The sequence below is a fragment of the Gracilinanus agilis genome, chromosome 1 (assembly GCF_016433145.1).
Source record: "Gracilinanus agilis isolate LMUSP501 chromosome 1, AgileGrace, whole genome shotgun sequence".
Classification (NCBI taxonomy): domain Eukaryota; kingdom Metazoa; phylum Chordata; class Mammalia; order Didelphimorphia; family Didelphidae; genus Gracilinanus; species Gracilinanus agilis.
Window position 1 is genome coordinate 737,310,542 of NC_058130.1, and position 59,236 is coordinate 737,369,777.

General features: G+C 37.9%; 1 protein-coding gene across 1 annotated transcript; it reads left to right on the forward strand.

Annotated features, from left to right (window-relative positions):
• The first annotated feature begins 15,644 nt into the window (after positions 1–15,644).
• Positions 15,645–42,092, forward strand: LOC123256814 (ceramide synthase 4-like). The gene is made up of 10 exons (XM_044685374.1): positions 15,645–16,086; positions 19,791–19,908; positions 22,102–22,220; positions 22,433–22,490; positions 24,863–24,913; positions 33,852–33,944; positions 34,774–34,902; positions 39,460–39,566; positions 39,904–40,060; positions 41,955–42,092. The coding sequence occupies exons 1-10, from the start codon at positions 15,749–15,751 to the stop codon at positions 42,090–42,092; spliced, it is 1,308 nt and encodes a 435-aa protein (XP_044541309.1). The 5' UTR covers positions 15,645–15,748.
• The last annotated feature ends 17,144 nt before the right edge of the window (positions 42,093–59,236 follow it).

Below are 59,236 nucleotides of genomic sequence, written 5' to 3' on the forward strand. Positions count from 1 at the left end.
AATAGTGAATATTATAATAGTGAATAGAATTCACTACAGAGAATTATACATAATATTTCTCTACAAAGGAATACAGATAGTTAGATCTCACTGAGGCCCTTAAAAAGGCAAATTTAAAAATTATAAGTTTTCTTTCTTTCCCCTCTGTATCTTATTTACCTTTTCAGGTTTCTCTCGATTTTTGTGGTTGGATATCAAACTTTCCATTTAGCCCCGGTCTTTTCTGTGCAAATACCTGGAATTCTTCAATTTTGTTGAATGCCCATACTTTCCCCTGAAAGTATATGGTTAGTTTCGCTGGGTAGTTGATCCGTGGTTGCAGGCCCAGCTCTCTTGCCTTTCTGAATATTGTATTCCACGCCTTGCGGTCTTTTAGTGTTGAGGCTGCCAGATCCTGTGTGATCCTGATTGTTGCTCCTTGATATTTGAATTGTTTCTTTCTGGCTTCTTGTAAGATTTTTTCTTTTGCTTGGAAACTCTTGAATTTTGCAATGATGTTTCTTGGTGTTTTCCTTTCTTGATCGAATGCCGCAGGTGTTCTATGAATCCTTTCAATGTCTATATTGCCCTCTTGTTGTAGGACTTCAGGGCAATTTTGCTGAATTATTTCTGTTAGTATAGAGTCCAGGTTTTTATTAATTTCTGGTTTTTCTGGAAGACCAATTATTCTCAAATTGTCTCTTCTAGACCGGTTTTCTTGGTCTGTCACTCTCTCATTGAGATATTTCATGTTTCCTTCTATTTTTTCAGTCTTTTGGCTTTGTTTTATTTGTTCTTGTTGTCTTGAGAGATCATTAGTTTCTACTTGCTCAATTCTAGCCTTTAGGGATTGATTTTCGGCCATAATCTTCTGGTAATCGGCCATAATCTTTTGGTTTTCGGCCATAATCTTCTTGTTTTCGGCCATAATCTTCTGGTATTCCTTTTCAATCTGGTCATTTCTTGTGTTCAATTTGCTTATCAGTTCATTTGGTTTCTGAGCCTCACTTTCCAGTTGCAAGATTCTACCTTTTAAGCTGTTATTTTCTTGCCAGATCTCTTCCATTTTCCTCAAAATCTCAGTTTTGAACTCTTCCATAGCTTGTGAGGAGTTTTCCTTATTTGGGGAGGGTCTGGATGGTTGTTTGTTCTCCTCCTCTGTTTGCTCGGTTGTCTGGATTTTCTCTGTGTAGAAGCTGTCGAGTGTTAAAGACTTCTTTTTTTTGTTATTATTCTTTCTCTTCTGAATTTCCTGTAACTGGTTAGCCATCATTAGCCCAGCAGCTTCTCAGGTTTATCCTCGCTCTCAGTGTCTGTCTGAGATCTATTGGCTCCTGAGGACTGAGTTCTAGTTTTTTCCAAGGTCAAGCCCCCTGGTGGATTCCCTTGCTTGAACCTCTGCAGGAGGTTTCTTTACAAGTCTCAGGGAGCTACTTCCACAGTCGTATACCCGTCTGCACTGGTTCCCCACTTAGGCTTTAGTTCCTGGTTGTGTTTGCCTCCACCCAAGCCTCTGCTCAGCTGGCACCCACGCCTCTGCTCAGCCGGCGCTCTGCTCCCAGCGTCCGCTCCCGCGCGCGCGCGCTCAGATTTCGCGCTCAGATTTCGCGTGCGTTCTTGACTTAATGGGGTCCTAAGTCTTGCTGCTCTCAGGAACAGGTCCCGGAGCTGCTGATGACTCGATGGGTGCCCCAAACTTGCTCTATTTCTTCTTAGCTGGGTTCAGAGCTATAGGTGAGTGTGGAGGGGGTGGGGGTGGGGCGGTTGCTCAGCTCGCGCTTGAGTGAGAGCCCTTTTTAGCTTGGAAATGTCTCGATTCCACGTACCTTCCACGCTGTGCCCTGTTGTGGGGTTCCTCCGTTCGTCTGGACTTGTTTTTATGTCCCCTTGAGGAGTTTTGTGTGTTTCGGTCAGGAGAGGTTTAGAGCTGCTTCTTACTCTGCCGCCATCTTAACCCGCCTTCCCTCTTTTGGTTACCTTTTTATGCTTCTCTAGAGTTTTGTATATGACCACCATATTTTCTATTTACATTTGTTCTTTTCATCAGTAATGCTTAGAAATCTTCTATTTTATTAAATGACCATTTTCCCTGGAAAGAATATACTGTTTTACTGAGTGGTGATTCTTGGTTGTAAACCTAGTTCATTTGCCTTCCAGAATATCATATTCCAAGCCTTCCAATCCCTTTATGTAGAAACTGCTAAATCCAGTCTAAACCTGATTATGATTCTATAATATATGAGTTGTTCCTTTCTGGACACTTGATTTTCTCCTTGGCCTGAGAGTGCTTGAATTTGGCTATAAGTTGTTGTTATTTGGGGATTTACTTCAGGAGGTTATCAGTGGATTCTTTCAATTTCTATTTTACCCTCTTATTCAAGAATATCAAGGCAGTTTTATTTGATAATTTCTTGTAACTTGATATCTAGTCTTTTCCTCATCAGGACTTTCAGGTAGCCCAATAATTCTTAGACTGTCTCTCCTGGATCTATTTTCCATGTCAATTGTTTTTTCAATGAGATATTTTATATTTTATTTTATTTTTTAATTCTTTGGGGTTTGTTTTATTGTTCTTTGATGTCTCATGAGGTCATTAGCTTCTATTTGCCTAATTCTTATTTGTAAGGAATTATTTTCTTCCATGAGCTTTTGAACCTCCTTTTCCATTTGGTCAAGTCTACTTTTTAATAAACTCTTTTTCTCTTTGGATTTTTGTACTTCTTTCCCATTTGGCCAATTCTGGTTTTTAAGCTGTTATTTTCTTCTTGCATTGCTTCCATTTCCCTTTTCCATTTTTTCCTGCCTCTCATTTGATTTTTAAATTCCTTTTTTAGTACTTCCAGAGCTTGGGTCCAACTAAAATTTTTCAATGAAATTTTGTATGGAGTTGCTTTGATCTCAGTCATTTTCTGAGTCTATGGCTTATTCTTATTTGTCCCCCTAAAAATTTTCTATGTTTTGTTTTGTTTTTGCTTTTTATTATTTGCTCATTTTCCTAGCTTTTTTCCTTATTATATCAGTCTTTATCATTTTTAATCTTAACACTCCAGAGGAAAAAAAAAACCAAACAACTATTGGAATAGAAATTTAGATGAAAACATACAATTTATCACTTGTTTATTTGGGTATGTGATTTGGCGTTTTAGTTTTATAAGATTATTCTCTTAAAAAAAAGGATAATATGAAAATGTTTTGAGTGATAATAAATGTATAACCCAGTGGAATTGCTTGTCAGCTCTGGGAGAGAGGAGGGAAGAGGGAAGGGAGACAAGATGAATCATAACTTTGGAAAACTTATGCATTAATATGTCATTGGAATAAAATAAAGATAATTTTTAAAAGAAGCAGAATTCAAAAACAAAAAAGATAAAAAAATTAATAAATAAAATTATAATAATGTACAGTATGATTCTCAGTAACTCCTACCAAATCCAGCCACGTAAAACATATCAAAACTTTCATTCCAGAACCCCCAGCAACCATGATGAGATTATTTGAATAGCCAATGCCCAACTAGGTATTCTAATGAACAAATCATAAGGACATCTCCCTTGAACATTTGGAGCTGATATGAAGTAGAGTCCCTAATCCCTTCTAAGCCTTGGACATTGTTCCCTTTTATTGGTCCTTGTTCGCCCTTGTCCTGCTTGGACATCTTGCCTATTCAGGAGTTGATCACCATTTGCATCCCCCTTCTGTTTATAGTGCTAACCTTTAAAAGGCCTGATCCCAACCTCTTCAGCCAATGGCCTTCCCTTCTAGGAAGCTTTCATTCCACATGCCTGTTCAACTATTCTTTCTTTTTTTTTATTTTAAACATTTATTAATATTCATTTTTAACCTGTTTACATGCTTCATGTCCCTACTTTCCCCTTCACCCCCCCGCTCTCCCCCCACCCATGGCCAATGCACATTTCCACTGGTTATAACATGTGTCCTTGTTCAGGGCCTATTTCCATATTGTTGTTAGTTGCATTGGTGTGGTTGTTTCGAGTCCACATCCCCAATCATGTCCGCCTCAGCCCATGCATTCCAGCAATTGTTTATCTTCTATGTTTCCTCTCCTGCAGTTCTTCCTCTGAATGTGGGTAGTGTCTTTACCATAAATCCCTCATAGCTGTTCTGTGTCATTGCATTGTTGCTGGTACAGAAGTTCATTACATTCGATTTTACCATAGTATATCAGTCTCTGTGTACAATGTTCTTCTGGCTCTGCTCCTTTCACTCTCCATCAGTTCCTGGAGGTCTCTCCAATTCACCTGGAACTCCTCTAGTTTATTATTCCTTTTAGCACAATAGTATTCCATCACCCGCATATACCACAGTTTGTTCAGCCATTCCCCAATTGAAGGACATCCCCTCCTTTTCCAGTTCTTTGCCACTACAAAAAGCGCAGCTATAAATATTTTTGTACAAGTCTGTTTATCTATGATCTCTTTGGGGTACAAACCCAACAATGCTATGGCTGGATCAAAGGGCAGGCATTCTTTTATAGCCCTTTGAGCATGATTCCAAATTGCCAGCCAGAATGGTTGTATCATTTCACAACTCCACCAGCAATGCATTAATGTCCTAATTTTGCCACATCCCCTCCAGCATTTTCCTAGCTTTTTTTTTTTTTACTTTTACTTTTATCTTAAAGGTGGATTTTGTTTTCAGGGTAGGGGGACTCTTTCTTAAACTTAGTTCTGGGTTTCTGCAAGTTTCAGTTCTTCCAAGGTGATATGATGGCCTGTGGGGCTGGGAGCTCTGAAAGCCACTTACCACTTCCCATTCAGTCTCCTTCAGGAACTGCTGATGGCTTGCAGAGTTCATATCACTGTGAGCTACCTTGTGCTGGGACTCAGGGCTTCACTTCAAGTTTGGGCAGAGGTTCTGGGTTGAACTCTGGGCTTACAGTAGTCAAGCTTTCTATAGGTTGCCCTGCAATGGAGCTTGACGTCTCACTACAGGCTTGGGCAGGACCTCTATGACTCCCTTTAGGCTTGCACCAGCTCATGGTGGACTGTCTTGCTCTAGGACTTGGGGCCTCACTGCAGGCTTGCAGTAAGGTTTGGAACGTTAAGTAGTAAGTGTGGGATGCTCTGCTATTAGCTTAGGCAGTGTCTCAGGATTTCGAAATTGGCTTGGGTTCAGGTTCAGAATTTGGAGCAGATGTGTGGTGGGTGGGCTTGATTTGACTTGCTGCTGACTACAGGGCTTTGTTACAGGTGTGTGACTTTGCTGCCAGTTACATTTCCCTCTAACTTCAGTGAAATAGATATTCTCTGTCTACCTTCCAAGTTGCTTTCTGCAGGAAAGTTGCTTAACTCCCTTCCCATTTTGGTTTTGCCACTGTTGCATTCTTTTTTTTTTTAATTTTAAACATTTATTAATATTCATTTTAACATGGTTACATGATTCATGCTCCCACTTTCCCCTTCACCCCCCGCATACTCCCCACCCATGGCCAACACACATTTCCACTGGTTTTGTCATGTCTCCTTGATCAAGACCTATTTCCAAATTGTTGGTAGTTGCATTGGTGTGGTAGTTTCGAGTCTATATCCTCAATCATGTCCACCCCAACCCATGTGTTCAAGCAGCTGTTTTTCTTAAATGTTTCCTCTCCTGCAGTCCTTCCTCTGAATGTGGGTAGCGTTCTTTACCATAAATCCCTCAGAATTGTCCTAGGTCATTGCATTGCTGCTGGTACAGAAGTCCATTGAATTCGATTTTACCATATCTTGCATTCTTTTTGAAGCATTATTTTAAGGATGGTGAGAGAGACTCCTCAGGTTTTTTTTTTTCCGTGCTTATCTCCCTTTATCCAAGATTTTATTAGAAAGGCATCTAGCTTGTCCCCATTACAGATAGTGCTTGACAATGATTTTAAAGGCTTGTATCCTTTTTAAGTTGAATGTTTTATAACCAATATGGAAACCAAACTTGAAGTCATTTTCATCCTCAATGAAGGCATCTAAGTATATTGCCAAAAGCCTACAGCCTTGCTTAACTCCATTGGTGACTAAGAACACATACAAGTATAGTTTGTAACCCAGGACATATGCAAGAATGCCATCATGACAATGGATGTACTTTTCTGGGCCAATTTTGCCATTATCTTCCAGAAACCCTCATGACTGACAGTATCAGAAGCCTTGGTCAGATTGATAAACATTGTATACACACTTCTTTTTTGTTCCTAGAATTTCTTCTGGAGTTGTCAGGCAACAAACACAATATCCAGCATTACTTGGTCCTTCTACACAGGATTTCAGATAAATGTCCATCTTCCAGGAAAAAAGATTAGCTTTTTATTTTATTTTTTTTTAGAAAAAAATTTCCATGGTTCCCTGATTCATGTTCTTCCTTTCCCCTTCACCTCTCCCTTCACCCCCTCCATAGCCGATGTGCATTTCCACTGGTTTTAACATGTGTCATCTATCAAGACCTATTTCCATATTATTGATAGTTGCATTGGTGTGGTCATTTTGAGTCTACATCCCTAATCATGTCCGCATCAACCCATGTGTTCAAGCAGTTGTTTTTCTTCTGTGTTTCTACTCCTGTAGTTCTTCCTCTGAATGTGGGTAGTGATCTTTTCCATAAATCCCTCAGAATTGTCCTGGGTCATTGCATTGCTGCTGGTACAGAAGTCCATTACATTCTATTTTACCACAGTGTATCAGTCTCTGTGTACAATGTTCTTTTGGCTCTGCTCCTTTCACTATGCATCAGTTCCTGGAGGTCATTCCAGTTCACATGGAATTCCTCCAGTTTATTATTCCTTTGAGCACAGTAGTATTCCATCACCAGCATATACCACAATTTGTTTAGCCATTCCCCAATTGAAGGGCATACCCTTGTTTTCCAGCTTTTGGCTACCACAAAAAGTGTGGCTATAAATATTTTTGTACATCTTTTTGTCTAAGATTTCTTTGGGGTACAAACCCAGCAATGGTATGGCTGGATCAAAAGGCAGGCAGTCTTTTAGAGCTCTTTGGGCATAGTTCCAAATTGCCAACCAGAATGGTTGGATCAGTTCATAACTCCACCAGCAATGCATTAATGTCCCAATTTTGCCACATCCTCTCCAACATTCATTATTCTCCCCTGCTATCATTTTAGCCAATCTTCTAGGTGTGAGGTGATATCTCAGACTTGTTTTGATTTGCATTTCTCTAATTATTAGAGATTTAGAACACTTTCTCATGTGCTTATTGATAGTTTTGATTTCTTTATCTGAAAATTGCCTGTTCGTCTCCCTTACCCATTTATCGAATGGGGAATGGCTTGACTTTTATACAATTGATTTAGCTTCTTATATATTTGAGTAACTAGACCTTTGTCAGAGTTTTTTGTTATAAAGATTTTTTTCCCAGTTTGTTGTTTCCCTTCTGATTTTGGTTGCATTGTTTTTGTTTGTACAAAAACTTTTTAATTTAATATAATCAAAATTGTTTCTTTTACATTTTGTAATTTTTTTCTAACTCTTGCTTGGTTTTAAAATCTTTCCTTTCCCAGAGATCTGACAAGTATACTATCCTATGTTCACTTAATTTACTTACAGTTTCCTTCTTTATATTCAAGTCATTCACCCATTCTGAATTTATCTTCGTGTGGGGTATGAGATGTTGATCTAAACCTAATATCTCCCATATTGTTTTCCAATTTTCCCAGCAGTTTTTGTCAAATAGTGGATTTTTGTCCCAAAAGTTGGGCTTTGGGGGTTTATCATACACTGTCTTGCTGATGTCACTTACCTGAAGTCTATTCCACTGATCCTCCCTTCTATTTCTTAACCAGTACCATATTGTTTTGATGACTGCTGCTTTAGTATAGTTTAGTATAGTTTACTTTAGTATAGTTTAATATCTAGTACTGCTAGGCCACCTTCCTTCACTTTTTTTCATTATTTCCCTTGATATTCTTGATCTTTTGTTCTTCCAAATGAACTTTGTTATAGTTTTTTATAATTCAGTAAAAAAGTTTTTTGGTAGTTTGATAGGTATGGCACTACATAAGTAAATTAATTTAGGTAGAATGGTCAGATTAGCTTTTTAAAGGATTATTCTGGGAAGAATCCTGAAAGCAATGTTTAAGAGAGGTATTCCCTGTAATTGTCATAGGATAACTTTATTTTCTTTTCCTTTATAATGATGAACAATAGAAGTACCCTAGATCTCCTTGTTAATAACTTCCTCTTGCCATGTAACCTAGAAAATTGTAGTCAGCTTTTGTATGAATAATAGACACCCTACCTTGCAAACTTCTGCTGGAATAGAATCAACATCAGGTACTTTGCCACATAAGAGTCACTTAACAACATTCAAAATCTCTTCTTCAGTTGGAAGTTTGGCAAGACAGAAATTGTCTTCAACCTGAGGAATATAGTTAATGGCTTCAGCATTGATTGATGATGGTCATATGGAAGCATTCAACCTATCTTTCCAGGATCATGTCTTTATCACTGATGAATGTGACTCTATCAGTTCTAAATAACTGAGATGGACCATAGGTCTTTGGCCCATAAATAGCCTTCAGGACTTCATAGAATCACTTTGGATTATTACTGTCAGCCTAAAACTGAGTTTCACAGCCTCAGACACTTCCCAGCTATGTGACCCTAGGCAAGTCACTTGACCCCCATTGCCTACCTTTACCACTCTTCCACCTATAAGTCAATACACAGAAGTTAAGGGTTTAAAAAAACTGAGTTTCATCTGACTTCTTACTCAGCCAGAAAACCTTTATTTCTAAGCATTGGTTGCATTTCTTTTTTTTTAACCGTTACCTTCCATCTTAGAATTAATATTGTATATTTGTTCCAAGACAGAAGAGCAGTAAGGGCTAGGCAATGAGGTTGCCCATGGTCACACAGCTAGGAAATACCTGAGGCCAGATTTGAAGCCAGGGCATTCTATCTGTAGGCCTGGCTCTCAATCCACTGAATCTCCTTGCTGCCCCCTATACTTTACTTTTGCTGGAGTTAAACTTTGCCTTCTTAGATATAGACAAATTATCATGTAAATAAACCCTGTGGAGTTTGGGGAGTTTTTTGTTATTGTTGTTTAGAATCTTATAAAATTCCAGATCATTTTCATCAAACCATGTATACAACTGTTATGACCCAGAGGAGTAAATGTATTGCTGTAGATCAAATCTCTGAAAGCTATCTATCCTCTTCTGCTCCATAAATGGCAACCATAAATTAGCTCAGCTTTTCATCCAAGTTAGCAAAAACTTGATCATGCATGGAGAAATCCTCTTTTCTGTTACTACTAAGTCATCTTATATAAGCATCAAATTGCACAATTGGATTCAAAAGACTAGAGGAAGTCAAACCAAGATGGTGGAGAAGGTACAAAAATCTGTCTAAATTCTACCAAATTAGCTTTCAAACAACTTTGATATAAGGCTTCAAAAAGAATCCTTGTATGGCAGAATCCATAAAAAGATGGGGCAAAACAATTTTTCAGGTCAAGATAACTAAGGAAGTAAGTAGTCCATACCACTATAGTGAAAATGGGATGTAGATCAGCATGCCAAAGCAGTCCCCAACTCTGCAAACCAGTAAAGTTCTTGGTGTTGACTGGATCAGCAGCAATATCTTCTGTAACTCTTGGTCCAGATCATAAGGGGAGTAGACAAGTGCACAGAAGGAAATTATTGGGTTCCTTTGCTGGCTCTCAGTGCAGGATTCAGTAGCATTACCCATCCACAGAACTAGATAATGGTTTGTGTAGCAGTCCCATGACAAGGTGGATCATTAGCACATACCAGAAGTTGTGGCCCCAGGAGAGCAGGGGATCCTAGCCACAGTTCCAGGGCAGAAAAGAATATTTGTGGTCACTCACAGACCAAAGCACAGTCTGGGAGAGTATAAAACTCACCTCTTCTTAGACTATACTACTTGGGAGAACTGAAAATGCATAGATCTCCAGAGCTAGTGCTAAAAGCAGCTGTACAAAGAACCTGAAGCCTAGAACTGTAGCCCCTTCAGCAGAGGAATAGAGTGCATCAGTAATAGGGTTTTTTTTTAAAGTTAAAAGACAAGAAAAAACAGCTGGAAAATGAGCAAAAAGGGGTAAGAAAAACACAGAAAATTATTTTAGTGACAGGGAACACCAAAACACAAACTCAGAAGAAAACAACATCAATACTAAAGCATCTGAGGAAAATATGAATTGGTCTCAAGCCCAAAAAGAGAACTCAAAAGGTACTTTAAGAATCAAATAAGAGAGGCAGAAGAAAAATTGGGAAACAAATTAGAGTTATGCAAGAAAATCATGAAAAAAGTTTGGACAGATGGATAAAAAAAGTATAGGCAAATGGATAAAAAAAATGCCAAAGAAAATAATACCTCAAAAGGGAGAATAAGCTAATTGACAAAAGAGGCACAAAAAACCTCTGAAGAATGGATTAAAAAGCAGAAGTCACTATATAAGACAGATAGACAAAAATTCACCAAAGAACTCTGTAGAAGACAAAATAGGCCATATGAGAAAAGACATACAAAAATTCACTGAGGAAAAGAACCTTTTAAAAAGTAGAATTGACCAAATAAGAATGGAGGTAGAAAAGCTCACTAAAGAAAATACTTTCTTCAAAATTAAAATTGGGCAAGTGGAGGCTAATGATTCTATGAAACATCAAGAAATGAAGTCAAAAGAATGAAAAAATAGAAGAAAGTATAAAATATCTCATTGGAAGAACAACTGATCTGGAAAATAAAGGAGAGATTATCTAAGAATGACTGGACTACCTGAAAGCCATGATCAAAAAAAAGTTCCTGAATATTATCAAGGAAAACTGCCCTGATACTCCAGAATAAAAAAGTAGACAGATATTGAAAAGAAAATCCATAAATCAACTCCTGAAAGAGATCACATAATGAAAAATCTCAGTCATATTTTAGCCTAATTCCAGATCAAGGAGGCAATATTGCAAGAAGGCAAGGAGAAATGACTCAAATATTTTGGAGCCACAGTCAGAATAATGGAAAATTTAGCAGCTTTAAATTAAAGAATCAGAGGGCCTGGCATATAATATTCCAGAAGGTAAAAAAATCTAGGACTACAACCAAGAATCACTGACCCAGCAAAACTGAGTATAATCCTTGGGGGGAATGAGGGGGGGGCCGCAGAAACAGACATTCAGTGAAATAATTACTTTCAAGCATTCCTGTTGTAAAGACCAGAGCTGAATAGAAAATCTAACTACCAAATACAAGACTCAAGAAAAGCATAAAAAAGAAAACCAGAATGAGAAATCATAAGAGAATCAGCTAAAGTGTTTATATCCCTAAATGGAAGTATGATATTTATAACTCCTAAGAACTTTATCATTATTAGAGTGGTTGGAAGGAACGTATATAGACAGCGAGCAAGAGTATGGGTTGAAGATGGTGGGATGATATCTAAAAACATAAAAACTAATTTCTACAAGAAAATAGAAGGAAAGGAGATGAAGGAAGAGGAGCCTGATAGAAAAGAGGGCAAATTGAGGGAGGTGGTGGCCAGAAACAAAATACTTTTGAGATGGACAGAATAAAAGGAAAGAGAGTAGTGTAAACAGGAGGAAAAATAGGATGGAGGGTAAGACACAGTTATCATAATGGTGAAAAAAATGTAAGTTTTTCTAATACTTTTCAGATACATAGAAAAATGAGTCAAGTGTATAAGAATACAAGTCATTTTCCAACTGAAATGGTCAAAGGATATGAACAGGCAATTCTCAGAGAAAGTAATTAAAGCTATATATAGTTACATGAGAAAAATGTTCTAAATCACTATTAATTAGAGAACAAAATTAAAACAACCCTAAGGTATCACTATCAAATTGACTATTCTGACAGAAAAGAAAAATGACAAAAGTTAGAGGGGAAATTGAAACACTAATACACTGTTAAGGGAGTTGTAAATTTATTCACCTATTCTGGAAGGCATTTTGAATCTTTGCCTAAAAGGCTATAAAACAGTACATACTTCTGACAGCAATATCATTACTAGGTCTGCATTCCAAAGATAAAAAAAAATAAAAAGGAAAAAGACCTGCATGTACAAGAGTATTTAAAGCAGCTCTTTTTGTGGTGGCAAAGAATTGAAAAGTAAGGGCATACCCATCAATTTGGAAATGACTAAGTTGTGGTATATGATTGTAATGGAATACTCATGCTATAAAAAATTACAAGTGGAAGGACTTCAGAAAAATCTGGAAAGGCATTCAAACTGATGCAGGGTAAAGTAAGTATATTCAGGAGAATATTATACACAATAACAGCAGTATTGTACAATGAACAATTATAAGAAAAACTTATTTATTCTTAGAAATACAATGACCCTAGATTGTTTCAAAGGACTCATGATGAAAAATCTCATCTGATTCCAGAGAAAGAACTGATGGTATATGAATCCAGAACAAAGCATAGTATATTTCACTTTCTTTCTTCATTGTTTTTGTTCAAATTTTTTTCTGCAAAAGGATTAATATGAAAAAATGTTTTACATAATTATACATTTAAAATCTATATCAAATTGCTTATCTTCCCAGCAAGGAGGGAGGGGAAGAGAAAGAGGAAAAAAATTCAGTACTCAAAAAAATTTTTAATTTTAAAAATAGTCCTTATATGTAATTGGGTGGATGGGGAATAAAATATCATCAAAAAAAAAAAAAAAAGATCACAACTAGTACCATATTAAGAAAGCTTCCTCCCTCTCTAAGCAGGGAAAATGGCATATGAGCCTGGCTGAGCTTGAGGACAATTTTATCTCAGATGGGACACTAGGAGATGGAGGGGAAATAAAGTTAAAGATCTCTCTGGTCAACAAGGGAAAGTTTCATCTTCAAGTTCATGACAGATGAAGAGGATACACTGAATATATATCTGATCTACACCCTAGACAATGAGTCAACAATCATATATTAAATGTTTTATGCCAAGTCATGCTAAGTTCTGGGGAAACATAGAAAAGTCAAAAAAAGGGGCAGGATATTAGGAGAGAGGATTTCAGAATTCATTAAAAAGATCAGAGCCTCAGTAGAAGTCATGCTTCATCTATAGAGGGCACAGACATCCTTCCAGTCAACAAGGTAAATCTGCAAGCATTTATTAAACTCTTATCTATAGGCCAGGGCTAAGCATTGAGGATACTAAGACAGGCAAAAACAGTCTCCTTCCCTTTAGTCACTCAAGTTTGAAATCTTAACTTATCAATTGCTCATCCTTCCTCACCCTTCATATCTAAACCCTTCCAAGTTCTTAATGAATCTATCTCCGTAGCCTAGCCTGAATCTATTCCATTTCTTTACTCACATAGCTCTCAACTAGCCCAAGAAAAGATTCCATCCTTCTTGGGATTCTCCTCTTTTCTTCAACGTTGCTTCAAAAAACAAAAATAAATAGCACCCCCTGAATTAGCTTTTTTTTTCCTATCCTCTATTCATTTGGACTTAATCACAGATAATGCTATTTATGCAGGACCCTGTCATATCTTACCTTCATTCATCTCAGATCTATCTTTGCTTTTATCTTCAGTCTATACCAGGATTCCCAAAATGGGCACCACCGCCCCCTGGTGGGTGCTGCAGTGATCCAGGAGGGCAGTGATGGCCACAGGTGCATTTATCTTTCCTATTAATTGCTATTAAAATTTTTTAAAAATTAATTTCCAGGGGGCTAAGTAATATTTTTTCTGGAAAGGGGGCAGTAGGCCAAAAAAGTTTGGGAACCACTGGGACTCTATACAATGATCTCTCTCCTATCATGGGAGTTACAAGGCCCTCGTGATAGATGAAAATCTGTGAAGTAGCAACATTATAATTATTCTATTATATTTTTATTATAAAATTTTATGCATTATAAAATTAAAAAATGTATATATTATAAAATATATTTTAAGGTTTTATAAACACTTCCCATTCTTCTATAAATCTTTTCCACACTCTTATTAACCTTTCCCATACTCTTATAAACACTGAGCCAATCAGTGCCCAGGATACAGAACACAGCACTGTGGTTGGTCCTACAACATAGCAAAAACTCTGCAATACAGAATATGATTTTTTTTAATACAGTGAAGCCAGGATAAGTGAATTGCAATATGGTGAGGGACAATTATATCTTTATAAAAATATGAGTTCTTAGTGCATCCAAGGGGCAAAGTTGATACAGTCACTGGGCCTGGAATCAGGAAGACTTGATTTCAAATCAGACCTCAGAAACCTTATTCGTGACCCTGAGTGAGTCATTTAATACCAGTCTGATTCAATTTTCTCAACTGTAAAATGAAAAAAATAACAACTACCTCCCAAGGTAATTGTGAAGATCAAATGAGACACATAGTAGATCCTTAATAAATGCTTCTTTTGGACAACTCCCATTTTTCCTAATCTTTAAAAATTGTTTTCTTTAAGAAAAATTTCTTCAAAATGAAAGGTATGGAAAAGTAGAATAGAATCCCACATAAGGTAACAGAATCTTTTTCATTGGAGATGTTTAAATGAAAACTTGAATTCAGTCCCTGGTTGGGTCAGTTGGATAGAGGATTCTTGTCCATTGATTGATTGTTCATGCATGGTTGAACTAGATGTTCTGTCTGAGATTCTTAGTCAATAAGCCTGAGATGCTAGGTACTATGCTGGGGTTTGGGGACATAAGGACAAAATAAAGAAAATACAACTCTTGCCCTCAAGGAATTTATATTCTTTTTTGGGCAAGAGACACCAACACCAGGTTAGGAAACTCAGGATCTTTTTCTAGAAATGTGATAATGGTCTGGCCTCTCACGGGCAGCCCCAAAATATTCCTTAATCTCACCAGTCCTTGCCATTTGGAAGCAGAAGAGCATTCAAGGGAAGGGGATATCTTTGAGGTCTTCCTGAATTCAGAGAAGATGAGATCAGAGAACCTATTTGCCAACTAGTCCTCAATAGCAGCTTGCACAAAGATGGGGCAGGGAGAAGTCAGAGGATGTTCTAGAGCAGTGATTCTCAAAGTGGGCGCCACTGCCCCCTGGTGGGTGCTGCAGCGATCCAGAGGAGTGGTGATGGCCACAGGTGCATTTGGGACGGTGAATAACTGTAAGGGAGTGGTGATAGTATGAGACAGGAGGCGCTAAGTAATATTTTTTTCTGGAAAGGGGGTGGTAGGCCAAAAAAGTTTGGGAACCACTATTCTAGAGGATGCTGAGAGTGATGTAGCTGAAGACAACTCCCACTTAAAGCAAAAATACTTTCCTAAAGTGTCACCAATAAGGACATCACCCAGGCTCTCCCTGAATGCTTTCACTCTCCTTGCTAGAACTACATGGCTACCCCCAACACTAAAATTCTGTTTTTTTGTTTTAAGGACTCTCCCTCAGCTCTGACATTGACTAAAGGATTTTGATCTCTGAGATTTTGGGTTCTAAGTGCCCTGCCAGTTCTTTTGCTCTAAAGTCTGTTTTCTCTCTTTGGAAATCAGCCTTCTCCAAATTTTGCCACCTTTACAATCCATGGCCCACAGGAACCCTGGGCTGAACTAAGATGTTTATGTCAGGTACTGGACAGACTGGGATACCTGGGAGTCTTATACCAAGGAAGATTTAGACAGCAACCAATATGTCATATGAGAAACACCCAGCCAATGTATTCTCACCCACCAACCCCATACTCCCCAACTCCCAGGGCTTTCAGGTGGCGAATGCAAAGGAAATAGCCCTGGACAAGGAATCAGGAGATACTGAATTACCATGAGACCTTGGATAAGTCTCCTCCTATTTGGGGATTTTAATTAACTGTCTATAAGATGAAGGCGTTAGACTTCTCAAGACCTCTTGAAGTTATAACATTATCCATTTCTAAAATTGATGATCTGGGATGTACTGACTCAGTTAACCAGAGATTTTGGATAATCAACACATGCTTTCTCCTACCAAGCCCTCTTGAGATGTTTGATTGTCTTACCCTCAGGATGCTGGTCACTCTGTCTGAATCCTTTTGGAAGGCTGAGTACTGGCTCCCCCCTGGCTACACATGGGCTGACTTGGAAGATGCAGATGGCATCATATATCCGCATCCCAAGGACCTGCTGGCAACCATTCCCCTGACATTTGTCTTAACAATCATAAGATATGTCTTTGAGAGGTAAGTCAGCTTTTTAAAGTTTTAAAGTTCTCTTTTTTTTTTTATTTTTAATTTTAAGCCTATAGTACCTGGGATTCCCAAGTGATTTCCCATCCAAGTCAGACCTGACCCTGCTTAGCTTCTGGGATCAGAAGACATCATCAGGTTCAGAATGATCTGGCTATAGATACCCCATTTAAAAAATTTTAATTTTATTGATGGAATTTGTATTCATAGTTCTTTCAGAATATACCCTTCCCTCTTCACATCTCACTCAATGTACACTTTCTTTGTAACAAAGAAAAATAGTTAAGATGAACCAGGGCAGCAACCACATCTGACAGTGTACGCAAAATTCTGTATCCATAGCCCCTCACATCTATAAAAAAAGTTAATTTCCTCATCAACATCATATTCTATGCCTGACTTCCCACAGCCCTTCCATCTTTTGTCATCTTTGCCATTTTGATGGGTATGAATTGCGATATCTGAGTTATTTTGCTTTGCATTTCCCTTATTATTAGCATGATGGAGGATTTGGATAGTGACAATTTTTAATTCTTTTGAGAAAATTCTGTCCTATCCTTTGATGACTTATCTATTGTCAAATTAATTTTGGCTTTCTATATTTAAGTTAGTTCTCAATACATCTTTTATATAGGACTTTTGTCAAAGATGTTTAATGGGAAAGTTTTTTTTCATATTTAAGGATACAATTGTTAAGTTTTCATTTTTCATCTTTTTATTTCTTTTCCATTAATTGTTATGCCTTTTTTTTATAAGTCTATGATATGTCCTTGAATTTAGTTTTGCTGACACTCATTTCATCCTGCTGTGTTTCAACAAGATCTCCCTTGGGTCATCAATATACAATCCTTTTAGTTGACATAAGAAAATTTTTATTTTACATAAGAAAAACAGAGGTCCAGAGACATAAGGTGTCTTCCCCAAGGTCCCAAAATGGGTAACAGATTAGAGATTCCAACCTGGGTTGTCTAACTTCAAATCTAATATTCTATTCACCATACCACACAATTCAAAGTAGATTTACAAATTGTTTTCCTCCCCAAACTTGTAAGATTGTGATATTCGAATGTTTAATGCCTATGGGCAGTCCCTCAACTCTGAGAAGGGTTCCTCCAGTGGATGGAAATTTTAGGTTTAAAAAAACTATATAGGTACCATGTCCCAAACCTATATAGCTCCTATATATAGCCCCCAGTGATGTATTCACCTTTAATAGTGAATCAGAAGACAAAAATATTTTAATTCATAAGCATTTAATAAAATGTTAGGGTGAAAAAGTAGCTCCACATATCTAGGGCCTAGAGTCCCCAAAAGATAATGGAAAGAATTGTCACATATATGGAAGATAAATGGGGAGTCACATGTAGGTTATTTGTATGAAAGGACAACTTATATTTTTGATGTTACTGAGTTACGAATGCTTTCTGCCCCTAACATTGGTCTCATAATCATCTAGTTGGGCCTGGTCCATGCTGGTCTTATACTTCCTATCAAATGCTTCTCTCCTGACCCCCTGGTTCCCTGGTTGCTCACAGGACCATGGTCTGTTACCTTGGCTGTAGTCTTTCTTTAATACTTCTGGTTTCAAATTAGCTTCCTCAGCTAATGCTCTGCCAAGATTTTTTTAAATCCGTTCTTTTAGAAAAGTCAGAAGAATTCTTGTTCTTGAACCAGAAGAAATCTTCCTTTGCTTTATTAATACCCTACAGAGAAATTTTTCATCTCTCCAGAAGGAAATCCTCTGTCCTAGAAGCCAAATTCTTTTTTTTTTTTAAACCCTTACCTTCCACTTTATTTATTTATTTATTTTGTTTTTTTATTTTAAACCCTTAACTTCTATGTATTGCCTCCTAGGTGGAAGAGTGGTAAGGGTAGGCAATGGGGGGGTCAAGTGACTTGCCCAGGGTCACACAGCTGGGAAGTGTCTGAGGCTGGATTTGAACCTAGGACCTCCCGTCTCTAGACCTGGCTCTCAATCCACTGAGCTACCCAGCTGCCCCCAGCCAAATTCTTTATAATAAAAAACATAGTCTTTCCTGTCACCTAATGCCCTTGGCCATACCCAAGCCATGTCTTCTCTAATGGTACCTGGCTTGTTCTCTTATGTCAATAACTTCATACTAGCTTAGAATGGGTATTCTATTGACAACAACATTCATTTATTCAAAGGTTTGGATATAAATCAGACAATTTATTTGCCCAATGAATATCAAATACTATGGGGATCAAGAGAAAACCCTAAATTTATCCAGTGATCCTCATGTAGATAAGGGAATTAAAAAAGATACAGAAGGAAGCTATAGGCTGGGTCTCTACTTATCTCTGTTTCTTCCTCAGCCCTATTCTTGGCCCCTTCGTGTGTAGATGTAGCAAATCCTAGGCATACAAAAATGATAGGATATAATTGGGTCATAAGAAATAGAGTGGTGCTTTAGCATTTCTCTGCCTCATGTACTCAGTTCCAGTTAAATGGATGATGATGCCCCCCTTAAAAGCCTGGCATTCTCCTTAAATGAGTTTACTTTCTTCCCTCACAAATCCTAGAAATTCAACACTAATGCCACTTTCTCCAGGAAGCTTCCCTGACTTCTTTCTCTCCTTTGTCCCTAGTTAGTAATGACCTCCCCTTAGAAAGTACCCTTTCCTTTCAATGTTTAACTACACCTACCAAATAATATTATGGATATAGATATGGTTGCCAAGGGCAACGATGTGGTACAGTGGTAGAATCCTTGCCCTGGAATCACGAAGACCTAAGTTCAAATCCAGACTTGGACATTTACTAGCTGTGAAACCCGAATCAAGTCACCTAACCATGTTCGCCTCAGTTTTCTCATCTGTAAAATGAGCTGTAGAAGGAGATGATAAACCATTCTAATACCTTTTTCAAGAAAACCCCAAAAGTGGCCTTGAAGTGTTCAGACAAGACAGAAAAATGACTAAACAAGAACAAGTGGGTGCCTTATTTCCCAACCAGACCATAAGCTTCTCAAGGGCAGAGATAGTATCTTATCTAAAGTCTGTTTCTTCCCCTCCTGCTAGACATTGAGTGTGGTACGAAATATTTTATTATTATCAAGAAAGGACAATGTTTGCTCTTTGACTATGACTCAGCATTTTGGGGAATGCCCATTGAAAATGATATTCCTACCCCATTTCCTGAAAGCCCAGAAGTCCTTTCTATAAGGATGTAGGATTTAAATCAATGTCCAATACTCCAAGTATTATATTTTATAAAGTTTATTAATAATCACTTGAAGTAAAGGAATGAAAAGGAAACAGAAGTAAAAAAAAAAAAACCTAATTATCTAACAAAATTAAGACCACATGAACAATAGTCTCTTGCCTCTCACCTCACACCACATCCACCAAACATGATCATAGGAAGAGAGATGGAGAGGCGGGGCTACACCAAATTTATATCCTCCCTACATCAGCACGTAACATGAAAAGGAACATGAGATGCTGGGAATTGGAGTTCTAGGATACAGAAATTAATTACACAAGGAGAATATATAATGTTCTTTCCCCTCAGGTTAAGCATTCCTCCTTCATATAGCCAACCTCTGTTTTCTCTCTCAAGTTTTGCCAAGTTCTCCTTGGTAGGTGAGTTGGTGGACAAGATATGGTAGAGAGAAATCCCAAAGGGCAGTAAGTTGGAGAGTTGTACTCTTGCCTCTTTCTGTCTCCTCTCTTAGGACCATTGCCCTGCCCTTGGGTAGAGCCATGGGTGTCCGTGACCCCATCAGGATCAAGGCTACTCCCAACCCCATCTTGGAGTCATTTTTCTGGAACAAGAATAGGAATCCCAAAGAGGTAAGCAGGCCCCAGGTTTGGATGCCATTAAGGATCCTGGAAGCTTTTAACCCTGATCCCCTTCAAAAGAGCAGTCCTTATTATTCAGTGATCCTTGAATAAGAAGTGGGAGGTACTGTGTTGTTGTTTCCTCTAGAGTGAATAATACTCTGATTATCAAGTTCTAACAACCTCTAACTTCAGAGAGTATTAAAAGTTCACAAGATCTGGGTTCTGATCTCACCTCTGCCACTGACTATGGCATTAGTCAAATAACTTGAATTTTTTTTTCAGGGGAGAGATAGGACCTTAGTTTTCTTATATATAAAATAAAGGTATGATCTCTAAGGTCATAACCATGGCATGCATGGGCTTTCAGGAAGGACTAGTACCTCTGTAGAGGGCTTTATTTAGCCCTTTTTAGGACTGCCCATCTACCTTTGGTGTCCACCTTTCACCCAGCTCTCACCTATAGCTCCAAGAAGCTGTAGCATATGCAAATAGTCATACCTTGATAAAGCCATCTTGGCAGACTAGCTAAATGAAGTTGAGGGTAACTAACAGACCTCAAACTGATAGCTGAGTTAGGGGGATGTCTACACCAAGCATGTGAAGACTTGTTCCAGTAGAATATGCAGATGATAATAAAATCGAAAGTAAAAGAACTATTGATTTAATAAATAAGACTAGAAGCTGGTATTTTGAAAAAACAGATAAAGTAGATGAAGTACTAGTCAATCTAATAAAAAAAAAGGAAAGAAGAAAACCAAGTTGACAGTATCAAAGATGAAAAGGGAGACCTCACCTCTAATGAAGGGGAAATTAAGGCAATCATTAAAAACTATTTTGCCCAATTATATGGCAATAAATATAGCAATCTAGGAAATATGGATGAATATTTACAAAAATACAAATTGCCTAGATTAACAGCAGAAGAAATAGAATACCTAAATAATCCCATATTAGAATATGCAGATGAAAATAATTTGTTCATATGATCATGAAGGCAGCTGAAGAAGGCACTTTAGAGCACCTAGAGTTTGGTTAGAAATTGAAGGTCCAAGGATCATCCACTATCCACTATGCATCTCTCACTACTGACAGTCCTCCTAACTTTTGTCTTGCCACTGGACTTCAAAGACTCTGAAAGTGAGTGATTTTGATCCTCACTTAAATATAACTCACAAATGAGATATCACCCCTTAACATCATTGGTTTTCTTTGAAATGAAGGATAAACAACCACAACCACTTTAATTCAGGTCCTCATCCTCTCTGTCCCCACTTCCCACAATTGCAATAGCCTCTTAATTTGTTTCCTTGCCTCCACTGTCCTCCCTCTAAAATCCACGTTCTGCAAAGTCATCAGTCAGAAATTCCTAAACCTTTTGACCATGCCACTCCTCTGTTCCCCTGAGTAACTTTGTCTTGACTCTAAGATAAAATACAAATGGGTTTTTTTTTTGACCTGTAAAGCCCTTTACAATTTGACCCCAGGCTACCTTTCAAGACTAATTGCATATCATTATTCCACATGCTCTATGTTCTACTCAAATTCACCTACTTACTGTTATTTGCACTTGACATTCCATCTCCTACACCAATGCCATTGTATAGGCTATTTTCCATATCTGGAATTCTCTCCTTCTTCAGGAATGCTCTTGCTTCATTTTGGAAATCCCAACTCCTTCACGTCTTCCCTTCAAGAAACTTTTCCAAATTATTAATATCTATTGAAATTATTTTCTATTTATTTACATCTATTTTGTATTTAGTTACCTGTATACACATTGTCTCCCTCTAATAGAATGTAAGGTCAGTGAAAAGAAGGAATCTTTAGTTTTCATTTTTTCCTACTGCCTACTGGCAGGTTGGTTTCAGACTCCACTTCCCAATATGGACCTTCTCTTCCTCAAAGGGCAACAAGGCTATAGCGGGGACCATATGTGACTGAGGTATTGAGGAACATACCCACCAGCTTTGGAGGAGGGATGTAGATGGGAGGAGGCAGCTCCTTGTACCCTACCCTCAGTCTCAAGCCCTTTGGATTGGAGCATGTCTACTGTCATGTTCTTGGAAGCTTCAAGCCTCTGAGGAGCAGAGTGAGAATTCCCTGAATAGGAAAACAACATGAGCTTAGGGAAGAGAACAATCACCAGAAGCTAAAGTTCTCCTTTTGTCTACCCTACCTCTAATTTTGTTCTACTATACCCAGGATGAGTTGAATCACTTGGCCAGCCAATGTGGCCTCACTGTGAGGCAAACCCAGTGCTGGTTTCGATATCGGAGGAACCAGGAACGGCCATTAGTAAGCAAGAAATTCTCTGAAGCCTGGTAAGCTGTGGGGTGGGGAGGGTGAGGTGGAAACCTATTGGAAAATTAGTTCCAAAGTACCTTGAATTGTGTCAGACAAGTCATATTGTGTCATGAGACAAGATCTAACTTAGAAAGCTGGGGCTCTATTTGTTTATTTCTCCACCTACTTCCTCCCACCCACAACAATAAAGACTCAACCCTTCATCTTTACCTTTGTTCTGTATTTTCAGTTGGAGGTTATCATTTTACTCCTCAACTTTCTTTGGCGGCTTCTTCATCTTCTACAATGTGAGTATGTCTTATTTCACCCCCACCACATAACTATCCCTCCTCATTTGGCTCCTCATCCTCTTCATTCCCATTGGCTTTGGCTTTGTCCTTTTGTCTTTTTCTGCCCTTTCCTTCTCTTCCATCTTCCTTCCGTTCCTTCTATCCTCTTGTCTTCTCTCTCCCTATCCATTTTCTCTATGTTCATCTTGTATCTTTTTGCTTTCTCCATCTTTCCTGTCCGTTCTCACACTCTACATTCCCATGTTCCCAGCTCTCATCATTCCTTAAACCTTACCTTTTGTAAAAACTTTTGCTTCTCTCCATCTCTCCTTCTATTTATATCTCTCTCCCTCCATCCCTTGTCCTTTCTATCCCCTAAACCAGTGATGGACAAACTTTTTAAAGAGGGGGCCAAAGGAAAGGAAATGCTCATCTGTCAGTCTGTTTCATTGTATTGTATCCTATGCGTTGTATTCGTCAGATTAAGAATAATTTGAGCGGGCCAGATAGAACATTTCAGGGGGCCACATCTGGCACACAGGATGTAGTTTGCCCATCACTGCCCTAAACCTTTCCATTCCACTTTCCTTGGTTTTTCTCAATTCCACTCTTCTCTTTCCAAATCCTTTGTTCTCTTAGACTCGCTACATACATTTTACTCCCATTGTCTTTCTTTCTCACATTTGTTCCCTTTTTTCCTGCCCATTTCATCGTGACCCCAACTTTACCTTCTTTCCAATACATCTTTCTCCGTGTGAGCCTTGACTTATCCATCTTCTTATATGATTCCACATTATAGCCCCTGAGATGCTAGGGGATGGAGAAGGCAAGGTCACAGACTCTGTAGGGATGGGGTAGCTAGACCAATCAGTCTGAACAACAGACAAGGTGAGCTAGAAACCCTGAGTCAGATTATGAATTGAAACAGAAGTCACTCAATCATAGAAATGAGAGTTTCAGAGGGAGCAAGGCCAGACTTGGTGGGTGAAGGGAAGAGAAAGAAGCTGATCACAGAATCACAGAATTTGAAAATTGGAAAGGACATCAGAAGACATCTCATCCAATCTATATAGGAAAGGAGTCCTCATTATAACATAACCTGACAAATGATCATCCCTTAGTTTTGACTTGAAAACCTCCATGAAGGGAGAACACACCACCTCCCAGAATAGTCCGTTATATTTTGGGTCAGCTTTCACCATTAAGAAAATTTTCCTAAGATCTAGCCAAAATTGGTCTCTTTGTAATTTCCACCCATTATTCCTGGTTGCTTTCTGAGGCCAATCAGAAAAAGTCAAATTCCTGTTCCTTATAATAACTGACTTGAAGACAGCTATCATGTTCCCCTTGAGTCTCTATGCCCAGTTTATTTAGTAGATCCTCAAAGGATATGAATTCAGAACCCTTCACCATCCAATTAGTTGCCAAGTCTTCTGATTCTATTTCCAACATAACTCTTAAAACCACCCCTTTTTCTCAACACTTTCATCACAGCCACCCTAATTCAGGACCCCATCACCTTTGTTCTCCTCTACTGCAATAGCCTCCTAATTTATGTCCTCTTTTATAGTCCATCCTTCACACAGACATTCCTAAAGTTCATACCTGATCAAGTTCTTTTCCTGTGACATGAAACTTGAATTATTCTCTATTGTTTCTAAGATCAAATCCAAATTGTTCTCTTTCTCATGTAAATCATTTCACAATTTGGCTATAATCAATCTTTTGAGTTTATCAAACATCATCTCCCATAAGTACTTTATATTCTAGGCAAATTCACTTGCTTTTTATTAGTCATTGTCCTCCTCTGAACAATCTCCATCTTATCCATGTCCTTAAACCATGGTATTCTACTGAGTTGTCCAGATGAAGTCTGATGAGGATAGAATACAGTGGGACTACTCCTCCATATTGCAGGAAGCTAAACCCCTCCTAAGACATTCATTGTCCTTAGCTCTTTTGTCTGCTATATTACACTACTAAAATCTCTGAATGGTTTTGTGAAGCAGAAAGAATGGTTAATATTCCAATTATTTAGAAGCTTCCTAGTTTGACAGACCTCTCTAACCCAGTCCATGAAAGAACTAAAAGAAGGACCAGATGCTAATGGTCTGGAGGGAGGTAGAAAGAAGCAAAGAGTCAAATCTCTCATCTATCTAAGTGTTGCACCTCATAACTTTGATTCTGATTTGTCCTGATCCTAAGGAGTTGGGAGAAAGGAGAGCACAGGAGCAAGATAGGAAATGGTGTAAAGTGGCTATGCAATCATTCCTTTTGAGAACTTAAGAGTTCCCTGTAGGAAAGCTCAAAAGCTATGGAGAAGAGTCATTACCTGTAAGGGATGGTGATTCTGAGAGAATTATCTAAGATGTGTCCCTTGTTTCTTCCAGAAAACTTGGTTTTCAGAGCCAGAGACAATATGGAATGGATATCCTAAGCAGGTAAGCAGTCACTGGACAAGGTCAATTCATTGAAACCAGTACTAGGAACAGTAAGGAGGAAGAAGAGGAAAGTTAGCATTTATATGGCATTTTAAGTTTGTAAATCACTTTACAAATATTATTTCATTTGATCCTCACAACAACTTTGTGACCTAGGTGCTATGGTTATCCTCATTCTAGAGATGAGGAATCTGAGGTAGACAAAGTTTCAATGATTTGCCCAAGGTCACACATCTAGTGTCTGTGACTGGATTTGAACTCATCTTCTTGATACCGAGTCCAGTACACCATCCACTGTAGTACTAGTATGTACTACTAGCAACAACAGTATATGTAGTTGCTAAACGCTCTTTACATTTTCCTATACTTCCTTCAGACTCCTACTTTCAGGATCATATTCTTAACAATGGAAAGCATCAGAGAGGTTGTCTAGCCTAGTCCAAAACTGAACAAAATTCTCTTTCATAATTACTCAAAAAATGGTCCCATTGCCTCTAATAAAAGTTCTTCAGGGCCATTAGTGAAAAGAAGAAACCTCCAGAGGGCAGAATGGCTCAGTCTCACAGAGCTAGCAAAAAACCAGAGAGTAAGGGTACAGAGTGGACAGAGACCCAGGCCTCAGCAGTTGGGACAAAGCCATGGGTCTCACATGCTAGATCCAACCTGAAAGGTACACAGATAAAATTGAATTTTTTGGGTATAAGGGAAAGATCCAAAACCTCTCCCCCATCTACTGTGCTGAGACCCATGGTAGGAATCTAGCTGACTGAGATCCCAGGGCAAAGGCTGCACCTGCAACAGAGTACCTTGGTGCTATCCATGGGAAGCTCAGGGCTCTGACTGGGCAGCTGGCAAAAAGAAGTAGAGAGGAGGTCCTAGGGTAACTACTTTCAGCCTCCTTCACTTTCACCTTCAGCCTCTGCTGGCAGCTAGGGAAGATCTGGTCTCAGTGAACATTAATACTGTTAAAATTAATGGGTGTTAGGGCAGCTGGGTAGCTCAGTGGAGTGAGAGTCAGGCCTAGAGACAGGAGGTCCTAGGTTCAAACCCAGCCTCAGCCACTTCCCAGCTGTGTGACCCTGGGCAAGTCACTTGACCCCCATTGCCCACCCTTACCACTCTTCCACCTATAAGACAATACACCGAAGTACAAGGGTTAAAAAAAAAAAAATTAATGGTCAGCTCCATTAGCCTAATCCAGTTAATAAAAGCCCAAACTCACAGATCCAACAAATAAGCAGAAGAGCAAGAATGTAGCCAATAAGGAGGGGGAAAGAAGGAGAAAATATGAGTTAACAGAAAAAGAAAAAAGAAATTACAATTGACAGCTTCTATTCAGGTAATGAATAAACAACAAATGGAACAGAGGAGGACCAAGGAGCACCAAGAAAAAAACTCAGGAACTCCAGCAAATTGGACACAGGTTCTGGAAAAACTTAAAACACAATTCACAAAACAATTAAGAGAAGTTGAAGAAAATTGAGAAAAGAACTTAAAAAGCAAAATAGATTTTCTGAAAATAGAGGCACATGAACAAAAACAAGAAAAAGGTGTCTTAAAAGCCAGAATTGACCAGCTCAAAAATGAGGCAAAGAAAGTATAAGATAAAAACAATGGCCTACAAAGAAAATAGATCAAAAGGAAAAGGAGGATCAAAAAAATCTGGGATAAAATTCAGTATTTAAAAATTAGAACTGAACAATTAGAAGCAAATGACTTTACAAGGCATTAAGAATCTATAAAACAAAATCAAAAGAATGAAAAATTGAGAAAAATATAAAATACCTCATTGCTAAAATAACAGACATGGAAAATAGATCCAGGAGAGACATTTAAGAATTATTGGACTACCTGAAAATCATGGCCAAAAGAAAAGCCTGGGCATCATTCTACACGAAATTATCCAAGAAAATTGCCTTGATATTCTTTTTTTTTTTTTTAATAAACCCTTACCTTCTGTCTTAGAACCAATACTATGTATTGGTTCTAAGGCAGAAGAGTGGTAAGGGCTAGGCAATGGGGGTTAAGTGACTTGCCCAGGGTCACACAGCTGGGAAGTGTCTGAAGCCAGATTTGAACCTAGGACTTCTGTCTCTAGGTCTGGCTCTCAATCCACTGAGCCACCCAGCTGCCCCCTGCCCTGATATTCTTGAACAAGATGGTAGAGACTGAAAGAATCCACAGATCACCTCCTGCATTAAATCCCCAATTGACAATGCCTAGGAATATTATAGCCATGTTCAAGAACTTCTAGACCAAGAGAAAGATATTACAAACTGCCAAAAAGAAACAATTCATATATCATGGAGCCACAGTCAGGATTACACAGGACCTGGCTGCATCCACACTGAAGGACCAGAAGGCATGGAATATAATATTTCATAAAGCAAGTGAATTGGGTCTGCAACCAAGAATCAACTACCCAGAAAAATTGACTATAATCTTGCAGGGAAAAGTATGGCCATTTATTAAAATAGAAGATTTCCAAGCATTCCTAAAGAAAAGACCTGACTTAAACAGAAAATTTGATGCCCAAACACAGAACTCAAGAGAATCACCAAAAGGTAATTAAGAAAGGGGGAAAAAATTAGGGCACCCAATAAGTGACATGATTTGTATTCCTATATGAAAAGATGATACTGATAACTCTAAAAATTGTTATTATCATCAGGGTAGCTAGAAGAAGTATACCTAGATGTTACAATCATAAACTGTATAGGATGATATGTCAAAAAAAAATTAAAAATTAGGGATAAAAAAGAGGATAATACTAAGAGAAATGGGAAAAGAGATAAATTCACATCAAACCTAAATTGGGTCTTCTGAAGCTTTCTTCTGTTAGCCTAATTCTTTCATTTGGAATCATCTTCCATAAAATGGCCATGTTCTACTTTTATTTTTTTTTCTCCAAATGAACCATACTCAATTCTTTTGATAGATCCTTATTATGGAGTGACGTCAAGGTCCATAATTATCCTGGTTACTCTCCTTTGCAACTTTCTCTAGTTTTTCAGTGTCTTCCCTAAAATATGGTACCCAGAACATAAGCCTGTAGCCAAATTCAGCCATGGCCAAATTAGGTTCAAGATAGTTCCTTCTCTTTCTGTAATTTGTTGACTTGAACATTCCCTACCAAAGCTATCCCAATTCTTTTCTATCCTTGAGCTGCTCATATAACCTCTTTCACACAACCCAACTCAGCTGAGGATCTTGTTCCATACTTTATTGAGAAAAGAGGACACAAGCTCTCTCTTTTTCCCTTGTCCAGATCTCAAAGTCCCTTGATATCTTCTTTCTTTTTCTCTTCTTCCAATCATTTAGAAGCTTCTTAGTTTGACAGAACTCTAACTCAGCCCATAGCCTCTGAACAGAAAGAAGGACCAGATTAATGGTCTGGAGGGAAGTAGAAAGGAACAAAGGGTCAAGACTATTATATATCCAAGGCTTACAACTCATAAGTTTGATTCTGACTTGCCCTGACTCTGGGGAGGATGAAGAGATGACTTCTCACCAATGCCAGTCCCTCTACAGATTTCTTTGAATTCTTCCCCTTTTGTCTCCTTCAACAAATTGATCCATAATTGTGTGCAAAAGGACTTGTTTAGTGCTTAATATTATTACTCTCAAAACTTAGGCTAATATTGAATTGTTTCTTTTGGTTGTTTCATTACATCAATGACATATTGAGCTTGAAGTCCACTAAAATAACTGGATATTTTTCAGACCAATTGATAACTAACAACAAGCTCTATATTATACTTGCAAAAATAATTTTTTAACTGTTTTAACTTTTATAAATTTATGTTTATAAATGTATGTAATTGGTGAAAAATAAAATATTATCCAAGAAAATCCCTTACCTATTATGTGCCAGGAACTGGGGATACAAAGAGAAAAATGAAATCATTCCTACTCTCAATATGTTTAGATTCTGTTAGGGAAAACAACATGTACATGCACATATCATTTGTTCTGACATGTAGACACACATTTATATACTTGCACATATATAAACATACATACACATACAATGTATATAGATAAGACAGACTAATTTAGAGGGAAAGACACTAGCAGGGGGCAGCTGGGTAGCTCAGTGGAGTGAGAGTCAGGCCTAGAGACAGGAGGTCCTAGGTTCAAACCCGGCCTCAGCCACTTCCCAGCTGTGTGACCCTGGGCAAGTCACTTGACCCCCATTGCCCACCCTTACCACTCTTCCACCTATGAGACAATGCACCGAAATTAAGGGTAAAAAAGAAAAAGAAAAAGAAAAAAAAAAAAAAAAGAAAGAAAGACACTAGCAGCTGAGGATCAAGGGAATCCTCACAGAGAAAGTGGTATTTGGACTGAATCTTGAAGGAATATAATGATTCCTAAAGATGTGGAAGTGAGAAAGGATTGTATTCCAAGCATAGGGGACAGGCATTGAGATGGGAAAGGGAAAGTGACATTAGACAAGAGTAAGGAGTTCTCTTTGGATAGATCATATTATATATGAAAATGAGCAATTAACAATTAGACTGGAAAGGTAAGTGGGGGAGGGATTGATCAAATATTAAACACATTAATTTATTTTTGACCTTTCAGATAAAAGGGAACCAATGGAGTTTATTGAACTGGGAGGTTTCATTCTCTCTGGCAGTTGCTTGTAGGATGAAATAGAATAAGGAGACTTAAGGCTAGGAGACCAATTAAAAGACTACGGAGGTAATTTAGGTGAGAGGTGATGAGGGCCTCTGGCTACCTGACTATAGAGAAGGGGACAGATATGAGGGATGTTGGAGGAGGTAGAAACAAGAAGATTTAGGAACTTATTGGATATAGGGGAGGGACAGGGAAGTGTTGAGAATGATAACCAAGTGACATTGCAAACCTCAGTTGGAAGAATAGGGCTGCTCTCAACAGAACAGGGGAGTTTGGAAGAGGGATTTGTTTTGGGGCAAATATAAAGAGTTGCATTTTAGACATGTTGAATCTGAGATGCCAGAAGATCATCTAGAATGAGGTCCAAAAGTCAGTTGGAGATATGTGATTAAAGTTCAGGAAATAGAGACTAGGGCTAAGACATAGATCTAGGAGTCATCAGAATAGAGATGACAATTAAATCCAAGGCTTTGATGAAGCACACTAAAAAAGCAATAATATTAATAATTTACATCTATATAACAATTTAAGGTTTGCATATGTTTTACATGTATTATCTCTCTTGAGCCTATTAACGACTCTGGGAGCTGGTGCTGGGATTATGTCCATTTCTCCAGATGAAGAAACAGGGTTTTTTTTTTTTACATTTTCTTTAACATTTTTTAAAATTTCAAGTCCCAAATTCTCTCCCTCTTCTCCTCCTCCCATCTCAGTGAGGTGGTAAAAAACTGATTTTAAATTTTACATGTGAAATCATATAAAATATTTTTCTATATTAATTATTTTGTGGAAGAAAGCTCAAACAAGAAAGTGAAGAAAGTAAAATATTATATACTTTGCTCTGGATTCAGATTCCATAAGTTCTTTCTCTGAAAACAACTGGTATTTTTCATCATTTTTCATCAAAGTTCTTTGGGATTGGCTAGAATCATTGTATTGCTGAAAATAAGTTATTCATAGTTGTTCATTGTACAATATTTATGTTACTGTGTACAATGTTCTCCTGGTTCTGCTTACTTCACTTTGTATCGGTTTGAGTATTTCCAGGTTTTCCTGAAATAATGCTGCTTGTCATTTCTTATAGTACAAGAGTATTCCATTATAATTATATGCCACAACTTATTCAGCCATTCCCCCAATTGATGGGTATTCCCTCATTTTCTAATTCTTTGCCACCACAAAAAAAGGAAATACTATAAATATTTTTTTACATATAGTTTCTTTTCCTTTTGGTTTTTTGTCTCTTTAAGATATAGAGCTAGTAATGATATTGCTGGGGTCAAAGGGTATATCCTGTTTTATATACCATTCAGCATAGATTCAAATCCAGAATGGTTGAATCTGTTCACAACACCTCCCCCGACAAGAGTACATTAGTATCTCAATTTTCCCACATCCCCTCCAACTTTTGTCATTTTCCTTTTCTGTGATAATAGCCAATCTGATAGGTATGGGGTAGTATCTTAGGGGGTTTTAATTTGTATTTCTCTAATAGTGATTTAGAGCATTTTTCACTTGACCATATATAACTTTAATTACTTTCTCTAAAAATTGCCTGTTCATATCCTTTAAGCATTTATCAGTTGGAGAATTACATATATATTTGACTCATTTCTCTATATATGTGAGAAATGAGGATTTCATTAGAGACCTATTAAAAAAATTTAACTTTCATAATTATTGTGTATTAACCTTCATCCTATTTTCCCCTGTTAATTCTACTCTCTCTCCTTTCATCCTGACCATCTTCAAAAGTATTTTGCTTCTGACTATCACCTACCTTAAATTGCCATTCCTTCCATCATTCCCTCTTTTCTCTTTTTCACTTCCCCTCCTACATTCTCATAGAGTAAGATAGATTTCCAAACTCAATTGAGTGTGTATATTCTTTTGTCTTTGAGTCAATTCTGATGAGAATAAAGTTTAAGCATTCCTTTCTCCACCTCCCCCACCTTCCCTTTCACCAAAAAAGCTCTTTTGTACCTCTTTTATGTGAGATAATTTACCCCATTCTATCTCTCCCTTTCTCCTTCTCCCAATTCATTTCTCTTTCTCAACTCATCATTTTATTTTATTAGATATCTTCCCAGGTATCTTATCCTATCAATTCAAACCCTTGCCCTCTGTCTATGCATAATACTTCTAACTGCCTTAATAATGATAAAGTTCATAGGAGTTACAAGTATCTTCTTCACATGTGGGGATATAAACAGTTTAATCTTATTGAATCTTTCATGAGTTCTCTTTCCTATTTACCTTTTTATGCTTCTCTTGAGTCTTATATTTGAGAGTCAAATTTTCTATTCAGCTCTGGTATTTTAATCAGGAATACTTAATAGTTATCTATTTTATTGAATGTCAATTTTTTCCCCTGAAGGATTATACCCATCTTTTCTGGAGAGGTAATTCTAGGTTGTATCCTAGCTCCTTTACCCTTCGGAATATTGTATTCCATGCCTTCTAATCCTTTAATGTAGAAGCTGATATTCTTTTGTTATCCTGACTATATAACTCCACAACATTAGAATTATTTCCTTCTGATTGCTTGCAATATTTTCTCCTTGACCTGGGTGTTATGGAATTTGACTATAATATTCCTGGGAGTGTTTATTTTGGAATGTCTTTAAGAAATTGAACAGTGGAATCTTTCCATTTCTATTTTATCTTCTGGTTCTAGGATATCAGAGCAATCTTCCTTGATAATTTCTTTAAAGAGGATATCTAGATTCTTTTCTTGATCATGGCTTTAATCATTCTTAGATTATCTCTCCTAGATCCATTTTCCAGATCATTTGTTTTATGATATATTTTACATTTTCTTCTATTTTTTCATTCTTTTGATTTTAATTATTTCTTGATATTTCATGGAGACATTAGCTCCCACTTGTCCAATTCTAATTTTGAAGGAGTTATTTTCTTGACTGAGCTTTTGTAACTCCTTTTCCATTTTGCCAATTCTACTTTTTAAAAGTTTAAAGATTGTTTTTTTTCTCATTGAATTTTTGTGCTTCTTTTTCTTGTGGCCAGTTCTGCTTTTTAATCTACTCTTCAGTGGATTTCTGTGCCTCTTTTATCAATGAGCCTATTCTGTTTTTAAGCTGTTATTTTCTTCAGCATTTTTCCCCTTCTTAACAAGCTGTCTACTCTTTTTTCATGATTTTCCTGCATAATTGTCATTTCTTTTCCCAATTTTTCTTCTACCTGTCTTATTTGATTTTTTTATATCCTTTTTGAGCTCCCCCAGGAATTCTTTTGGGGCTTGAAACAAATTCAGATTTTTTTGGTTTTGGATTGATTTTGTTCTCTTCTGAGTTTCTGTTTTGGTTTTCCTCATCACCAAAATAATATTCTTTGTTGAATTTCTTTTTTGGTGTTTGTTCATTTTCCAACCTTTTTCTTATCTTTTAACTTAAAAAACTATTACAGGTATACTCCATTCCTGTGGTGAATGGGGCACTGTTCCAAGCTTTGGGTTTTTTGCACAACTGCCTTTGGAGGTAGTTCTGGGGACTTATAAATTTTCAGTTCTTCCACAATGGCATGATCTAAGGAAAAGTGTGTTTAATACTTTCCCAAATTGTTCTCTGGTCTTTGAGCAACCACAAACATTCTTTTCAATCCTGGAATTGTGGCCATAGTCTCATACTCCCCTGTAGCTACAAGCACTGATATGTGCTCCTCACCCTGGAACTACAACCCAGGACTATGACCTCGATCTGTGTGTAGGGCAATGCAACTGAATCTTGCACCCAAAGCCAGCAAAGAGAACACTGTAATCTTCTTACCAGTTGTCAAACTCCCATCCCATCTGTGGCCAAGAGCTCCAGAAGCCATTGCTGCTGATTCAGCCTCTCCCAAGGCCTGCTGAGATGAAGATTGCCTTGGTGTGCTGATCTACACTGCACTACAATCCCTGGTACAACAGACCTTTTGTGGTGCCCTTTTCAGTTATCTTGAGCTGAAAATTTGTTTCACTACATCTTTTTGTGGGTTATGTTGCTCCAGAATTTATTTTCAGCAATTATATCAAAGTGGTTTGAAGAATAATTTGGTAGGAGGTTCTTATACATTCTCTACCATACTTGGTAAAATTAATAAATGCTTGTTGAATGCTTGATTGTTGGTCATGACCTGACTTATGGAGGACTTGTTCCGGGAATGTTCTAACCACAGGCCATAGCCTAGTCTGGCTGGACAATAGGGTCAGGGAGGGTTCCTGAACAGTGTTCTCCTATTGAAACCGGGGTCTGTTTATGGGCAATACCAATGACCAAGTGGCTTCTTTGACCCTCAGCCTCTACAGCTTACCATATACTGGTGGTACCTCATGGAGCTCAGCTTCTACTGCTCCTTGCTACTCACTCTGATTTTTGATGTGAAGAGGTCGGTGAGTATGGAGGGAGTCTAGGTTTTGGAAAAGTCCCTGTATTCCCAATCAGAAGGGACAATAGCGAAAGGGGGAAAGAGTCTGACTTCTAGTGTCTGTCCCCATTAGAAAAGTATTATGTTTATCCCAGTCCCTAGGATCAAGCACAAGGCCTTGTCCCATGGAAAAAGCAGAGACAGATCTGGCCCACCTGAACTTTGTGGATTTTAAAATTAATATCCAATATTCCAAGTAATATATTTTAAAAGTTTATTAATAATTAAAGTAAGAGACCTAGCTATTCAGCCCACTCCCCAGAGCAAAAGAGAAAGAGAGAGGTAGAGCTTCTGAACTTATACAAAATGTGACCATGCAAACATGGACAAAGGGAAAAATATTCCGGGTGATACAGAAAGGAAGTTTGGGTAATGTAGTTTTAGGGATTCAAGATTTTCCAACTATACCACTTAGTGTACTCTGTGGGAGACTGGGTAAGGAGACTAGAAACTCAAGGGCAAATTTCATTCTATTCAATTCAAAGGTCTAGATACTTTCTCTAGAATTCCTACTACTAGGTCCATATCCAATCCACTCTCCAACTCTCCTTCCACCATGCTATCAGACACTTGACCCTTCTATCTCATTTCTTCCTCATACCTCACCTAAGTCTCTGCCTCTCCTTGATAGACTTCAGCCTTCCCCCAAAAGGATTCTCGTGTATTCAGGGCAGAAGTAGTAGAGGGAATGGCTAAAAGAGGGTAGTAGTCTAATCCTGAACATGGGAAAAGCCACCTACATCCTCTGGAAAATCTGTGAGGTCCTGGCCTCATGGCTGGCCTTCTCTTCCTAGGACTTCCGGGAGCATGTTATCCACCATTTTCTTTCTATCACTTTGCTCTCATTCTCCTATTGTTCCAACTTCGTGCGTATTGGTGCCATGGTACTGCTGCTACATGATGCATCAGATATCTTCTTGGAGGTAAGTAGAAGAGTACAGTTAAGATGAGCCTGAGTCTCTTGGGGGCATCTCATGTGTATAGGAGCCACAGACACAGAGAAGGGAGCTAAATCCCCCCACCTAAATCCCCCCTATCATTATTTAGTCCATTGTGCCTGGTGGCCTAGGGTTCCCTAACAGAAATAGGAATTTAGGACCTACATGGACCTGGTTCCATTCCTGAGGAGGGGAAAACGACCCCAAGAGAGATGTAAAATGTTTTCTCTCCCTGGTCCTGTCCTTTCTTGTTTTTGTACCATTGTTAAGTTGTATCAGACTCTACATGACCAATGGACTTCATTCACGTTGCTTTCTTGGCAAAGATACTGGAATAATCTGCCATTTCCTTCTCCAATGTATTTTCATTTCACAGATGAGGAACTGAAGCAAACCGGGTAAAGTGACTTGCCCAGGGACACACAGCTAGTATGTGTGTGAGGCCAGATTTGAATTCAAATATTCATGACTCCAGGTCTGGTGCTCTATCCTCTCTACCACCTAGCTGCCCCCAGCTTTGCCCCTACCAGAGAGTAAAAGTCCAGGGAAATCTCTAAAAAAAAAAAATTTAGTTAAAGTTCATATCTAGGGTCTCCCTAAATTGTGAGGGAAATGCTAACTGGATCCCTTCTAGGCATAGGACAGTTATTTATTTTATCCATGAAGGGAATATCTTATGCAAAAGACTCCCAAATATGCATTAGCAAATATAGTCAGTTCTGCTATAATCTGATATGTTCCCAACAAATGCTGTGCCATCCAAAAATCACCCCAAAAACCCCATAGAATTTTGAGGATAATGAGTTTAAAGGCACAAAACTCAAAAACTCAGTGGCACACACACACACACACACACACACACACACACACACACACACCCCCAAAACCAGATGGGAACCTAATAAAAAGGATAGCACACTTTTATACATATTAATTAGATAATAAATACATAAATAGTCCAATAAATGGTGGATATTCCCTTTGCCTTGGGCTGCTACTCCACCTACGCCCAAAGTATACATATAAATTAGCATAAGACCATGCAGGAAGGGAGAGGGAATAAGGGACAAAGGAAGGGGTGGCATAAAGCAGCCCTTCTCTTCTGCTCCCAGTACTAGAAGACAGACAATAACACTTGACCTTAACAAAGAACTGAAGGTCAGTTGTGACAGTAGATACCTGGAAAGGTTGCAGCTTCTGAGTTACTGTGAAGTGGTGCTATTTTCTTGGTTCTGTCACTATTTTTTGCAGAAGAAATTGAAGTAGAAGAAAACTCAAATTTCCTGTTATGCTCAAACTGTTCCCTAATAAATCTTTGCCAATGAAACAAATTCATGTTTTCAAAAGACGTACTATAGCAGAACTGATTATGCAGAAATATAAAACATCATTCCTAACTCTCGTCCCTCATTTTTTTCCTTCCTGAAAGGCACAAGTCCTTTGTGGATCTATGTGATATTTCACATTGACTTCAGGCTCTCATTGTCAAGGTCAAGATTTCCTCTCCAGCCAGGGCACAGATTACTGTAGTCCTTCAACAGCAGGACCATAATAGGACTAACTGCTTCTCTGAGAAACTCTTCTCCTTCTGATCAATTGATACTTGAATTCAGAGCTCTGGAATTTCTCTAGCCATAAGGTTATCACCAAAGCTGGAAACAACTATTTCTCGGAGTCACTAGTCTATGACCTGTGCTGCAGAATGACAGTAGTGAAATCCCTTCCCCATCTTTGTTGGCTATCCAAGGGAGCAAAAGTGTTAGCAAAGAGCTCTAATTTGAAGGGCCCCAAAAAGAGAGTTGGAAAAGATGTTTCCATAATTCTCATGGTCCAGTCAGGGAGGGGAGTTCCTGTCCAAGTCTATCTTCCTGATTTTTTGTGGACAGTAAGCACCCCTGTCATGAGAACTAATTGAGAATTGCTGTATCATTCTAGAGTAGTCTATATTCCTCTGTAAAGACCAAAATAATTGTCAGGACCCAGTCCTACATTTCAGGAATTCTCACAGCAATGAAGTTTCAAGTCTAACTCTAAAGACTCCCTATTACTTCTAGATCAAAATAAAATACCTTTATTTGGCATTTAGAGATCTTCAGAATTTGATCTCTTCCTTTCTTTCTAGTCTAATTAATCATGAATTAGATGGCCCAGTCTTGCTGACCTACTTATTGTTCCTCACATTCAACACTTATCTCTTTTCCTTTTGCTTTTGCACTGGCAGTCTCTCTGGGCTGGAATGTTCTGTCCCTCCTCATTTCTGCCTTGTGGAGTCCCTTGCTTCCTTCAAACGGTTTAAACATCACCTGCAAAAGATCTCTCCTACCCACCCCCAATTGCTGGTGGTGCCCCACTTCCTCTTGAAGTGAGAAAGATATTTTTTCCAAAGAAAAGAGTTAATAGTCAGGCATGAATTTTAGGAATCAACAAACAAGAACATTCTAGCGCAGAAGGTATCAAGCTTTTTAAAGTCTACATCTCTCTCAATAAAACATTTTTTGAGCTTGCATCTTCTATATATGTGCATTTATTTATAAATTATTCCCTTGTTCTCTTGTACTTATATGAATACATAAAAGACAAATAAAATTTTTGAAAGGTAGAAAAATATGAGATAAGCAAATATTTTTAATTTTACAAAAATGTATTTAAAAAAACTTACTACCTTTGAGATCAATGTAACTGAATATTCTTTGCTATCTTTTTTAATCCTGTGTATGCTTCGATTTTTAATAATAAAGAGCTGAACCCAAATCCTGCCAGACCTGAGTTCAAATCTCATCTGACACATACTGGCTATGTGACCCTGAGTCAATATCTGAATCTTTTAAGGCTCTAAACCAGAGGGGTCAGTTAGCAATATTCTACATTGCAATGGGAACAAGATTAAATGTAACTGAGAAATATTTAACAAGATAAATAAAATAGAATATGTTTAATGTTAATGTGGTTTTCTAAGTCAATGTGTGGCTAAGGAATCTTGATGGCAACTTAGTGACTTTTATTGTCTTATTTGAATTTGATTCAACAACTGTAGGCAAAGGTGCCAACTCAAATTGGTAGAGGGGATTTGCTTATCCCAGAGTTCCCCAGACCAGTGAAATCACAGATCCAGGCTCCATCCCTATTCCTATCTAATTAGATCAATGTAGCTAGCTGAGCATGTACATTTCCTTTCTTAAAAAAAAAAAGAAAAGAAAAAGAAAATGCTTTGTCAAGAGATCCAAAATACAAGTCATAAGTATTAGTGAGAAAAAGAAGTGTCAATGCGAAAATGAGTGAAAGAAAATTGTCTGTGATTACAGCATAACAAAGAGTACTTGATATAAATCTATTCTTCTTTGGTGTTGTTATACCTTATGTTAGGTGACCCATTGGCTAGAAAACTCAACCTGGAGACTGAAAGATATGAGTTCAGATCCTGCCTCAGACACTAATTGTGTGACCCTGGAAAAAATCACTTAACCTCTGTTTGCCTTAGTTTCCCCATCTAGAAAATGGAGATAATAATAGTACCTACTTCCCAAGGTGATTGTGAAGAAGGAATGAAATTATATTTGTAAAATGCTAAATATATTATTTTTGTTATCTATATTTGTTTTAATAAATTTGTTTTAGAATTATTTATATTTATTTTTTATTTTATTTTTTATATTTTTATTTTTTTATTATTTATCATTATAATTGTTTTATATTTGAATTATATTTTTATATGAGTTTGGAGAACTGAAAATAGGCCACATTAGGCAAAAGAGTGCAGGAAGGTGAGTAATAAGGTTGGAAAAGTAGGTTGGGACTAGGTTATGAAAAGCTTTGAATGCCAGACACAAAGATTTCTATTTGATCCTAGAGATGACAGGGAGTCTTTGGAGTTTTCTGAGTAGGGAAGTGATATGATCTATCCTAAACTTTAGAAAAATTACTTGGACAGTTGGGTGGAGAATGGACTGGAGGAATGAGTGATTGAGGTAAGGGGTCCAATTGGAACCCTGGTTACAGTAATCCAGGCAAGAGAAAATAACCCTAATTCTGATGGCTTTGTAACTAAAGATAAGAGGATATGGGAACTGCTAGGATGGTAGAGCAAAAATAAAGAATCAAGGAGACCCTGGGCTTTGAAAGCTGAGCAACAAGGATATGTGTGAGAGAGATGGAGTTCTGGAGAGGGGTGGATTTGAGGGAGATTCTATCAACAACTATTATCAAAAGACATCCAGGTGTGTTTATTCTGTGTCTAGCTCTGCCCTACTCAAAATAAAAAGAATGAGAAAAGGTTTATTCTTACTAGTTAACACTCTGGAACTCAACCCATACTCCAAGGTCTAGAAAAAGCTTCCTAAGACTCAGAGCTTTCGGAAAGTAGAACGAATTCTCTGGGAGGTGTGATAAGTTCTCTATCTTTGTAAGCCTTTGAATGAAATGATTACTTATCTAGGGAGACTCTTAGAGAAGTATAGACTGCACTAACTACCCTCTAAAGCTCCTCCCAGTTCTGGGTTTATATATTTATATGTCACCAAAATTCTCTCTGTTTTCTCCTTCCAGAGCTGTAAGATGTTCGTTTATGCACAATGGAAACAAATTCAGTACATAGCATTCGCCCTCTTTGCCCTGGTGTTCTTTGTCAACAGACTCATTCTCTTCCCAGTCAAGTGAGTCTGGGCCTAGGAGGTGGGATGGGAGGTGGGCAGGGAGGAAGAAAAGGATCCGAGTTTTGAGGACCTTCGGGTGCCGAAAGTTGCCTCCTAGAAAAAGGAGTGAGCCTCCTGCCTAACAAGTCTTTCTTTGTGTGAAAAAGATAGGATGAAGTCAGGCCATGAAGGTTTAGAAGTCCCTTTAGGATGTCCTTCCCCCATTCCAGGGACTTTTCACTCTTCTACTCTAATTTCTTTGGGGATAAGGGATTATTTCTAATGACCAAGGGATCTAAGACCTGCCTCCCCCACCTTACACATTGTGACCCTTTCAATTCCTCTGTCTCTCTTGCAGAACCATCTACACCTCCTTCCTAGTTTTCCAGACCAAAAACCAGTTCTTCTTCGGATACTATTTCTCCATTGCCCTTTTGATTCTTGTACAGTGTCTTAATATCTACTGGTCTTCACTCATCGCCAAAGCATTCTGCAAGATTTTAGCAGATGGCCAGGTAGGTACAAACCTAACCCTGGTCCACTGACCCAACACACCACCCTCCCACAAGCAGCAGAGGAGAAAAGGGGAACAAATGAGGATTATTGTAGGTGTCCTAGTTCCAGTAAGCACCCAAGTAGTACCAATAAGGCATCTTATCCAATATCCTTGTCTTGTTCTTCACCCCTTATCTTTGCCAATCTCTCTCTCTCTCTCTCTCTCTCCACATATATATATATACACATGTATACATACCTTCCTCTCTCCTCTTTTTATTCTCTTCTTTTCTCTCTCTCTTTTTCTCTCTCTCATTTCACTCATACCACCTCAATCCATATTTCTTTTCCACTGTGTTTCATCCTGCATATTCAATTAGGTGACAAATCTTATCACTTATACCTCTATAATATTTCACTCTTCTAATCAATTCTCTCTTCACACACAGCATCCTAGTTCAGGTCCTCATAGCCTTTCACCTGAACTAATTAATACAACCTCCACACATTTGAAAAGTGGTTTTCCCAAAAATATAGATTAGTCCAGAGAGAAAGGAGGTGATAGAGAGAACCATATGTTGAAGAAGATAGGAAGGGATGAGATCAAAGGAGTTTATGAAGTTTATGCCTGGGTAAGGAGAAAGATGACATTTTTTATGTTAGAGAATGATGAAGGAGATAGTGGAAGAAAATGCCTGAGTGGTATGAGAAGAGGAAGAAAAGAGATGAGAGAGCTTTCATTGAATGACCTCAACTGTTTCAGGGGGAAAGGAGGTAAGATTCTCAGCTAAGAGAGTAGAGGAAGAGACCTTTGGGAATATTGAGGAAGGATGAAAAGATTTGGAAATTCCAAATCAATTATGAAACTCATTAAGGGTGGAAGAAAGAAGAGTACTCTGATTGTTGATTGACAGCAGCCACCAGGTCCTACACTAAGTGATAAATTCATTTACTGAATAAAGAATAAATTTTTGTAATGAGAAATGAATGGATGAATGAATGAATGAAAAGATACTTATTTAAAAATCTTACTATTGTGCTAAAGTCCAGGAACACCAATATAAAATTGAGGCACTCTCTACCCTGAAAGAAGGGGAGACAACATATAGAGGGGAATAGTGACCAGAGAAGGATATTGGTTTGAGAAAAATGGTATTCATGTAGAGCTTTAAAGTTTGCAAAACACTTTATAAACATTATCTCTATGGGGAAGTCATTTGGGATTGTGATTGGAGTCATAATCAACCTGTCCCTTCCTGGAGCAATAGAATGTGGATACATGTTCCAAATCTGAAAATCATAGAAAGAGAGTCTGAGGGTTCATACAGTACCAAGGTAAATGCAAAGTCCAGTGAGTCCAAAGGGTGAAACAAAAAGCAAGACCAATGACAAAGTGACATAAAATATAAAATCTGTTTGTCAATTAACATCACGTACCACTTGGTTCCATTCTACTTTTCTAGTCTTATCATACATTGCTCCCATTGCATCACTCACAGTTCTGTTGGGCTAAACTGGTTTTCTTGCTGCTTCTCAACAGGATACTTCATCTCCCATCTCTCTGTATCTTTGCATATGTTGTTCCACCCATACCTGAAATGTAATCTCCTGTCTCCACTTGTTGGAATTCCTTATTTTTTCTAAAACTCAGCTCAAATGTCACCTAAATTAGACCTTTCCTGATTTCCTCCCCATCTCCAACTTCTATTGCTACCCATCCCAAAAATTTTGTGTCTATTTACTTTGTATACATTCTGTATAAAATTTTATAAGTTCAGGCTGTTTATCCTGATAGAATGGAAGTTCCTTGAGGACAGAGCCTGCTGCATCCTTTTCTTGGTTTCTGCACTGTTTTACAATGTGGGAGTCTTAATAGATGCTTGCTGATTGCTTGATTGTCCCTCTGGTTCTCAGTTGAAGAATGATCTGAGGAGTGATGTAGAGGAGGAGTACATGAGTGATGAGAAGTCTGCAGTGAAACAGCAGAACAAGGAAAGACTCAAATCCAATGATATCACAGGCACTCGAGCCCGGAAACCAACTTACCACTGAGCCTCTCTGCTAGTAGCAGAACCAAATCAAGTTCATTGAGGATCCCTGGATGACTGGTTTCCTGCCTACTTGAAGATTATGTAACCTTGGAAAATATCTGGTTATGATTAAATATAAACTCCATAGAATGAGACCTGTGGTGAACATAGGCCCTTCACTTCTATTTCCACATGCCTGTCTTTATGTCTGTATCCTTCACTGGATCTCAAGTTAGAAGAGGAAAAATGGAATATCTCTGCTGAGGATTTTATGGTGAATTTAGTAATTGTTCTTTTGAATAGCCTTTCCCCCTGGATCACTGTCCTTGTACTTGAATGCTGAGACCTATCCCCATCCTTTAGAAGTGTTATAAAGAGTTTTATTTAATCTCACTCTGTTTCTTTAAGAGCAGAAGTGTTCTAAATCTTACACTGTCTCTTTAAGAGCAGTTTTTATAAGGACAGATTTTAGTTAAGGAACATTCTATTTTCTGTCTTCTAAGGAAGCAGGGTTTCTGGGGATTTCGGTGTTGTTCTCTTAGTAAAGAAGATCTAACAGTTACTTTTGAGAGTTTGGTATATAGATACCAATTTTAGAGTCTGATTACTGAGAGCTTTTCCTCTCGGGACTGAGGGAAGAGTTTTCTGTGTCTGTGTGACAGGCAGTTTATAATGGACAGTTAACAGAAGAATTACTTTAAGGAGTTTGTTATTGATTTAATGTTCATCAATTAGTTAGATAAGATAGATAGAGAATTTAATATTAGCTCGAAAGAGTATATAAGTTAGGCCTGCTTTGCCAGACAAGAAGATTCTTAAAGGGTTTTTAGAGATTTTAGTATAGGATTTAGAATTTTAGGCATCGTAAAAGAATTGAGATATACTATTATCCTATTTCCTATTTCTCCCATTCTCCTCCAAATAAATAAATGCTCCTGATGTACCAGACTGCTCTCTGCAGCTTTTATATTTATTAACTATAGTAGAAGAACAGAGTGAGAAGAAGAATGACTAAGACAACTCAGAAGAGTTCTACAGAGGCTGCCCCACATCCCAAAGAGATGTGGAAGGAGATAGCTGCTCTCTGAGTCAATGAAAGTGTTTTACTTTTGCAAGCCCTGGACTGAAGTGGGCTGACTAACCTTAGATCTGTCTTCCATTCCCAGAAGAGGATCCCTAGCATATCCTAGGGGACAGGGAAGCCCATTGAAAACAGGGATGAATGTGTGGAACCTAGACTTCACCAGACCCAGAAGAGGAACAATAAAACTTGAATGGTACAGTATTTACCATCTTGAATGGTACAGTATTTACCATTTCTGAACCCCTGCCCTCCTTCATTTCCAACTCATTCCCCATTCAATTTTCTCCTTTATCCCTCTCCCTACCTCTCCATGATTGCCCTGCATCTGAATCCTAGAATCTCAGAACTAGGAGTGATCTCACTGAGAATCCATCTGCTGCACTAGATGAGGACCCTCTTCAAAATCCCTATCAATCCCTTCAACTTCTTTTTGAACACTAATGATGGGGACCTCGTTTCCTACATTGGTAACTGTAAGGACACAAGGTTTGTAGGAGTACATCCTATACTGCCAACTATAGCAAATGTAAGAGGACAGATCTGTTCTACACTGATTATGCCAATTGTAGAGAGGCATAGCCTCCAGAGAATACTGAAATACAAAGAAAGAAGGGCCTATCCCAGCTTGGTTATTAATAGGCTTCGGATTATTAATGTTAGGTTAATTGGAGCCAATTTTGAGTGGCAGGAGAACAAAGCTACACAGTGGATCCCGCCCTACTAGAGGGTGGAATATTATACAGAAACAGAACAAAGAAGTCATAGTGCCAAGAATGGCTGAGGTTCACACGCAAGTTTTCCCATAGGATAGTTGGAGCTTCTTACTGTTAACATATACTCAAAGTAGTTCATATTCTCTTTGGAGTCATAGGTCACATTCTTACTCTGGCTACCACCATACATTCCACCTCTCATGAACTGTTCATAAAATCTTTCTGATACTATCTTCCACAAGTTTGCCTGAGTGGTACACAAGTAGTTTCATTAACATGAAGGAAACAGAGCAACTCAACTTTGAGTTACATTGCAGACACATTGCAGCAAAACAAGCATGAGTAGAGAAACAATATGGCCAATAAAAGAATTAACACAATAGTTACGATTTTTTTTCATCCTATTCCTAGGGTGGTGAAGAAAGAAGCCTTAGTCAAGAAGCTGAAGTCACTTGGGGCTCAGGCAGTGTCTCCATCACTGCTACCCATCAAAAACAAAGAATTCAGGGAAGGGAGGCAAAATTTGGAAAATTAAAAATTAAGATATATGAGAATGGATTATAACAATGTATAGAAGTGACAGACTTGTGGCCGGGCATAGATTATATGTGATAAGAGCTAGTAAAAATATAGCAGCCATCAGTATTAAAAATTTCATTGAAATCATATCAAATTTGGGGCAGCTAGGTAGCTCAGTGGATTGAGAGCCAGGCCTAGAAACGGGAGGTCCTGGGTTCAAATTTGGCCTCAGACACTTCCCAGCTATGTGACCCTGGGCAAGTCACTTAACCCTCATTACCTAGCTGTTACCACTCTTCTGCCTTGGAGCCAATACGCAGTATTGACTCCAAGACAGAAGGTAAGGGTTTAAAAAAAACATATCAAATTAAAAAAGAGAAAACTACCTACTGCATATATACTAAGTTAAAGACTATAGATAATGCATTATAGGAAGAAGTATGGCATTTAAGAAATTCAAGAGCTCACAAGAGACAGTCCAAGGAAGAAACCATCAATTAAAGCATTGGCTTTAGATGGCTATGTACAATCCAGAAAATCTGGGTAACAAGCAAGACAATTTAGTGATTCCAATGTAAGGAAATAAATTTGACCCCATAGGATATCATTGACACTTAATGTCATGAAATTCATGTCTGAAATAGGACCTAAGAAACATCTGGCCTGTTGTAAAGAAGAAGGATAGATAAAACATGTATGTACCAGGGTAGGAGGTACAATTTTGCAATTACTACTTTATCTAGTGATAAAATCCAAGAACAAGGGGGTAATATCTAAAAGAGGACACTGGGGTATAGATCAAAAGAGGTAGGGGAAAAAAAGCTGTCAGCACAAAATATACTAGTTGACCTGGTTAGAAAGAGAGAATAGATCACTCTAGGTACACCATCATATACTTGGCACCAACCCATGATATAATAGTGCCAAGAGATTTCAATTATCGGCCTATCTGCAATAACTCAAGCAAAAGCAGAGCAACTAATAATTTACTGAGTTTCCTTAATAATAATTTCATCCTTTAAAAGGTAGAGAAAGGGGGTAGCTGGGTGGCTCAGTGGATTGAGAGCCAAGCCTAGAGATGGGAGGTCCTAGGTTCAAATCTGGCCTCAGACACTTCCCAGCTGTGTGACCCTGGGCAAGTCACTCAACCCTCATTGCCTAGCCCTTACCACTCTTCTGCCTTGGAGTCAATACCCAGTATTGATACCCAGTATTGACTCCAAGACAGAAGGTAAGGGTTTAAAAAAAATAAGGTAGAGAAAATAACAAAAGGAAGAGTCTATTCTGCAGTGGATTATTCCCCAAGAGATAAAAATAAAGGGAACATGGTGGTGAAGTAATCATTTCATCTTAGAATTTATCATTGAGAAGGAGAAGAAAACTGAGGGAAGTTTGATATGCACCTTTGATTTGAGGATAATATATTTTAACAGGTTTAGAAGAAGGTCAGGTAGAAGAGAAAGAGACTACAGTTGGGAAAATGACTAAATATAAAGTGTAAGGACATGGGTTTGAATCCAATTTCTTGTGTTTCTAGGTGACCTTGATAAGTCACTTAACATATGCTTCTTCATCTCAAAAATGAAAGAGTTGCACTAGATGATCTCTAAGATTCCTTTCAGTTGCAAATCTTATTCCAGAATTTTTGGTAAGAACTCAGGAATGAAATTCTTAGGCTAAAAGAAATTCTCTTTATAAAAAAATAATAATTTCAGTTGAGGAAAAAAAAGGAAATTGAATGTGGATGTATAAGGAACTGATCAACACAATTAAATTTTAAGAAGATATATCTATAGGAAGAGAACCAGACTTCTGGTTAAGATGGCGGCAGAGTAAGGAGCAGCTGCTCGATCTCTCCTAACCGAAGCATACAGGACTCCTCAAGGGGACATAAAAACGAACCCAGACGAACGAAGGAACCCCACAACAGGGCGCAGCATTGAAGGTACGCAGAATCGGGGCATTTCCACGCTATAAAGGGGTGAAACAGCTCTCACTAAAACGCGAGAGGAAGAAGCCCCTCCATCCCCCCACACACATCACGCACAGTGCCAAGGCCAACACACAAGAGTGAAAACAGGATTGGGGCAACCAGTAAATCACTAGCAGCCCCAGGGCTTGTACCTGTGAGCTGCAAGACGTGGGACCCCAAGTGGCTGGGGGGCGTGCACGGATGTTCCCAAGAGTCTGCCCGGGTGAAGACATCACCCCGGACATGGACAAAGATCTTTAATGCAGGGACTTTCCTGAGCGTCTGCGTGGGTGAAGGCAGTACCCTAGGTGCGAATAAAGATCTCCAGCCCAAGCTGGTATTTTGAAAAAACAGATAAAATAGACAAAGTACTGGTCAATCTAATAAGAAAAAGGAAAGAAGAAAACCAAATTGACAGTATTAAAGCTGAAAAGGGAGACCTCACCTCTAAGGAAGGGGAAATTAATGCAATCATTAAGAACTATTTCGCCCAATTATATGGCAACAAATATAACAATTTAGGAGATATGGATGAATATTTACAAAAATATAAATTGCCTCAATTAACAGCAGAAGAAATAGAATACCTAAATAATCCCATATCAGAAATAGAAATTGAACAAGCCATCAAAGAACTCCCTAAGAAAAAATCACCAGGACCTGATGGATTCACAAGTGAATTCTATCAGACATTCAAAGAGCAACTAATCCCAATACTATACAAATTATTTGATATGATAAGCAAAGAGGGAGTCCTACCAAATTCCTTTTATGACACAAATATGGTACTGATCCCAAAGCCAGGGAGATCAAAAACAGAGAAAGAAAACTATAGACCAATCTCCCTAATGAACATAGATGCAAAAATCTTAAATAGAATATTAGCAAAGAGACTCCAGCAAGTAATTAAGAAGATCATCCACCATGATCAGGTGGGATTTATACCAGGAATGCAAGGATGGTGCAACATTAGGAAAACCATCCAAATAATTGACCATATCAACAGTCTAACAAACAAAAATCACATGATTATCTCAATAGATGCTGAAAAAACCTTTGACAAAATACAGCATCCATTCCTATTGAAAACATTGAAAAGTATAGGAATAGAAGGACCTTTCCTAAAAATAATAAACAGTATATACCTAAAACCATCAACAAGCATCATATGCAATGGGGATAAATTAGAAGCCTTCCCAATAAGATCAGGAGTGAAACAAGGATGCCCATTATCACCTCTATTATTCAACGTAGTACTAGAAACACTAGCAGTAGCAATTAGAGAAGAAAAAGAAATCGAAGGTATCAAAATAGGCAAGGAGGAGACTAAGCTATCACTCTTTGCAGATGATATGATGGTATACTTAAAAAATCCTAGAGAATCAACTAAGAAGCTGATGGAAATAATCAACAACTTTAGCAAAGTTGCAGGATACAAAATAAATGCACATAAATCATCAGCATTTCTATATATTTCTGACACATTAGAGCAGCAAGAGGTAGAAAGAGAAACACCATTTAAAATCACCCTAGACAATATAAAGTACTTGGGAATCTATCTACCAAAACAAACACAGCAATTATACGAAAACAACTACAAAACACTTTCCAAACAAATAAAACTGGATCTCAACAATTGGAAAGCCATTAATTGCCCATGGGTAGGATGAGCTAACATAATAAAAATGAACATTCTAATCATGTGTTTTTTCCATTTTCATGTAATTTCATTGATATATTTAATTTTTAACATCATTTACATTTTCTACTGTAGCCTTAGACTCCTTTGGCTATTCAGTCCATCTTCTAGTTCTACTACCCTAGCACATTTCGGCATAAGCTTTATCTTCGGAGAGATTCAATCTAGCCAGTTGAACATTAAATCATTGTGATAATGCTGAATTACCCAAAGCACAAATTCCCAGCTGATATCTGCCTTGTTTCAGTTCTCATGCTATAAATAAGTATCCTCTTCACTATTTATTTACTTTTGCATTGTTATGCTTTTCATTGGTGATTCTAATGTCTTAAATGACTTCCAGGGAGAGGGCCAGCATACTCTCTAGTGTTCCTAAACACAAGAAATCTGTGATGTGCCTTATGAGAAAAATGTGGGCATCAGATAAACTGATAAACTTCATTAATTCAAATATAAGGGCATCTAAGCCAGAAGTTCAATGTTAATGAATCAACGGGAAAAAAAAAAGAGGAAATTCACTGATCTGTATATGAGACTGCTCTAGAAAGAGCTAAAGAAAATGTATAACTAGAGGCTCAAAGAAACCTAATTCTGTATTTCCCTTGGAGGAATGGTTTAGTATTTGCTAATGCAGTGTTTGTGGAGACTTTATGGCAGTGATGGCAAACCTATGACATTGACACACAGCTGCATAGAGAAAAATGGGGCCGCATGCCGAGGATGAAACATTTGCAATAGTGTACTGTAGACACTCTGTGCACTATAGATGACAATTCTACCCATAGTAATTTACCTATTTTGGTTTATTAAATACAGTTATGTATTACAATTATACATTTTTGTTATTTAAGCTATAAATATCGTGAAATTATGGTTTTTTTCTCAAAGTGACACACCACCCAAGTTATGCTCGTTTTTTGGCAAATTTTGACACACCAAACTCAAAAGGCTACCCATCACTGCCTTATAGAATACAATTACCCAAATGAAAATCAATTATATGTGCATGTATGCACATGTCTCTCTTTAAATATATGTAAAACATATATGAACTAAACTAGTTTCATATGTTTATCAAACCAAACCCCTTTGAGATATATATCATATCCAAATTGATGTGTATGCATGCGTGTGTGTGTGTGTGTGTGTGTGTGTGTTTTGGTCACTGGAAAAGTCAATCTATAGATCCAAGAACTCATTCAGCTTGAAATACAAGTTCATAAATTTTTACTTGTCATTTAAGCAATACCTGATTAGGTTGGTTGGAAAAAACCAAGTGGCATCAGAAATGCAAAACTATTGTTAACTGGAAATCATTTCTTCTATCTCTGATCCATGGATTCAGGGTAAGCATGAGAATAAAAATAATAGCCCCTCTCTCTAAAGTGCTTTATTTTTCACAAAGTACAGTATACAGTGAGTTAGGGGATCTCAGTGTTATTATCCCAAAATTCTCATCTTCATGATGTGCCAGGTTCTTCCTATCCACACCCTCTTTGTACAATGGAAATAAGACTCCTTGAGGGAAGACAGAAAAAATAATTGGAGTTGTGAAGGAGATGACAGTTTAAAGAGAAAAAGCAAAACAATGTCCTGGGAGGGATACCCTGGTTTCTTAACCCATTAGAAGCAGAGAGCTGATATGAATGAAGAGCATGAGAGTTCACTTGCTTTAGGGAGGCCAAGTGGCTATGGGAAGGCAAGATGGAATAGGTTCTTGGAAGCACCTCCCAGGAGGCTCCAAGGGTAATACTCTCTTTGTTAAATTATTAAAGGCAGGCTGGACCCATTTGGGAAACACTAGAAATGATCATCAGAACCTATAAAATTTCTGCCCAGATCTCTCAGTTTCACAACTTTTGATCTTTGCCTAACTCCTACGCCTTCAATTACTTTTTTTTAACCCTTACACCCCATCTTGGAATTACAATGTATTGGTTCTAAGGCAAAAGAACCGAAAGGGCTAGGTAATGGGATTAAGTGACTTGCCTGGGATCACACAGCTAGGAAGTATCTGAGGTCAAATTTGAATCCAGGACTTCCTTTCTCTAGGTCTGGCTCTCAATCCAATAAGACACCTAGCTGTCCTTCCAGTTTGTATTTCTATCTCTTATGAAGTGTCTGTTTCTGGTGCTGCCTCCTCTTTCTGACCTCTTGACTCCTAGCTCTTCTTTAAGACTGCCCCCTAAATTCAAGGAATTCTCAGCACCCTCTTTAACAAGGTGGTAAAGGTCCAATCTCCAGAGCTAAGCCCAAGCATCCTACCCCTAGATTGCCCTCAGTCCTGTCTCTAGCTTTTCAAGGCCTTATCTACTTTCCAGGGCCCTGTCCCCCTGAACCATCCCCTTTCCCTCTATCTTCTTCCCAGATCCTATAGTCCCAGATTCCTCAGACCCCTCCAGGGTCCCTCAGAAACCTTCCCTCTTATTGACAGTTTATTATAGCTGTATCTTGTTTGTATGTAGCAATGTGCATCCTTCTATCCCCATAAGGCTGAGATATCTTTGAAGGCAGAAACTATTTTTTCCTTTTTTTGTATCCCCAGATTTTTGTACAGTGGCTAGAACATAGTAGCAGCTTAATAAATGTTTATTGGGAGTGAAGGCCAGATGGAGGAAAAGTACAGGGACCCATCTGATTCATAACAAATTACTCTACAAAAAGCAATGACATGATGCCTCAAAACAAATTCTGGAGCAGCATAACCCACAAAAAGACAAATTGAAGTAATTTTTCAGCCCAAAACAACTTAGAAGCCAGCATGAGGTATCTGGTGCACCAGGGTAGACGTAGAATACAGTATGCCAGGGCAGGCCCTTCCTACACAATAGGCCTTGGGCACAACTGAAGCAGCAGTCAAAACTTGCAGAACTCTCAGCCACAGATAGTAAGGGAGGGTAAGGGAAAACTGCTCAGAAGAAGATCATAGGGATCCCTTTGTTGACTTTGAGTGCAAGATTCTTGTTTATTACCCATATACAGAACAAGGTCACAGTCCTGGAATGCAGTTGCAGGGTGAGGAGGAAGACAACCGTCAATACTGCTGCAGCCAAAGCCTCCGAGAAAAAATACAAATTGCTAATAAACCCAAAAAGAATTCATGGAAGAGCTCAAAAAGGTTTTTAAAAATCAAATAAGAGAGGTAAAAGAAAAATTGGGAAGAGAAATTAAAGTGATACAAGAAAATCATGAAAAAAAGAGTCAACAGCTTGGTAAAGGAGACACAAAAAATACTAAAGAAATTAATATCTTAAACCAGTGATGGGCAAACTTTTTAAAGAGGGGGTCAAAGGAAAGGAAATGCTCATCTGTCCGTCTGTTTTTAAGACATCTCTTTCAAAGTTTCATTGTATTATATCCTACTCATTGTATCCATCAGACTAGGAATAATGTTGCGTGGTTGGATAGAACATTTAAGGGGGCCACATCTGGCCTGTAGGCTGTAGTTTGCCCATCACTGTCTTAAACAGAATACGGAGGCAGCAGGGTGGCTCAGTCGATTGAGAGCCAGGCCTAGAGACAGGAGGTCCTAGGTTCAAATCTGGCCTCAGACACTTCCTAGCTGTGTGACCCTGGGAAAGTCACTTGATCTCCATTGCCTAGCCCTTACCACTCTTCTGCCTTGGAGTCAATACACTGACTCCAAAACAGAAGGTAAGGGTTTTTTTTTTTTTAATGTGATTTCCAGTTGATTCAGAAAAATAGTGTGGCAGGATAGAAAGGGGTTTGGAGATGGAAGAAAAACGAATTGAAGAAAGGAAATTTAGTTCTAATTCTTCAACTATCAAAAAATTATAAGATATAGAAATAATCAAAGGTGAAGGGTTGTGGAAGGGTAACTTAATACATTGGTGGTGAAGCTAAGAATTGTTCCAACATTCTGAAATAGAATTTGGAATAATTACTTGTTAAGCATTTATGGTTTGTTCAATGGTTTTTGTGAGCAGTCACTTGATCTCTGTCCTAGATGACTGGGAAGTCTTTAAGCTAAATTTGACCTGCATTTGTAGAGGGAGTTCCCTAACTTAATCAAATCAAAAGTAGTGACTCTACACTAAGTGGAAGAATCCCTGAATTCCAGGTGCTTCCATTATATTGTAAATATAACATGTGATCATTGTCCTTCCCATTCAGTTCTCTCCAGATATCTATCATATCTATCTTACCTAAGTTTTTCTTTATCTCCTTGATGTCTTTCTTATTTAATATTTAATAAGGGACCATGGAAACAGGACAAAAATTAATTGGAGATGAAATAATTTTTAATCTTAAAAAATGAGTAGTTTTAAAGAACAAGTCATAGAAACAAATAAGCAATTTTATTAAAGAAAATTATAAAATAATATGCCAGAACTTATGGTGATATAACAAAAGCAATCATTAGAGGAAAATGTATAGCTCTAAATGGTTATATCAAAAAAGAGAGAAAGAACAATGAATTGGGCAAAGAATTTTTTAAAACTAGAAAAAGAAGAAAATTTAAATCTCCAATTAAATAGCAAATTTGAAGTTCTAAAAATTAAATGTGAGATTAACAAAACTGAATGTAAGAAGACCATTGAATTAATAAATAAAACTAGAAGTTGTTTTGTGGGGAAAAATCAAGAAAACAGATAAACCAGTAGTTTATATAATTTTTAAAAGAGAGAAAGCAACCAAATTACTAGCAACAAACCTGAAATGGGTGAATTTACCATTAATGAAGATGAAATCAAAGGAATTAATAGGAATTATTTTGCCAAACAAATCTAACAGTTTAAGTAAAATGGAAGAATACTGGCAGAAACATAAATTTCCAAGACTAACAGAGGAAACAGAGTGTCTCAATAAACTTATTTTACAAAAATAAATGGAAAAAACCCTAAATGAACTTACTAAAAAAAATTTCAAGATCAGATGAATTCCCAAGTGAATTTTACTAAACATTTAAAGATTATCTAATTCTAAAAATAAATAAATAATTTAGAGAATTGGTTTAAAAAGAGTCCTACCAAATTCCTTTTATGAAACAAATATGGTGCTGAAACTTAAACCAGAAGGATTAAAAACAAAGAAAATAGATGCAAAAGTACTAAATAAAATGTTAGCCAGGAGACTACAATATGTCACCACACTTATACATTATGACCAAATAGGATTTTTACCAAGTATGCAGAGATGGTTTACTATCAGGAAAACTATTAATATAATTGATTACATCAATGAAAAAGGTCACAAAAATCACATGTATATATCTGTAGATGCAGAAAAATATTTTGACAAAATATAACACATTCCTATTTTTTAAATACTCAAAAGCATAGGTATAAATGAATTTTTTGTTAAAATAATAAGTATATACTTAAAACCATTAGTAAACATTATTTGTAATAGGGATATTAGAATACTTTTCTATAGGATCAGGAGTGAAACAAAGATGCCGATTGTCATCAATATCATTCAGTCTTATATTAGAAATGCTAGCAAAAGCAATGAGAAAAAAAATGAATCAATCATAATGGGCAAGTGATAATAAAACTATCTCTTTTCATAGATAATATGATATATGTAGAGAAAATTTTCTTAGGATAATATTTCCTTTCCTTTTATAAGGCTGGATGATAGAGACATCCTTGATCTCTTGAGAGACAACCTCTTCTTGTCATATAACCCAGAAAATTTCAGCCAGTCAATCAGTTCTAAATGTCCAGTATGAGTACTTGTAATGAGTACTGCCTTGAATTAGAATGGAATCAGCACTAGTCACTTTGCTACCCAAGAGCCACTAAACATCATGTAAAACTTCTTCTTCAGTTGGAAATTTTGTTAGAGAAGAATTGACTTCAGACTGAGGTATAAAGTCAGTTGCATCAGTGTTGGTTGATGATGGTCTCTTGAGAACATCAGGGAAGTATTCAGCCCATCCAGGATCATGTCCTCATCACTGATTAGTATGGCTGCATCACCACTAAGTAGTTAAAATACACCATAGTTCTTTGGCCCAAAAATACCCTTTAGATCATTATAGAAGCACTTTGGATTGTTACTATCAGCATAAAACTGAATTTCATCTGCCTTCCTACTGAGTCCTTCATCTCTCCAAGCTTTTGTTGCACTTTACTTTTTTTAAAAACCCTTAGCTTCTGCCTTAGAATCAATACCATGTATTGGTTCCAAGGCAGAACAATGGTAAGGGCTAGGCAATGGAGTTAAGTGACTTGCCCAGGGTCATACAACAAAGAAGTATCTGAGGTCAGATTTGAACTCAGGACCTGCCATCTCTAGACCTGCTCTCAACCCACTGGGCCATCTACCTGCCCCCTTCATTTTACTTTTGATAGAGTTAAATACTGCTTTCTTAAAGATAAATAAACTATCCTGCTGGTAAAGCTTATAAAATTTGTTTTTTCTTTTTTAATTTATAATTTTTATTTTAAATTTAATTATTATTTTTTAGTATTTTAAATTTTTTAATCCAATTTAGTAACTTCTAAATTTCTCCATTCTTTTCATCAAATCAACCTTGATATTGACAAGATGACAAGCCCAGAGGAGTAAATGCAGTCCTTTATACCATATCTCTGAAAACTACCCACCCTATTCTGTCACTGTGCCAAATGTGTTAGCTCAGTTTCCTTCCAAGTCAACAAAAGCTTGTTCATGCATGAAAAAACACATTAACATGTTGACATTAAGTCATCTTACCTTGGGACATAAAGACTGTACAACTAGATCTGAAAGACTAGGGAGTGTGGAACCAAGATGGCCGAGAAGGCACAGAGACTTGCCTGAATTCTATCAACTTTGATTCTATCCCTCTAAACAACTTTGATATAGTGTCTCAAAATGAATTCTGGAATGGCAGAACTCATAAAAAGATGAGTTGACACAATCTTTCAAGTCAAGATAACTAAGAAGGTAAACAGGAGGAGTTCTTCCCACTAGAGTGGAAATAAGCCAAAGCAGTCTCCACCTCTGCAAGACTTGGTGTTAGCTGAATCAAGAGGAACAGCTTCTGGAGATTTCAGTTACATAAAATAAGGGGAGCAAATGAGTGCTGAGGAGATTATGGGGATCCCTTTGCCACATTTATAGCCCATGGTCACATCAAAAGCCCCCTGAACTGAGCTAAGTTATTTAAGGCAGGTGCCAGGGAGTCTGAGATAATTGAGTCTCTTATGCCAAAGAAGATTTGGACAGCAGCCAGCATGTTAAATGAGAAACACCCAGCCCATGTGTTCTCACCCACCCATCTCATACTCACCAACTCCCAGGACCTATAGGTAGCAAATGCTTGGACAGGGAATCAGGACACCAGGATTTCAGATTAAGCTCTGACATAACTTCACCATGTGGCCTTGGATTAATCTCCTACTTGGAAGCCTTAGTTTCTCTATCTGTAAGATGAAGGGTTTGGACTTCTTCAAGGTCTCTGGCAATTATAACATTATTTCAAAAATTGATTATCTGCAATGACACATGTAAAACCCAGTGGAATTGCACGTCGGCTATGGAAGGGGATTAGGGGGAGGGGAGGGAAAGAACATGAACCTTGTAACCATATGAAAATATTCTTAATTAATTATATAAATAAAATTTTCAAAAAACATTTGATAATCTAGGTGCACTGACTAGCTTAACTGGAGTTTTGTTTTGTTTTGTTTTTTAATTTTTTTTTTTTTAATTTTAAACCCTTAACTTCTGTGTATTGACTTATAGGTGGAAGAGTGGTAAGGGTAGGCAATGGGGGTCAAGTGATTTGCCCAGGGTCACACAGCTGGGAAGCGTCTGAGGCCGGATTTGAACCTAGGACCTCCCGTCTCTAGACCTGGCTCTCCATCCACTGAGCTACCCAGCTGCCCCTTAACTGGAGTTTTTGAATAATCAGTACATGTTTTTCCCTTCCAATATCTCTACTGAGACATTTGATGTCTTATCCTGAGGATGTTGGCCACCCTGTATGAGTCATTTTGGAAGGCTGAGTACTGGCTACCCACTAGGAACACATGGACTAACTTGAAAGATTCAGATGGAATAACATACTCTCATCTAAAGGTCCTGTTGGCAGCCATTTCTCTGACATTTGTCTTAACAGTCATTAGATACGCCTTTGAGAGGTAAGTCAACTGTAGAAGGTTTCTCCTTACCTCCTTATTTAAAAAAATAAAATATTGTTGATGGCTTTTGTTTTTACAGTTCTTTTAGAATATACCTTTCCCCTCTTCCCAATTGATTAGGTGTACATATTCCTTTGTAACAAAGAAAAATGATCACCAGTACCAACCAATGCAGCTACCTCATTAGACAGTATATGCAACATTCTGCATCCATAGACACCACACACACATCTATAAAGAAAGAAGAGATAAGTTAATTTCCTCATATCTTCAAGGGAAAATGGAGGCTAAATTTATCATAAAATTTCCTAGCATTCATGTAAATGTAAAATTAAAGTTGAATACTTCAAGTATTATTTTTTACAAGGTTTATTATCTGACAAAATAGAAACCACATGACTAAGCTTTCTACCTGCTCAAAATGCCCACTCCACCAAAGCTGCCAACAGGAAGGAAAAGAGACACAGAGAACTCCATCCAATTTATATCCTGTCTATGTCAGCACATAACAGGAAGTGAGTAGTGTGCTGGGAATCGCAGTTTTGCTGAGGATCGTAGTTTTGCTAGGGATCATAGTTTTTAGGTTAACAGATTCAAATTACATAATCCCCCTGAGATCCTTTGGAAGACTAGTATCCCCAATGGATCTTATAAACATAACCAACTTATAAATTACAATAATTTGGGGATAAAAGAGAAAGAGAACAAAACTAATGATTGCTAGCACCCTACTCTCTTCCTGCTGACGTAGACAGAATACAAATTGGGTGGAGTTCCATGTCTAGAACTCTTTTGCTTCCAGTAGGCGGCTTTTGTGGAGTGGGCATTTTGAACAGTTAGAAAACTTAGTCACTAATACTTGAAGTATTCAACTTTGACTTTAATTTTACATATTATAGTCAATGTGCATAATCATTCTGCATCAGTGCAGCCAAGTTTTTTCAAGTTTCTCAAAATTCCTCACATCCAGAGGCTTCCGGGTTAAGATGGCGGCAGAGTAAGAAGCAGCTCTTAACCTCTCCTGACCGAAACACACAAAACTCCTCAAGGGGACATAAAAACAAGTCCAGACGAACGGAGGAACCCCACAACAGGGCACAGCGTGGAAGGTACGTGGAATCGAGACATTTCCAGGCTAAAAAGGGCTCTCACTCGCGAGCTGAGCAACCGCCCCACCCCCACTCCCTCCACACTCACCTATAGCTCCGAACCCAGCTAAAAAGAAATAGAGCAAGTTTGGGGCACCCATCGAGTCATCAGCAGCTCCGGGACCTGTTCCTGACAGCAGCAAGACTTAGGACCCCATTAAGTCAAAAAAAGCACGCGAAATCTGAGCGCGCGCGCCGGAGCAGGACACTGGGCGCGCAGAGTGCCGGCTGAGTAGAGGCGTGGGTGGAGGCAGAACTAAGCCTAAGTGGGGAACCAGTGCAGACGGGTATACGACTGTGGAAGCAGCGCCCTGAGACTTGTAAAGAAACCTCCAGCAGAGGATCAAGCAAGAGGGCCCACCAGGGGGCTTGACCTTGGAAAAAACCAGAATTCAGACCTCAGGAGCCAATAGATTGGGAACAGACACTGAGCCCGAGGATAAAGCTGAGAAGCTGCTGGGCTAATGATGGCTACTCAGCATCAGGAGGTTCAGAAGAGAAAGAATAATAACAAAAAGAAGAAGTCTTTAACACTCGACAGCTTTTACACAGAGAAAATCCAGACAACCGAGCAAACAGAGGAGGAGAACAAACAAGCATCCGGACCCTCCTCAAATAAGGAAAACTCCTCACAAGCTATGGAAGAGTTCAAAACTGAGATTCTGAGGAAAATGGAAGAGATCTGGCAAGAAAATAACAGTTTAAAAGGTAGAATCTTGCAATTGGAAAGTGAGGCTCAGAAATCAAATGAACTGATAAGCAAATTGAACACCAGAAATGACAAGATTGAAAAGGAATACCAAAAGATTATAGCCGAAAACCAAAAGATTATAGCCGATAACCAGTCCCTAAAGGCTAGAGTCGAGCAATTAGAAACCAATGATCTCTCAAGACAACAAGAACAAATAAAACAAAGTCAAAAGACTGAAAAAATAGAAGGAAATATGAAATATCTCAATGAGAGAGTGACAGACCAAGAAAACCGGTCTAGAAGAGACAATTTGAGAATAATTGGTCTTCCAGAAAACCCAGAAATTAATAGAAACCTGGACTCCGTACTAAAAGAAATTATTCAGCAAAATTGCCCTGAAGTCCTACAACAAGAGGGCAATATAGACATCGAAAGGATCCATAGAACACCCACCATATTCGACCCAGAGAAGAAATTGGTTAGAAATATTATTGCCAAATTCAAAAGCTTTCAAGCAAAAGAAAAAATCTTACAAGAAGCCAGAAAGAGACAATTCAAATATCAAGGAGCACCAATCAGGATCACACAGGATCTGGCAGCCTCCACACTAAAAGACCGTAAGGCTTGGAATACAATATTCAGAAAGGCAAGAGAGCTGGGCCTGCAACCACGGATCAACTACCCATCAAAATTGACTATATATTTCCAGGGGAAAGTATGGGCATTCAACAAAATTGAAGAATTCCAGGTATTTGCACAGAAAAGACCAGGGCTGAATGGAAAGTTTGATATCGAACCACAAAAATCGAGAGAAACCTGAAAAGGTAAATAAGTTACAGAGGGAAAAGAAAGAAAACTTGTAATTTTTAAATTTGCCTTTTTAAGGGCCTCAGTGAGATCTAATTATCTGTATTCCTATGTAGAAAAATGTTATGTTTAATTCTCTGTAGTGAACTCTATTCACTATTATAATATTCACTATTATAGTAATCAGAAGAATAATTTACAGGGTGAGGGTGGAACACTAAATAATCTAAGATGGCATGGGGGATGGGAAAGAGGGGGTAAATAGCAGGGGATACCAAGAGAAACTTGAGCGAATAAGAAAATAGAATATTCTATTACACACAAAGAGGGCATGGAAGGGAGAGGGGACAAATACTATTATAAGAAGGAGAGGAAGAGAGCATTAAGAGGTAATAATCAAACCTTACTCTTAGTGTAATCAACCCGGAGAGGGAAGA

Bases quoted from the DNA above. Each gene is read 5' to 3' on its own strand.
- LOC123256814 (XM_044685374.1), top strand. From the start codon at position 15,749: ATGAAGGCGTTAGACTTCTCAAGACCTCTTGAAGTTATAACATTATCC. The intron at 22,491-24,862 runs GTGAGTATGTCT...TGTTTCTTCCAG, and splicing joins GCTTCTTCATCTTCTACAAT to AAAACTTGGTTTTCAGAGCC. The intron at 33,945-34,773 runs GTGAGTATGGAG...TTCTCTTCCTAG, and splicing joins TTTTTGATGTGAAGAGGTCG to GACTTCCGGGAGCATGTTAT.